The 72089-nt window shown below is 46.4% G+C and overlaps 1 protein-coding gene across 1 annotated transcript; it reads left to right on the top strand.

Moving 5' to 3' along the window:
• The first annotated feature begins 13055 nt into the window (after positions 1–13055).
• On the top strand, positions 13056–66748 carry LOC144496857 (uncharacterized). Its single transcript, XM_078217425.1, has 12 exons — positions 13056–13104; positions 14363–14445; positions 23190–23299; positions 30534–30857; positions 37350–37610; positions 42022–42138; positions 47251–47355; positions 51869–51988; positions 52080–52175; positions 58516–58614; positions 61206–61255; positions 64210–66748. The coding sequence occupies exons 3-12, from the start codon at positions 23242–23244 to the stop codon at positions 64306–64308; spliced, it is 1329 nt and encodes a 442-aa protein (XP_078073551.1). The 5' UTR covers positions 13056–13104; positions 14363–14445; positions 23190–23241; the 3' UTR covers positions 64309–66748.
• Positions 66749–72089: the final 5341 nt, after the last annotated feature.

The raw sequence follows: 72089 nt of genomic DNA, 5'->3' as shown, positions 1-72089 counted from the left end.
GAAGGTTAAGAGGTGACTTAATAGAGGCATACAAGATTATCAGAGGATTAGATAGTGTTGTCGGTAAATAATACCTCTAAGACTAGTCGTGAGTCAAAGTACAGTAGTTTATTTTCACAAGCTTGTGGGGGAAGTCCGATTCCTAACACGGTCTCCAGACTTCTCGCCGAATACAGGTTAAGATCAAATATTTATACATATATTTTCGCCCCTGGTCACGTCTGCATTTTCTCACGATTATTGCTGCCTCAGCGATTCCGTCCCTCGTGTAGTCCATGTAATCATGGCCACCTCAAGGCTGTCTGTTTTGTCGCCTCTATGTGGACACCCGCGGTTTGTTTAGATTATAAGTTGGCACAAACAAGTTAACTGAAATACAGGGGCCTATATAACAATTTATATCAGCAAGGATGAATAGTATATAATGAATATATATGAATCTATTATTATACGATCACGGAAGGCATGCATGTCAGCTCCACCATGTTAAACAGCAAAGTAGATAATATAAAAGAACACAAAATGGATTCTAGCTTAGCTTCTGCTAGCTGGGTTAGCCACATTCCTGAACACAATTAGCTGGGAAAATCATGAGCTTGTACACAGCAGCTGCTTCTCTTATCTGTTTGGATACACGAAAACAAGCTCTACAGACAGGAAAACAATGAGCTCTACAATGTTTCTCACAAATCTCTAAATATTACAAAGTCTGGGTTTCAATGCTTTGCACCAATCTTAAGTGTTACAAAGTTCATTAACCCATTCCCGTCTTCATTCCCCCCTTTTGGTCGGGCCAGGTCCAAACATGGCCTCATGACCAATTCAGCAAATGGGCCTAGCTCCTTTGTCAGGAGGTCTGCCCCCTCTGCCTGTACACTTGCGGCCGGCATAATCCGCGCTGTTACCGTTTTACAACAGGCCTTCAATAATGCCATACAAACACAGCAAGCAATTACAATTACAAGGATTACAATCAATCCACGCATCAGGTATGAACCCCACGACCCCAAACCATTGCCCCAGCCATCCCGGAGGGTTATAGTTATGATATTGGTTCCCCTCATCCTGTATTGTTGTCGCCACGTGTTTAATATGATCTGCCAAGTGAGTTCTATTCTCCGAAGCATCGGGAATATATGTACAGCATTCGGAGCCAACTACAGCACATGTTTCTCATGCACATGGGAGGCTGGCACTGCCAATCGGTTCTGTAATGCCACAGTCCGAATAGCTACGACCTCTGCTGATATTTCAGAGACGGCCGTGCTCACCTCCTCGAACCCATCTTTAGTCTCATTTGCAATTCTCTCCAGGGTCGAGGCTATCCGTATAAGTTCCTGTGCTGCTTTTGCCTTCCCATAAAGTGGGTAGGCTATCATGAAGAATCGTTCTGTCTCACGAATAGCTCGCTTAGCCCTAAGCAGGTGTATCTCAGAGTGGTCCCGTAAGTCAGTGTAATGGTGAATATAGGGCACCACATATGCCAAATAACACGATCCTGCCCAATTCCAGGGAAGCCACGGATAGGCATTGTTTCCACAGACAAAATAGGTCCCATTATATGCAGTCATCTCGCTTACATAAGCCGAGGAGAGGCTAACTGGGACAGTGGCTGTGGGGCACTGGATTGTGACCTGTTGTACCATGGCCCACGCATCATTAGTGCTACGGCCAACTGGTATGGTTCCATTTCTTGTCAGGCAGATAGATCCCCTTTGTTGAGGGTGGGGAATCTGATCTGTCAGAGCTGGATTGGTAATGTTTCTTAAAGGTGTTCCATTCTGATTTAAAATCCATTCTATTATTTCCAGAGCTGATAAAGGGATAGGGAATGAAGGATTTCCTCCCTTTCCTCCGTGCGTGGGAATGTGTGAACAGACCCAGCACTTGCTCAGATTCGATTGCGATGCATACAGATACGACATATACACAAAGGTGTTCATACAATAGACAGAGTCATTGTTCCAGAGATGTTCACTGTGCTTCATCCCTAAATCCTCATAATTCCATCTATACTCTCCCGCTATGGCTAACAGGGCCAGGGTTGTGAGAAGCATTTTATCACTTACTAATAATCCGCACGACCGTTATACAATGGTTCAAAGGCTATATCACCCGCGGGCAACCTCCCGCGAACCCGTTCAGCTTGCTTGGAGGTCAGTCGTTGTCTGGTTATATCTGCAATTGGAGTATATCACATATTTTTCCAATTAGTTCCAGCATATTCTTTCAACTGAGTCTAATGTTTCAATATACCTTTCCCTCTTATGTGAATACAGGCACAGGTATCTCCACTAATTTTAACTTCATATGGCCCATTCCATTTCGGTGCAAACCCCGGCTTGTCAGGTAGTGTTTTCACTCGGACGTCCCGCTGTTGGGACGTCAGGGAGCATTTCAAGCTCTCTCTCTGTGTCTCTTATTTCCTGATTGTCCTTTACCAATTTGCGCGTCCCTTTTAGTTGGGTGCTTAGTTCCAAAACATATCTCCTGATTTTATCTTTTAGTGGACCTACATCGGTCCCACCTGTGATGATGCTTTCTGGTAATTGCATCGCCCGTCCTGTCATTAGTTCATAAGGGGTTAATCTGGTTGTCCGGTTTGTGGTGGCCCTTAATCTCATTAGTGTAGTGGGCAATACCTCTGTCCACATTTTTCCCGATGTTTGTATGGCTTTAGCTAGTGCATTACACATTTAATTACATGTCCCCCTTCCATAGAAAGCTTAGTGTGAATCAAATAACACTTTACACTGGCTGCAGCTGGACATCCATTCATTTGTATATAATCCTATCAAAAGACATCGCTTTCCCCATTAAAATCACATGCCATACAGCTCCGATCTTTATATGATGTACTCTTACATGATATCTAATTTGATCATTTGTTTGCGTGCAAGCGCCGCATTACAGTACTTCACAAAATGCCACTACCCTACCTACAAAGAAGTGCATTCAAATGCACCAACATTTAGCTTGGAATACATAGCCTTTTCTCCTACAGAATTATGTTTTTATCAATACACAATATATATAATATAAATAATAGCAGTGCTTATACTGTATAATAATCGATCGGCAGTTGTATCATGCTACTTTACACAGGCGAGATCTAGCTGGCATAGGTTGGGGAAGGAAACTGCAGGGGATGGGCACAATTGTAATGTGGAACTTGTTCAAGGAACAGCTACTATGCGTCCTTGATAAATATGTACCTGTCAGGCAGGGAGGAAGCAGACGTGTGAGGGAACCGTGGTTTACTAAGGAGGTTGAATCTCTTGTGAAGAGGAAGAAGGAGACTTATGTTAAGATGAGACGTGAAGGCTCAGTTCGGGCGCTTGAGAGTTACAAGTTAGCCAGGAAGGACCTAAAGAAAGAGTTAAGAAGAGCCAGGAGGGGACATGAGAAGTCTTTGGTGGGTAGGATCAAGGAAAACCCTAAAGCTTTCTATAGGTATGTCAGGAGTAAAAGAATGACTAGGGTAAGATTAGGGCCAGTCAAGGACAGGAGTGGGAAGTTGTGCGTGGAGTCTGAAGAGATAGGAGAGGCACTAAATGAATATTTTTCGTTGGTATTCACACTGGAGAGGGACAGTGTTGTTGAGGGGAGTACTGACATGCAGGCTGTTGGACTGGATGGTATTGATGTTCATAAGGAGGAGGTGTTAGCAATTCTGGAAAGGGTAAAAATAGATAAGTCCCCTGGGCCGGATGGGATTTATCCTAGGATTCTCTGGGAGGCTAGAGAGGAGATTGCAGAGCCTTTGGCTTTGATCTTTGTGTCGTCATTGTCTACAGGAACAGTGCCAGAAGACTGGAGGATAGCAAATGTTGTCCCCTTGTTCAAGAAGGGGAGTAGGGACAACCCTGGTAATTATAGACCAGTGAGCCTTACTTCTGTTGTGGGCAAATTATTGGAAAGGATCATAAGAGATAGGATTTATAATCACCTAGAAAGGAATAATTTGATTAGGGATAGTCAGCACGGTTTTGTGAAGGGTAGGTCGTGCCTCACAAACCTTATTGAGTTCTTTGAGAAGGTGACCAAAGAGGTGGATGAGGGTAAAGTGGTTGATGTGGTGTATATGGATTTCAGCAAAGCGTTTGATGAGGTTCCCCATGGTAAGCTTTTGCAGAAAATACGGACACATGGGATTGAGGGTGATTTAGTGGTTTGTATCAGGAATTGGCTAGCTGTAAGAAAACAAAGGGTGGTGGTTGATGGGAAATATTCATCCTGGAGTTCAGTTACTCGTGGTGTACCGCAAGGATCTGTTTTGGGGCCACTGCTGTTTGTCATTTTTATAAATTACTTGGATGAGGGCGTGGAAGGATGGATTAGTAAATTTGCGGATGACACTAAAGTCGGTGGAGTTGTAGACAGTGCGGAGGGAAGTAGCAGGTTACAGAGGGACATAGATAAGCTGCAGAGCTGGGCTGAGAGGTGGCAAATGGAGTATAATGCGGAAAAGTGTGAGGTGATTCACTTTGGAAGGAGTAACAGGAATACAGAGTACTGGGCTAATGGCAAGATACTTGGTAGTGTGGATGAACAGAGGGATCTGGGTGTCCACGTGCATAGATCCCTGAAAGTTGGCCCCCAGGTTGATAGAGTTGTTAAGAAGGCGTACGTGTGTTAGCTTTTATTGGTAGAGGGATTGAGTTTCGGAGCCAGGAGGTCATGCTGCAACTGTACAAAACTCTGGTGCGGCCGCATTTGGAGTATTGCGTACTGTTCTGGTCACCGTATTATAGGAAAGATGTGGAAGTGTTGGAAAGGGTGCAGAGGAGATTTACCAGGATGTTGCCTGGTATGGTGGGAAAATCGTATGAGGAAAGGCTGAGGGGCTTGAGGTTGTTTTCGTTAGAGAGAAGAAGGTTAAGAGGTGACTTAATAGAGGCATACAAGATGATCAGAGGATTAGATAGGGTGGATAGTGAGAGCCTTTTTCCTCGGATGGTGTTGGCCAGCACGAGGGGACATAGCTTTAAATTGAGGGGTGAGAGATATAGGACAGATGTTAGAGGTAGGTTCTTTACTCAGAGAGTAGTAAGGGCGTGGAATGCCCTGCCTGCAGCAGTTGTGGACTCGTCAACGTTGAGAGCGTTCAAGTGGTTATTGGATAAACATATGGATGATATTGGAATAGTGTAGATTAGAGGGGCTTTAGATTGGTACCACTGGTCGGTGCAACATCGAGGGCCGAAGGGCCTGTACTGCGCTGTAATGTTCTATGTTCTATGTTCTATAACTGTGATATCCAAACCCTTTTAATTTAAGCCGTTTCCATTTTTAAACTGAGCTCCAGCTCAAAACCTCCGCACTCTAGGAAAACAACAGACGCCAAATCAAAATCAAAGTAGGTACAATACATACTAGTTAATTGATTAGAAACGTTTTGGTTTGATTCTTAACTGGCTGGGTTTTAAGCTTTGCAGTGTTTTTATATTTGGCAAACCTTGAACAATAGTTGGCACATGAAATTCCAACAGCAGTAATAATTTTAACCAGTTACAGAATACCAAACTATCAGACGTACATAAATCACTATATTCTGTGGACCTTAATACTGCATTCTAACTGGGCAATTTGTATTGGTGTTGGTCTCTAGAAATTAGTCAGGTTTTCCTTTGGATGGGCTGGTCAGAACGATCATCAATATTAGACGATATGTTGCATGTTAACAAAACAACATAATACAAGCCTTGAATTTCCAAATGTTATTTAGAACTAGTAAAAGGACTGATGGCCAGTTGATGGCAACACAAGTTCCAACAATTCATGATGTTACAAAGTTTCGCAATGTTTGGCAACAAATGCAGATTAAAAATACTTAACGACAACATCCTTATCTGCATTGACAACTGAGGTTTTAATTGACTAATCTCCTGCTGGAACTTGGGAGTAATCAGAACTATGATTCATTTCACTAACTTGCTTTACTTTGAACTGACTCATAGACAATATATTCAGTTCATTCTTCTGTTCCTGCTTTTCTACTTCTCTACAAAATTACTTATTTTCTTCTCCTAATTTCTCAACTAACTCTCTTATAATTTTGACTTCAAGACAAAGGAAAGAGCACATGGTCCTTCCAAGGTTTAGGGTTCCCCTCATTATTACATGCACTGATCCCTCTTCTACGTGCATTATTCCCCCTCTTAACTGTTTTGTTGTGGTAATTCTGCTCCAGTTAGTGGGAGCATTCCCTAATACCCTCTGAATCTCTGCTTTAAAATGGGTGAGGGGTTTATAATTTGCTTTTGGCTGCGCATCTGTTCCCCCCCCGGGTTACTGGCGCTAAGTTGTGTTCTAGCGCTTCCCACTCCTCTGGAGGAGTGATTGGTGCCTGTTGTGTGGACTCATACGGAAGTAGAGGGACAGTTTCCCCTCTCCATTGTTTTTCTTCTAACACATGGTTTTGTTTCTCCAGTTCCCTTACTCTGGATTCTAACCCTCTAATCTTTTCTTTATTTTCACTCCACCTTTTAGTAGAGGCGACTACTTGCTCAATTAGTCCAGCTAACTGATATATCAACAATACTCCTATCTTCTTTGTCTTGTTTCTCTTTAGTAGGCAGGGGTCTTCTGTCTGTTAATTCCTTTTACATCAATCATTTTATTCATTATGGGTAAGGGTAGGCCAATGATAGATATGGCCGTGTCCACCAGCATTTCACATTGTGCAGACACGTAGATTCTACCCTCCTTACCCAAACTCGCGGGGGCTGCCCCTCATTGCCCCTCTGTGTGGCCCCCCTTATTGCAAAGCTGGCAGGTAGGGGCCTTCCTTCTACCCCCCCTTCGGAGCTCTATAGTCCCTGACAAAGTGACCCAGTTTCTCACAATTGTAGCACGCACCCTTTGGTTTAGCTCCTCCACTGTTTGCACTAACATTTTCCTGTTTTATTTGTGGGTATGGTTTCTCATCTGGTCCGTCTCTAATTCCAGATGCCCATTCTACTAATTCATCATAGTTCTGGGTATCCCATTTTAAGGATTTTTTGGTGAGCTGGCGACCGCCCGTCTTTAAATGCTTGCAAAAAGGCTCTATCTGTTTGGGTAGCTTCGGGCATTGCCGAACATTCTTGGTATACTCTAAAGAGATTCGGAGGCTCCTTCACCCCTGTGTTCTTTAATATTGGTAATTCTGGACCAATTGGTTGGCGCGTTACCCGCTCCGTCACTCAGTCTCCACTTATCCTGTGGGCAAGCGGCCCGTACCAACTGGTGTATATCCTGCAAATGTAACTGGAGCCTTCCCAGGGATGCCAAAACTTGTTGTCTTTCTCCTGGGGTGAAGGGTCTATATCGGGCAGTGGGATTCTGTAATGTCCCGCTCCGAGTTATGGGAGCGAGATCATGGACCTCTTCCTCATCGGGGTCGAAGTCTCCCACTGACATCAGGCTCACCGGCCTGTAATTACCTGGATTATTCTTGCTACCCTTCTTAAACAATGGAACAGCATTGGCTATTCTCCAATCCTCTGGGACCTTCCCTGTAGCCAGTGAGGATACAAAGATTTCTCTCAAGGGCCCAGCAATTTCCTCCCTTGCCTCTCTCAGTATTCTGGGGTATATCCCATCAGGCCCTGGGACTTGTCTACCTTAATGTTTCTCAAGAACCCCAATACCTCCTCCTTTTTGATCTCAACATGATTCAAACTATCCACACACCCTTTCCCAGACTCATCATCCACCAAGTCCTTCTCTTTGGTGAATACTGACACAAAGTACTCATTTAATACCTCGCCCATTTCCTCTGGCTCCACACATAGATTCCCTCTATGGGAAGGCCGCCTTGGAGAACGCTTACCCGAAGATCAGAAACCGAATGCCAACGGGCATTTGACACACGACTTCACGAGACACGACAGCGCAGAGTCGCTGAGCAGAGACTGATAGCCAAGTTCCGCACACATGAGGACAGCCTAAACCGGGATCTTGGGTTCATGTCGCACTATCGGTAACCCCCACAGCTTGCCTCCTGGACTTGCAGAATCTCACTGGCTGTCCTGGCTGGAGACAATACACATTTCTTTATCCTGTCCCTAATGCCCCCTCCACTCACATTGTCTGTATCTTTAAGACTTGATCAGTTGTAAAGATTCGCATTCTAATCAATATTCTGTAACTTGATTTTGTGTCTCTGTGTGCCTTGCTTGTGAGCAGATATCTACTCCACCTGATGAAGGAGCAGGGCTCCGAAAACTAATGGCATTTGCTACCAAATAAACCTGTTGGACTTTAACCTGGTCTTGTTAAAACTCTTACTAGGGTGCATTGGCCATGCTAAATTCTCCCTCAGTGTACTTGAACTGGCACCAGAGTGTGGTGACTCATGGAACATATTACCACTGAGAATTTAATAGAGAACCGAATGTCAATTCATGGACTGGGTTTCAAATTATTTGACATGGGGGAGGATGAACGCAAAGTGAGTGGTTCACTCGCTCCTGCCATCTAAGATCAAAAATTCAAGCTTCGGATGGTTAATTAGAGAGGAGTGCATACCCATTTGGGTGTCTAGGCCGGGACAACATGTGAAATTGGGGCTATGCTGTGAGCAGAAAGTCGCTCACTACAAGCTTAAAGGCCTCCTGCTCATTGAACCTGTCTTTATTGAAGGATGTTTTAAAAAGGTGGTAAAACCATGCAGGCAGTGCACAGCAAACAGCAGAAACTGCTGCTACACACAGCTATGGGGCTGAATAATATGCTAGCATACTGAGGGCACGTTCCACAGCAGGGAGTTGGCAATGTCATGATTTCAGGACGTACCTGATAAGATGCAAATTGCTGCTTATTAATGGCAAGAGCAGATTAGATGTTTACATCCTACCCAACAAGTGCTGGAGTCCGGTCTCTGAGCTCTTAGACCGTGACCTACAGCAAGATCATGACCAGCACTTAAAGGGACAGGACAGTATCAGGAGACCCAGCAAATGAATAATCTTGTGAAATCAAGACTTGCACAAGTTCCAGTCTTGCAAGATAAAATCATTGAATTTTTAAGATTTCCTCTGCAAACTTTGCCTCTCTTCAAACAAAAAACAAGGAACCGTATAGCACAGGAACAGGCCCTTTGACCCATCAAACACAAAACACTTTCTGAATGAGAGGCCTTTTGCCTCTATGCCTATTTATATATCTATCAAGATGCCTCTTAAACATTGCTATTGTAGCTGCTTCTAACACTTCCTCTGGTAGTATGTTCCAGGCACTCACCGCGTTCTGTCTAAAAAACCTGCTTCTTCCATCTATAAATATTTTCCCCCTTTTATCTTAAACCTATGTCCCCGAGTAATTAACATTTCCACCCTGGGAAAAAGACTCTATCCATGCCTCTCATAATTTTGCAAACTTCTAACAGGTCGCCCCCCCCTCTGCCTCGGACGTTCAAGCCAAAACAAACCAAGTTGGTCCAATCTCTTTTCATAGCTAATACCCTACAAAATAGGCAATACCCAGATAAACTTTTTCTGTACCCTCTCCAAAGCTTCCACATCCTTCTGGTCGTGTGGCAACCAGAACTGTATGCAATATTCCAAATATGGCCTAACTAAAGTTCACAGAATCCCCACAGTGCAGAAGGAGGCTATTCGACCCATAGAGTATGCGCCGACCACAATTCCATCCAGATCCTATCTCCGTAACCCCACATATTTTCCCCTTTTAATCTCCCCACACTAAGGGGCAATTTAGCATGACCAATCCACTCAACCAGCACATCTTTGGACTGTGGGAGGAAACTGGAGCGCCCGGAGGAAACCCAAGCAAACACGGAGAATGTGCAAACTCCACACAGACAGTGACCTGAGGTCGGAATTGAACCCAGATTCCTGGCACTGTGAGACAGCAGTGCGAATCACTGTGCCACCGTGCTGCCCATACAGCTGCAACATGACTTACCAATTTTTATACTCTATTCCTCAACCAATGAAGGCAAGCATGCCATTTGCCTTCTTGCCCACCTTATCTACTGGTGTTGCCACTTTCAGGGAACTATAGACCTGTACGCCTAGATCCCTGTGTATGTTAATGCTTCTAAGAGTTCTGCCATTTACTGTATACTTCCCTGCTGCAGTAGACCTTCTAAAAGGAGGTGTTAAGGATATAGAGGAGTATACGGGATGTAGGAAGCAGCTTAAGAAGGAAATTAGGAGAGCAAGAAGGGGTCATGAGAAGGCCTTGGCGGGTAAGATTAAGGAGAATCCCAAGGCTTTCTACAAATATGTCAAGAGTAAAAGGATGAGATGTGAAGGCATAGGACCCTTAAAAGGTGAAGGGGGAAAAGTTTGTGCGGAACCGTTAGAAATGGCGGAGCTGCTTAATGAATACTTTACCTCGGTATTCACGGTGGAAAGGGATCTGGGTGGTTGTACTGCTGGTTTGCGGTGGACAGAAAGGATCGAGCATGTGGACATAAAGAAAGAGGATGTGTTGGAACTATTGAATGGCATCAAGGTTGGTAAGTCGCCGGGACCGGATGGGATGTACCCCAGGTTACTGTGGGAGGCGAGGGAGGAGATTGCGGAGCCTTTGGCGATGATCTTTGCATCATCGATGGAGACGGGAGAGGTTCCGGAGGATTGGAGGATTGCAGATGTGGTCCCTATATTCAAGAAAGGGAACAGGGACAGCCCAGGAAATTACCGACCGGTGAGTCTAACCTCAGTGGTTGGTAAGTTGATGGAGAGGATCCTGAGAGACAGGATTTATGATCATCTAGAGAAGTTTAGTATGATCAAAAGTAGTCAGCACGGCTTTGTCAAGGGCAGGTCGTGCCTTACGAGCCTGGTTGAGTTCTTTGAAAATGTGACCAAACACATTGACGAAGGAAGAGCGGTGGATGTGGTCTATATGGACTTCAGCAAGGCGTTCGATAAGGTCCCCCATGCAAGACTTCTTGAGAAAGTGAGAGGGTATGGGATCCAAGGGGCTGTTGCCTTGTGGATCCAGAACTGGCTTGCCTGCAGAAGGCAGAGAGTGGCTGTGGAGGGGTCTTTCTCTGCATGGAGGTCAGTGACCAGTGGAGTGCCCCAGGGATCTGTTCTGGGACCCTTGCTGTTTGTCATTTTCATAAATGACCTGGATGAGGAAGTGGAGGGATGGGTTGGTAAGTTTGCTGACGACACCAAGGTAGGTGGTGTTGTGGATAGTTTGGAGGGATGTCAGAAGTTGCAGCGAGACATAGATAGAATGCAAGACTGGGCGGAGAAGTGGCAGATGGACTTCAACCCGGATAAGTGTGTGGTGATCCATTTTGGCAGATCCAAAGGGATGAAGCAGCAGTATAATATGAAGGGTACCATTCTTAGCAGTGTAGAGGATCAGAAGGACCTTGGGGTCCGGGTCCATAGGACTCTTAAATCGGCCTCGCAGGTGGAGGATGCGGTCAAGAAGGCGTACGGCGTACTGGCCTTCATTAATCGAGGGATTGAGTTTAGGAGTCGGGAGATAATGCTGCAGCTTTATAGGACCCTGGTTAGACCCCACTTGGAGTACTGCGCGCAGTTCTGGTCACCTCATTACAGGAAAGATGTTGAAGCCATTGAAAGGGTGCAGAGGAGATTTATAAGGATGTTGCCTGGATTGGGGGGCATGCCTTATGAGGATAGGTTGAGGGAGCTTGGTCTCTTCTCCCTGGAGAGACGAAGGATGAGAGGTGACCTGATAGAGGTTTACAAGATGTTGAGAGGTCTGGATAGGGTAGACTCTCAGAGGCTATTTCCAAGGGCTGAAATGGTTGCTATGAGAGGACACAGGTTTAAGGTGCTGGGGGGTAGGTACAGAGGAGATGTCAGGGGTAAGTTTTTCACTCAGAGGGTGGTGGGTGAGTGGAATCGGCTGACGTCGGTGGTGGTGGAGGCAAACTCGTTGGGGTCTTTTAAGAGACTTCTGGATGAGTACATGGGATTTAATGGGATTGAGGGCTATAGATAGGCCTAGAGGTGGGGATGTGATCGGCGCAACTTGTGGGCCGAAGGGCCTGTTTGTGCTGTGGCTTTCTATGTTCTATGTTCTAAAAGGTCACATTTGTCCTGATTAAATTCTATTTGCCATTTCTCCGCCCATCTGCATCCTACTGTCTCATCTGGCAACCCCCCTCACTATCCGCAGCTCCTTCAATCTTTGGGTCGGTGGCATTCTTGTTAAACATCAGGTGTATCCCGCTTCCTGACATGGAGAAGTTGTTTATTCATAGAGTCATAGAGGTTTACAGCATGGAAACAGGCCCTTTGGCCCAACTTGTCCATGCTGCCCTTTGTTTTTAAACCCCTAAGCTAATCCCAATTGCCCGCATTTGGCCCATATCCCTCTATACCCATCGTACTCATGTAACTGTCTAAATGCTTTTAAAAGACACAGTTGTACTCGCCTCTACTACTACCTCTGGCAGCTTCTTCCAGACACTCACCACCCTCTGTGAAAAAATTGCCCCTCTGAACACTTTTGTATCTCTCCCTCTCACCTTAAACCTATGCCCTCTAGTTTTAGACTCCCCGGCCTTTGGGAAAATATATTGACTATCTAGCTGATCTGTGCCCCTCATTATTTTATAAACCTCTATAAGATCACCCCTCAGCCTCCTACGTTCCAGAGAAAAAAGTCCCAGTCTATCCAACCTTTCTTTATAACTCAATCCCTCAAGTCCTGGTAGCATCCTAGTAAATCTTTTCTGCACTCTTTCTAGTTTAATAATATCCTTTCTATAATAGGGTGACCAGAACTGTACACAGTATTCCAAGTGTGGTCTTACCAATGTCTTGTACAACTTCAACAAGACATTCCAACCCCTGTATTCAATGTTCTGACGGATGAATCCAAGCATGCCGAATGCCTTCTTCACCACTCTGTCCACCTGTGACTCCACTTTCAAGGAGCTATGAACCTGTCACATTAGAGTTAGATCCTTGATCAAAGGTTTGGAATGAGTATTTCTACAGCTGATGAGGGCGGAAGATAACTTTTATAAACCTTGCAGGGATTGGTTTAAGACAAACGGGTGAATCATCTAGCCTTTATATGTAGGATCGCAAACGGGAAGTGGCAGATCAGAGTTAGCTGGTGGGCGCTGCGTTGGTTTCAAGACACTTGGGGGTAAGTTTACTTTCAAACATTAAGGGCGTTGTCCAGGAATACTGGCCCATTCTGTGCCTCAGTGTAGCCGCTGCGAGCGTCAGTAACCTGCATCTCTTTGGGGTTTTGCATGTGCAAAACTGAATAGTTTCTGCAGTCAGGGGATAGTCCTGCCCACAGGATTCGCTTCACTTATTTTAAAATCTTTCAATGAATGTGTCACATCGCCGATTATTTTTTAAATATGTGAGTTAGAGAACATTTCTTAGACTGCAGGCTGTCGATTTATTAAAAAATTATAATATAGTAATTGGAGGATTTTTTTGACCCTATTTTAGTGCAAAAGACGGGGTGGGATCTGATTAACTTTGGGAGTTTGTAACTTCACATTGGGATAGGGACCTCCTCCACATTCAGCAGAGGGGTTGAATATCAAGTTGGTTCAAACAAGTGGCACAGTAGGTTAGCCCTGCTGCCTCACAGTGCCAGGAACCCGGCTTTGGGTCACTGTGCAGAATATGCACTTTCTGGGTGGGGGGATTGCCTCAGGCATCACGAGATTCCTGTTTAACATTTCATTGTTATTTCATTAACATTTCGGTTTCCTCCCACATTCAAAGATGTGCAAGTAGGTTGATTGGCCATAGTAAATTGTCCCTATATAAATAAGTGGGATTATGGGGATAGGGGAATGTGGTCTCTGCCAATTTGAAGGGCCAATTGTAATGATTCTCTGATATTGATTAAGAAACTCGTCTTGTCGCCTCGGTGACGCCCACAGGTGAGGTTTCCCTCGGCTAGGATTTTAGCAACGTATAGATATGGGTTTATGTGGTTTCCGGGCGAAATCTCCAGAGTTCATCCCTGTGACAGGGGAAGTCTGTCTTTCACAAGAGTCTATCCAGCCGTTAGAAAAAACCCAGCGCTGTGTATCAGTCTGAGCAAGCCGTCACTTCCGCAGAGATAAACCGCAAAGTACTGCGGATGCTGGAATCTGAAACAAGAACAGAAAAATGCTGGAAAATCTCAGCAGGTCTGACAGCATCTGTGGATCGAGTACTGTGGACAGAGACTCGAAAGGCTGGCTCTACTCTCTCTCCACAGATGGTGTCAGACCTGCTGAGATTTTCCAGCATTTTTTTGTTTTTGTTTGCCCTCATTTCTACATTTCAGTTTGTCTGTATAACGTGCAAGAAACGATGCTTTTCATTGTATACTAATATACCTGACAATAATATGGAAAATCATGTCTTACAAATTTGATTGTTTTTTTTTGAAGGGGTAACCAAGAAGGTTGATGAGGGCATGCAGTTGGTGTTGTTTACGTGGACTTTAGCAAGGCCTTTGACAAGGTACCGCATGGTAGGTGTTGCATAAGGTTAAATCTCTCAGGATCCAGGGTAAGGTAGCCAAATGGATACAAAATTGGCTGAATGATAGAAGACAGGGTGGTTGTAGAGAGTTGTTTTTCAAACTGGAGGCCTGAAACCAGCGGTGTGCCTCAGGGGTCAATGCTGGGTCTGCTGTTATTTGTCATTTATATTAATGATTTGGATGAGAATATAGGAGGCATGGTTTGTAAGTTTGCAGATGACACCAAGATGAGTGGCATAGTGGACGATGAGGGTTATTGAGGATTGCAGTGGGATCTTGATCAATTGGGCCAGCGGGCTGATGAATGGCAGATGGAGTTTAATTTAGATAAATGCGAGATGATGCATTTTAGTCAATCAAACCAGGACAGGATTTACTCAGTTAATGGTAGGGCATTGGGGAGAGTTATAGAACAAAGAGATCTAGGGGTACAGGTTCATAGCTCCTAGAAAGTGGAGTCACAGGTGGACAGAGTGGTGAAGAAGGCATTCATCATTCCTGGTTTCGTTGGTCAGAACATTGAATACAGGAGTTGGGATGTCTTGTTGCAGTTGAACAAGACATTAGCAAGGCCACACTTGGAATACTGTGTGCAATTCTGGTCACCCTATTATAGAAAGGATATTATTAAACTAGAAAAAGTGCAGAAAAGAAGCTACCAGGACTTGATAGTTTGAGTTATAAGGAGAGGCTGGATAGACTGGGACTTTTTCCTCTGGAGCGTAGGAGGCTTGGGGGTGATCTTATAGAGGTCTATAAAATAATGAGGGGCATAGATCGGCTAGATAGCCAATATCTTTTCCCAAAGGTAGGGGAGTCTAAAACTGGAGGGCATAGGTTTGAGGGGAGAGATACAAAAGTGTCCAGAGGGGCAATTTTTTTCAGAGGGTGGTGAGTGTGTGGAACAAGCTGCCAGAGGTAGTAGTAGAAATGGGTACAATTTTGTCTTTTAAAAAGCATTTAGACAGTTACATGGGTAGAGAGAGAGATGGGCCAAATGTGGGCAATTGGGACTAGCTTCATGGTTTTAAAAAAAAAGGGGGCAGCATGGACAAATTAGGCCGAAGGGCCTGCTTCCATGCTGTGAATCTCTATGACTCTAATCAATCAAATCAAATCAGTTTCAGACAGATCAGTATTCCACAAACCAGTCGATAGCAAAAACTTCTTGTTTAAACATTACCAGTGAAACTGCAGGCTGTGTTGTTAAGTGAGTGAAATTGCTACCGTCCTTGTGCACTTAGCGAGTTGTCCTCCTATCTGCTTCTTTCAGACACACTTCAGTGCCTGGTGACACCTTTTTGAGTTGAAGGAGCCCTGGCATTGGATAATCACTGGAAAGCGTGACGAGATCACAGGTCAGGGAGTGTCGGTGTTTCACTAATGATATGTGTTGATGCAGCGCGCCTTGGCAAAATGACCTTCTAATGGAGTGAAAGTATTTTTAGAACGCTTTGTCTAATGATGGCAAAGATTACAATCTGGAAGAATGTACTCACCGAGAAGGAACAAAAGCATTCTCAGGAGACTGCCTCTGTGCAGAAAGAGCATTAACATTTCAAATAAATGACGTTTTAGCAGCCTTATCTTTAATCTAAAGTGGAAAAGAAGCTTTAAAACAAACTGAAAACCACACGGGTCTGTGATAGGGCGAAGACGGGGGGTGATCAAATGGCAAGATTGGGTGGTCCAATCGGGCCACTTTACACCCCAGTTCCGTTTCACAAGAAGAGCATTTTCCGAGGGCATCTATGTCAGTTTCATTTATTTTACCAGTTACTCCTGCTATTTTACATTAGTCCTAATCATTTAAGAAATCCAACTAATTAAAGAAAAACTTATGGGATGTTACAACCGCATTTTAAAAAAAGGAGTGCACCAATTAATCATTTCCAGTTTAATTGCTTTATAGAAGCTTAGCTTCAATAGATAGCAAACAACAAAGGAAGGTACAGCACAGGAACAGGCCCTTCTGCCCTCCAAGCCTGTGCCAATCTTGATGCCGTAACTAAACTTAAAAAAAACCTGCCCTTACTCAGTCCGTACCCCTCAAGAATCCATAGAATCCTTACAGTGCAGAGGGAGTCCATTCGGCCCATCGAGTCTGCACCGACCACAATTCCACCCAGGCCCTACTCCCGCAAGTCCGCATATTTACCCTGCTAATCCCCCTGCCAGTAGGGTCAATTTAGCATGGCCACTCTGTCTAACCTGCACATATTTGGAGTGTGGGAGGAAACCCACGCAGACACAGGGAGAATGTGCAAGCTCCACATGGACAGTCACCCAAGGCTGGAATTGAACCCGCATCCCGGGCGCTGTGAGGCAGCGGTGCTTGCCGCTGTGCCCTCCCTATTCACGTACCCATCCAGATGCCTCTTAAATGTTGCTAATGTGTCTGCTTCCACCACCACCTCTGGCAGCGCATTCCAGGCATCCACTACTCTCTGCGTGAAAAACCTCCCTCTCACATCTCACTTAAACTTTCCCCTTCTCACCTTGAACCTGTGCCCCAAATGAGAAGTCATATTCAATGCAAACAATTTGCCAGGTATTCACGACATGTTTTTATATGTTGCTAAATAGATGAATGGGACACATCCATACCTTAAATTCGACAATAAATATTTAGGTGACTTTACAGGGAGTGTAAATTTCTGGGATGACGGGGTTGTCTTTCGAGAAAAGTTTTGATCGGCTGGGCCTGTACTCATTGGAGTTTAGGAAATGAGACAAAAACAGAAAATGCTGGAAAACCTCAGCAGGTCTGACAGCATCTGTGGGGAGAGAATAGAGCAAACGTTTCGAGTCGAGATGACCCTTTGTCAGAGCTGGAAAATGAGAAGATAAAAAATGCGAAGTGATCTGATAGAAATATGTTTAAGATCCTGAGGAGAAGTAACAGGGTGAGTGCATTTCCTCTTGTGGGAGGGACTAGAATTTGATTTGATTTATTATTGTCACATGTATTAACACAATGAAAAGTATTGTTTCTTGTGTGCTATACAGACAAAGCATACCGTTCATAAAGAAGGAAATGAGAGAGTGCAAAATGTAGTGTTACAGTCATAGCTAGGGTGTAGAGAAAGATCAACTTAATGCAAGGGAAGTCCATTCAAAAGTCTGACAGCAGCAGGGAAGAAGCTGCTCTTGAGTCGGTTGGTACGTGACCTCAGACTTTTGTATCTTTTTCCCAAAGGAAGAAGGTGGAAGAGAGAATGTCCGGGGTGCACGGGGTCCTTAATTTTGCTGGCTGCTTTGCCGAGGCAGCGGGAAATGTAGACAGAGTCAATGGATGGGAGGCTGGTTTGCGTGATGGATTGGGCTACACTCACGACCTTTTGTAGTTCCTTGTGATCTTGGGTAGAGCAGGAGTCTTACCAAGCTGTGATACAACCAGGAAGAATGCTTTCTATTCCCCGTGCTACCAACATTCCAGACCCGCCTTTACCATCCAGCACCCTCTGTCTGAAACCCCTTGAATTTTCCACTGGGGCATTTGTGCACCATGTCATGTTATTACGGCCTCAGCTCCTTCATCAACTCCTTTCCTGCATTCCTTCACTACCCACGCCCCTGCCCTTTTCTGTGACTGTGTATACTTGTGACTGTGCTTGTGTGTGTTGATGATTTTTTAAATATATTCATTTGTGGGACATGGGCGTCATTGGCTGGCCAGCATTTATTGCCCATCCCTAATTGCCCTTGAGAAGGTGGTGCTGAGCTGCCTTCTTGAATCACTGCAGTCAATGCTCTGTGGGTTGACCCACAATGCCGTTAGGGAGGGAATTCCAGGATTTTGACCCTGAGTCGCCACACTCCAGCACCTGTTCAGGTACGCTGAGGGAGAATTTAGCAAGGCCAATGTACCCTAACCAGCACGTCTTTCAGACTGGAAGGAAACTGGAGCACCCGGAGGAAAGCCACGCAGACACTGGAGAGAACGTGCAAACTCCACACAGACAGTCACTCGAGGCCGGAATTGAACCCGGGTCCCTGGCACTGTGAGGCAGCAGTGCTAACCACTGTGCCACCATGCCGTCCTATGGCACTAGGGGACACAGTTTTAAAAATAAGGGTTGTCTCGTTAAAGATGGGGAAGGGAGTTTTTTTTCTCCCAGAGGATTTGGAGTTTGTGAAAGTCTCCACCCATGAGATGGATGGAGGCAAGGTCATTAAATGTCTTTATGGTTGGATTAGATAGAGACTGAAATACACGGATTCTTGATTAACAAGGGAGTCACAGGTTATCGAGGGTTGATGTGAATGTGAACTGGGGGGCCACAATCATTTTAACCTTGATCTTGACCTTGATCAGTCCAAAGATGTGCAGGTTAGGTGGATTGGCCATGCTAGGGGAATTTCACAGTAACTTCATTGCAGTGTTAATGTAAGCCTTACTTGTGACTAATAAACAAACGTTAAAAAAACTTTAAATTGGCCCTTAGTATCAGGGCTAGGGTAGATGCATGGGGATAGGGCCTGGGTGGAATTGTGGTCGGTGCGGACTCAATGGACCAAATGGCCTCATTCTGCACAGTATGATTCTTCTTAGTTAGCAGGTTGAACAGCAGGTCTGTGACCAGTGGTGTTCCGCAGGGCTCTGTACTGGGACCTCTGCTATTTGTGATATATATAAATGATTTGGAAGAAGGTATAACTGGTGTAATCAGCAAGTTTGCGGATGACACGAAGATGGCTGGACTTGCGGATAGCGAAGAGCATTGTCGGGCAATACAGCAGGATATAGATAGGCTGGAAAATTGAGCAGAGAAGTGGCAGATGGAGTTTAATCCGGATAAATGCGAAGTGATGCATTTTGGAAGAAATAATGTAGGGAGGAGTTATACAATAAATGGCAGAGTCATCAGGAGTATAGAAACACAGAGGGACCTAGGTGTGCAAGTCCACAAATCCTTGAAGGTGGCAACACAGGTGGAGAAGGTGGTGAAGAAGGCATATGGTATGCTTGCCTTTATAGGACGGGGTATAGAGTATAAAAGCTGGAGTCTGATGATGCAGCTGTATAGAACGCTGGTTAGGCCACATTTGGAGTACTGCGTCCAGTTCTGGTCGCCGCACTACCAGAAGGACGTGGAGGCATTGGAGAGAGTGCAGAGAAGGTTTACCAGGATGTTGCCTGGTATGGAGGGTCTTAGCTATGGGGAGAGATTGGGTAAACTGGGGTTGTTCTCCTTGGAAAGACGGAGAATGAGGGGAGATCTAATAGAGGTGTACAAGATTATGAAGGGTATAGATAGGGTGAACAGTGGGAAGCTTTTTCCCAGGTCGGAGGTGATGATCACGAGAGGTCACGGGCTCAAGATGAGAGGGGCGAAGTATAACTCAGATATCAGAGGGACGTTTTTTACACAGAGGGTGGTGGGGGCCTGGAATGCGCTGCCAAGTAGGGTGGTGGAGGCAGGCACGCTGACATCGTTTAAGACTTACCTGGATAGTCACATGAGCAGCCTGGGAATGGAGGGATACAAACGATTGGTCTAGTTGGACCAAGGAGCGGCACAGGCTTGGAGGGCCGAAGGGCCTGTTTCCTGTGCTGCACTGTTCTTTGTTCTTTGTTCTTTGAATGACCTTCTCTTGCTCCTAATTTGTATCTTCATGTGAGTAGAGTTCGGTTAGCTCAGTCGGTAGAAATGTAGGTTTAGGGTGGCACGGTGGCAGTGGTTAGCACTGCTGCCTCACAGCGCCAGGGACCCGGGTTCGATGTCAGCCTCGGGTCACTGTCTGTGCGGAGTCTGCATGTTCTCCCTGTGTCTGCGTGGGTTTCTTCCGGGCGCTCCAGTTTCCTCCACACTCAGAAGATGTGCAGGTTAGGTGGATTGGCCATGCTAAATTGCCCCTTAGTGTCAGGGCGATTAGCAGGGTAAATACATGGGTTATGGGGATAGGGCCTGGGTGGGATTGTGGTTGGTGCAGGCTCGATGGGCCGAATGGCCTCCTTCTGCACTGTAAGGATTCTATGATTCTATAATGTAATACATTCGTAATAATCTTCACGTGTCGTAGAATCCCCCAGAAAGAGGCCATTCGGCCCATCCAGTCTGCACTAACAATAATCCCACCTAGGCCCTATCCCCACGCATTTACCCTGCTAATCCTGCTGACACTAAGGAGCAATTTAGCTTGGCCAATCAACCTAACCTGCACATCCTTGGAGTGTGGGGGGAAACCAGCGCAGACACGGGGAGAATGTGCAAACTATTTCTATTTAATTTCTATTTAAATGCAATTTCTATTTACAGTAAAAACTGAGTTAAGAAGCATGCCCCAAATAGATCCAAATATTTTTCAGTTTTAGATTAGTTTGTGACTTTATAAAGCATAAATAACAAAGTTTTAGAGACATGTTTAAAGCATTGGGAAATAACCAATTTGTGCCAATTAGCTGACTATTCCAGTAAAGCTATAAGTTTGTTGTTGATGAAGGAACAACACATTAATCCCTTTAAACTGAAAAAAGTAATATTCGCAAACTCCACACAGTTACCTGAGGCTGGAATTGAACCCGGGTCCCTGGCAGTATGAGGCAGCAGTGGTAACCACTTGAATGCTTGCGTGAACTTGATTTTGGTGTTTATTCTTTGAGTTCAAATAAGTACTTCAATATTTTTTTTTAAAAAAACCTCCCCTTTGCACTCAAATGGTTCTCACCATAAACCTGTTTCTCACCATTTCACCACTCTATCTCTTTCAGCCACAGGGCAGCACTGTGGCACAGTGGTTAGCACTGCTGCCTCACAGCGCCAGGGACCCGGGTTCGATTCCCGACTTGGGTCACTGTCTGTGTGGAGTTTGCACATTTTCCCTGTGTCTGTGAGGGTTTGCTCCGGGTGCTCTGGTTTGTTCCCACAGGCCAAAGGCGTGCTGGTTAGGTGCATTAGCCGTGCTCGGACAGTAGTGGGAACTTGTGTATGGAGTCAGTAGAGATAGGCGAGGTGATGAATGAATACTTTTCTTCAGTGTTCACCAAGGAGAGGGGCCATGTTTTTGAGGAAGAGAAGGTGTTACAGGCTAATAGGCTGGAGGAAATAGATGTTCGGAGGGAGGATGTACTGGCAGTTTTGAATAAACTGAAGGTTGATAATGGCGAATGTTGTTCCTCTGTTTAAGAAAGGGAATAGAAATGACCCTGGTAATTATAGACCGGTTAGTCTTACTTCGGTGGTTGGTAAATTGATGGAAAAGGTCCTTAGAGATGGGATTTATGACCATTTAGAAAGATGGGGATTAATCCGGGATAGTCAGCACGGATTCGTGAAGGGCAAGTCGTGCCACACAAATTTGATAGAATTTTTTGAGGAGGTAACTAAGTGTGTTGATGAAGGTAGGGCAGTTGATGTCATATACATGGATTTTAGTAAGGCGTTTGATAAGGTCCCCCATGGTCAGCTTATGATGAAACTGAGGAGGTGTGGGATAGAGGGAAAGTTGGCCGATTGGATAGGTAACTGGCTGTCTGATCGAAGACAGAGGGTGGTGGTGGATGGAAAATTTTCGGATTGGAGGCAGGTTGCTAGCGGAGTGCCGCAGGGATCAGTGCTTGGTCCTCTGCTCTTTGTGATTTTTATTAATGACTTAGAGGAGGGGGCTGAAGGGTGGATCAGTAAATTTGCTGATGACACCAAGATTGGTGGATGAGGTGGAGGGCTGTTGTAGGCTGCAAAGAGACATAGATAGGATGCAAAGCTGGGCTGAAAAATGGCAAATGGAGTTTAACCCTGATAAATGTGAGGTGATTCATTTTGGGACTAATTTAAATGTGGATTACAGGGTCAAAGGTAGGGTTCTGAAGACTGTGGAGGAACAGAGAGATCTTGGGGTTCATATCCACAGATCTCTAAAGGTTGCCACTCAAGTGGATAGAGCTGTGAAGAAGGCCTATAGTGTGTTAGCTTTTATTAACAGGGGGTTGGAGTTTAAGAGCCGTGGGGCTATGCTGCAACTGTACAGGACCTTGGTGAGACCACATTTAGAGTATTGTGTGCAGTTCTGGTCACCTCACTATAAGAAGGATGTGGAAGCGCTGGAAAGAGTGCAGAGGAGATTTACCAGGATGCTGCCTGGTTTGGAGGGTAGGTCTTATGAGGAAAGGTTGAGGGAGCTAGGGCTGTTCTCTCTGGAGCGGAGGAGGCTGAGGGGAGACTTAATAGAGGTTTATAAAATAATGAAGGGGATAGATAGAGTGAAGGTTCAAAGACTATTTCCTCGGGTGGATGGAGCTATTACAAGGGGGCATAACTATAGGGTTCGTGGTGGGAGATATAGGAAGGATATCAGAGGTAGGTTCTTTACGCAGAGAGTGGTTGGGGTGTGGAATGGACTGCCTGCAGTGATAGTGGAGTCAGACACTTTAGGAACATTTAAGCGGTTATTGGATAGGCACATGGAGCACACCAGGATGATAGGGAGTGGGATAGCTTGATCTTGGTTTCAGATAAAGCTCGGCACAACATCGTGGGCCGAAGGGCCTGTTCTGTGCTGTACTGTTCTATGTTCTAAATTCTCCCGCAGTGTACCTAAACAGGCGCCGGAGTGTGGCAACTGGGAGATTTTCACAGTAACGTCATGGCAGTGTGAATGTAAGCCTATTTGTGACTAATATGTGAACTTAATTTAGGATTACAGAGGGTAGATTCAGAAAGGATGTACCTGTTATTTTTAACAACTCTAAACTGTCTGTAAAATCCTCTAACTTCTAATTTTACAAATAGGAAACGGAATTGACCACTGGATGAGGATTATTACCCCTGAACTGACCGCAAAATGTGTGACTTATTTCGCCTATGGCTTGTACTCGGTTGTATCATGCAAGTTATCAAAGGTGGGTGTTGGAATAAGAGAAATATTTTTTGGTGGACAAGAATTACGTTATCACAATATTTGCACTGAGGTGATATTTAGAGAGACCCTGAATCTGAGTACAATTTAGGGTCTAATTCACTGGATCTGGGTGATGCTTTCAAGGCCAGTATTGATGGATCATTACTCACTGCCCTCGTGAAGGAGGTGGTGAGCTGCCTTATAACCCTGCAGTCCATGTGGTGCAGGTACACCCAGAGTGCTATTGGACAAAGTTCCAGGCCCACACACCTCGATCCCACCCACCTGATCCTTGTAACCCCTAATCCATCGAACCTACACATCTTTGGACTCTAAGGCTCAATTTAGCATGGCCAATCCACTTCACATGCACATCTTTGGAGTGCGGGAGGAAACAGGAGCACCCGGAGGAAACCCACGCCGACATGGGGAGAACGTGCAGACTCCGCACAGGCAGTGACCCAAGGTCAGAATCGAACCCGGCTCCCTGGCGCTGTGAGGCAGTAGTGCTAACCACTGTGCTACCGTGCTGCCACAAATGCAATGGGCTTGGTGGGGATTTGAACACATGCTGAGTCCACCACACTCCAAACCTGTGCCTTCTCGATTGCCACATTGTTTTTAACATTACTAACTCTCCCCTGGGAAATCTAATTGTATTCATTTTAGACTGAGTGGGATAGATATGTTTACATTTCTATTGGTGTTGTTTCTGGGTGAGATATGTGTATCGCTGTTTTGTACATCTCTGCCAGTACCTGTCACTGTCACTCATGGGCTAACACACCTTGAAACCAGATGAGAAAGTGAGCTCGCAAGCTGATCCTGGATACTTGCGATGGAGGAAATAATAGAGGTGAATCCCTCAGTGAGACCCGACCTGCTGTACCTCTGACACTGGCAATATAAATCTCCCTGTAAATTCTGAAGCAGAGGGCTCTGGGAACACAGAATCAGAGTGGCACTGTCAGCAACTATAGGGTTGTTGCTCTAAGATCTACAGAGCAAGCAGGGAGATTTGCTAGTGTTATTGGGGAGCGTTTAAACTAGATTTGCAGGGGGATAGGAACCAGAGTGCCAGAGCAGATAGTGGAGCAGGGGTAAAAAGACAGGTTAGTTCAAGCAAAATCACAAATGGAAGGGTTGAGTGTGGTGGAAATCTTTTGAGGTGTGTCTATTTCAATGCCAGGAGTATTGTGGGGAAGGCAGATGAGCTGAAGGCGTGGATAGACACATGGAAATATGACATTATAGCCATTAGTGAAACTTGGCTACAGGAGGGGCAGGACTGGCAGCTCAATGTTCCGGGGTTCCAATGTTTCAGGTGGGATAGAGGCAGAGGGATAAAAGGTGGGGGAGTGGCATTGTTAACATAGAACATAGAACATAGAAAGCCACAGCACAAACAGGCCCTTCGGCCCACAGGTTGCGCCGATCACATCCCCACCTCTAGGCCTATCTATAGCCCTCAATCCCATTAAATCCCATGTACTCATCCAGAAGTCTCTTAAAAGACCCCAACGAGTTTGCCTCCGCCACCACCGACGTCAGCCGATTCCACTCACCCACCACCCTCTGAGTGAAAAACTTACCCCTGACATCTCCTCTGTACCTACCCCCCAGCACCTTAAACCTGTGTCCTCTCGTAGCAACCATTTCAGCCCTTGGAAATAGCCTCTGAGAGTCTACCCTATCCAGACCTCTCAATATCTTGTAAACCTCTATCAGGTCACCTCTCATCCTTCGTCTCTCCAGGGAGAAGAGACCAAGCTCCCTCAACCTATCCTCATAAGGCATGCCCCCCAATCCAGGCAACATCCTTGTAAATCTCCTCTGCAGCCTTTCAATGGCTTCAACATCTTTCCTGTAATGAGGTGACCAGAACTGCGTGCAGTACTCCAAGTGGGGTCCTAACCAGGGTCCTATGTTGGTCAGGGAAAATGTTACAGCGGTACTCAGGCAGGATAGATTAGGGAACTTGTCCACAGAGGTCCTGGAGCTGAGAAACAGGAAAGGTATGACCACATTAATGACCCAATAGTCAGCGAGAATTGGAGGAGCAAATCAGCGGAGAGATAGCTGACAACTGCAAGAAACACAAAGTTGTGATAGTAGGGGATTTTAATTTTCCACATATAGATTGGGACTCGCATACTGTTAAAGGTTTAGACGGGGTAGAGTTTGTAAAATGTGTTCAGGAGAATTTTCTACATCAGTATATAGAGGTGCCAACTAGAGGATGCGATATTGGATCTCCTATTGGGAAATGAGTTAGGGCAGGTGATGGATGTGAGTGTGAGGGAACACTTTGGATCCAGTGATCATAATGCCATTAGTTTCAACCTGATCATGGATAAGGATAGATCTGGTCCTCGGGTTGAAGTTCTGAACTGGAAAAAGGCCAAATTTGATGAAATAAGAAGGGATCTGGGAAGTGTGGATTGGCACAGGCTATTCTCTGGTAAGGATGTAAATGGAAAGTGGGAGGCCTTCAAAGGAGAAATTTTGAGAGTGCAGAGTTTGTATGTTCCTGTCAGGATTAAAGGCAAAGTAAATAGCAATAAGGAACCTTGGTTCTCAAGGGAGATTGTAACATTGATTAAGAGGAAGAGAGTTGTATGAAATGTACAGGCAGCAAGGAACAGATCAGATGCTCGAGGAGTATAAAAAGTGCAAGAAGCTACTTAAGAGGGAAATCAGGAAGGCTAAAAGAAGACATGAGGTTGCTTTGGCAGACAGAGTGAGGGAAAATCCAAAGAGCTTCGATAGGTATGTTAGGAGCAAAAGGATAGTGAGGGATAAAATTGGTCCTCTTGAAGACCAGAGTGGTAGACTGTGTATGGAACCAAAAGAGATGGGGGAGATACTAAATGGTTTTTTTGCATCCGTATTTACTGAGGAAACGAGCATGGAGTCTACGGAAATAGGGCAATCAGGTAGGGAGGTCATGGGACCTTTACAGATTAAAGGGGAGGAGGTGCTCGCTGTCTTGAGGCAAATCAGAGTGGATAGATCCCCAGGACCAGACAGGGTATTCCCACAGACCTTGAGGGAAGCTAGTGTTGAACTTGCAGGGGCCCTGGCAGACATATATTTAAAATGTCAGTACTCACGGGGGAGGTGCCGGATGATTGGAGGGTGGCTCATGTTGTTCCGTTGTTTAAAAAAGGTTCCAAAAGAAATCCGGGAAATTATAGGCCAGTAAGTTTGATGTCAGTGGTGGGCAAGTTCTTGGAAGGTATGATAAGGAATAGGATCTACAAATATTTGGATAGACAGGGACTTACTAGGGAGAGTCAACATGGCTTTGTGCGTGGTAGGTCATGTTTGACCAATCTATTAGAGTTTTTCAAGGAGGTTACCAGGAAAGTGGATGAAGGGAAGGTGGTGGATGTTGTCTACCTGGATTTCAGCAAGGCCTTTGACAAGGTCCCTCATGGGAGGTTAGTTAGGAAGGTTCAGCCGCTAGGTATACATGGGGAGGTAGTAAATTGGATTAGACACTGGCTCAATGGAAGAACGTGTTGAGGGAAGAAGCCAGAGAGTGGTTGTGGAGGATTGCTTCTGAGTGGAGGCCTGTGACTAGTGGTGTGCCGCAGGGATCGGTGTTGGGTCCATTGTTGTTTGTCATCTATATCAATGATCTGGATGATACTGTGGTAAATTGGATCAGCAAGTTTGCTGATGATACAAAGATTGGAGGTGTAGTGGACAGTGAGGAAGGTTTTCAAAGCTTGCAGAGGGATTTGGACCAACAAGAAAAATGGGCAAAAAAATGGCAAATGGAATTTAACACAGACAAGTGTGAGATATTGCACATTGGAAGGACAAACCAAAGAAGAACGTACAGGGTAAATGGTAGGACTCTGAAGAGTGCAGTTGAACAGAGGGATCTGAGAATACAGGTACAGAATTCCCTAAAAGTGCTGTCACAGGTGGATAGGGTCGTAAAGAGTGCCTTTGGTACATTGGCCTTTATAAATCGGAGTATCGAGTATAAAAGTTGGAGTGTTATGGTAAGGTTATATAAGGCATTGGTGAGGCCGAATTTAGAGTATTGTGTACAGTTTTGGTCACCTAGTTACAGGAAGGATGTAAATAAGGTTGAAAGAGTGCAGAGAAGGTTCACAAGGATGTTGCCGGGACTTGAGAAGCTGAGTTACAGAGAGAGATTGAATAGGTTGGGGCTTTATTCCCTGGAGCATAGAAGATTGAGGGGAGATTTGATAGAGGTGTATAAGATTTTGATGGGTATAGATAGAGTGAATGCAAGCAGGCTTTTTCCGCTGAGGCTCGGGGAGAAAAAAAACCAGAGGGCATGGGTTAAGGGTGAAAGGAGAAAAGTTTAAAGGGAATATTAGTGGGGGCTTCTTCACGCAGAGAGTGGTGGGAGTGTGGAATGAGCTGCTGGATAAAGTGGGAAGCATACCCTTCCCATGGGAAGGAGAAGATACAGAATATAATACAGTTACAGAGAGGGTGAAGAGAAAGATCAGCTTAATATGTGATCGGACCATTCTAAGGTCTAATGAAGGGTCACTTTTAACATTTAAGAAAAACTTGGACGGGTTCATGAATGAGAGGGGTTTGGGGGGATATGGTCCAAGTGCAGGTCAGTGGGACTAGGCAAAAAATGGTTCGGCACAGACAAGAAGGGCCAAAAGGCCTGTTTCTGAGCTGTAATGTTCTATGGTTCTATGGTTCAAAGACTAATTTTGGGGAAAATTTGTTTTGCAATGTCAAAGTAACGTCACCATTTGTAACAATGCGACATTAAAGATATAGAGTAGAAAAGCAAGGATATTATGGCAACACTTCACAAATCCTTGGCCTGGCCTCTGCTGGAGTATTGTGTCCATCTCAGGGCAACATGCTTGAGGATGGATGTTTCGACCGAGGAGAGAGGGCGAGGCAGAGTGCAGAGGAGGTTTACAGAATGGGGCTAGCATTGAGGAACTTCAGGAACAGGAGGAACTGGCATTATTGTCCTGAATGCAGAGGAAGCTAAGGAGAGGTTTAATCAAGATGTTTGAAGGGTTATGAAAGAAAGAAGCTGTTTCCACTGGCAGGAGGATACCAGATTTAAGATAACTGGCAAAAAGAAGACAGCTGGGCATTGATGATATGTTTACTTATGCAACCTTATGGAATGCATTGCCTGAAGGAGTGGTGAGTAGGTGTGATAAGAAGTTAGATAAGTCCTCCAGATATCTAGAGAGCCATGAGGGAAGATCTGGAGAGTGGGAATAATTGCAAATTCTTTCAGACAATTGGCCAAATAGTTTCCACCAATGCTTTACAATTCCTGTGATGCATCACTGAGTCTTAATCCAAGCAAAGTCATGGGTTAAAATGTGTTGTTATTGTCACAATAGACACGAGTGCCAGACTACGAGGAAGTAAACTAACCAACTCTATACCTTTACGCGATGATTTGATTTATTGTTGTCACATGTATTGGGATACAATGAAAAGTATTGTTTCTTGTGCGCTATACAGACAAACCATACCCTTCCCATGGGAAGAAGGGAAGGAGAAGGTACAGAATATAATACAGTTACAGAGAGGGTGAAGAGAAAGATCAGCTTAATATGTGATGGGACCATTCTAAGGTCTGATGGCAGCAGGGAAGAAACTGTTCTTGAGTCGGTTAGTACATGACCTCAAAATTTTGTATCTTTTTCCCGATGGGAGAAGGTAGAAGAGAGAACGTCCAGGGTACGCGGGGTCCTTGGTTATGCTGGCTGCTTTTCCGAGGCAGCGGGAAGTGTAGACAGAGGACAGGAGAGAATGGGACAAGATGCCTTTTGCATTTCCAGCCTTCAGATGAGACATTAATTAATCCATTGCCAATCCTCTTAGGAAGTTGTTAAAGAACCCAAGACTAGTATTTTGGAGAGAAGCAAAGGAGCTTCCCCTAGTGCCCTGGCCAATAGTGAACTCCTGACCAACATCACTGAGAATGGCTGATCGTATCACATTGCTGTTTGTGGGATCCTGCTGTGCACCAATTGGCTACTGCATTTCCTACATAGCAACAACGACTACACTTCAAAAAGAGCTTCGCTGGTTGTTCAGGGCTTGAGATGCCTTGAGGAGGTGCAAGATGCTACATAAATTCAAGTCTTTTTGTCTCCTTCAAAGCTGACTTCGTGTGGCACCAGCATTTAACCTGCCACATGAATAAACTCTGACCAACAATGAAGCTTAAATATTAAGTTTATTTATTAGTGTCACAAGTAGGCTTACATTAACGCTGCAACAAAGTTATTGTGAAACCCCCCAGTCGCCACACTCCGGCGCCTGTTCGGGTACACTGAGGGAGAATTTAGCACGGCCAAAGCACTTAACCAGCACGTCTTTCGGACTGTGGGAGGAAACACGGAGAACGTGTAGACTCCGCACAGACAGTGACCCCAGCCAGGAATCGAACCTGGGTCCCTGGCACTGAGGCAGCAGTGCTAACCATTGTGCCACCATGATTGAATAAAACTTTTCAGGTTGATTATTCACAGGGTCAGGTCTGCTACTTGGCTGTTGCATTCTGCAGATAGCAGGAGATCACTGGTGACCTGCTTGTTTCCTTCCTGCACACTGATGGAAAATGGTTCCAGGGACTTTCCAGTCACTTCTCTGCTGCTTGCTTAAAGATTTAGTTTATTTATTAGTCACAAGTAGGCTTACAGTAACACTGCATTGAAGTCACTGTGAAAATCCCCTAGTCGCCACACTGCAGCGCCTGTTCGGGTACACAGAGAGAATTTAGCACGGCCCATGCACCCTAACCAGCACGTCTTTGGAGTGTGGGTGGAAACCGGAGCACCCGGGGGAAACCCATGCAGACACGGGGAGAATGTGCAAACTCCGCACAGACGGAAACCCAAGCCGGGAATCGAACCCAGGTCCCTAGTGCTGTGAGGCAGCAGTGCTAACCACTGTGCCACCGTAGTGCCCATTGTGTGGTCCCACCCAATGATTCAATAGCTGGCACAGTGCACCCTCGCCAACTTCATTTCACAATGCTTTTGCGAACTGGTGGACAGAACAAAAATGGAAACCCACGCAGACACGAGAAAAGTCTCCTGAGGCTGCGTTTCAGTACATTCACTAGCTGAATTATTGGCAGGAAGTGGTGGCGGTTCATATCAGCGATGACTGTACGGAGCAGCACTGAACACTCTCACTACACAGCAGGTCGAGGCAGGAATAATCATTGTCCCATTATTTTTTCATAGGCCAAGTGAAAATGAAGGCTTACCATGCTCCCGGGAGCTCCATATTATTCCCTGGAGTGCCTGAGGATCAGCAGGGCCTTGCAGAGTTTTTCCGGTGGGATGTGTCCAGTGGAAGTCCAGAGGATGGAACGACAATGGGAGTGTTGCAGTTTCATGCAGGGAATGCCGAACCTTCCTTAATGAACAAATACAAAGGTCGTCTTGACTTCTTCCCATCGAGTGGATCATTTGTTCTTCATAACTTAACTTCTTCAGACGAGGGCCTTTACACACTTTCCATCAATCTGCAAATCGCTGTTCAAACTGTCCAGCTAAGGATAATCGGTAAGTTTGTTTCATGGGTGTTTGCAGCAATGATTTCTGTCATGGCAAAACACACCAAACCCACCCCCCCATTCTGCTGGGTTATACAGGTTGAAAAACTTGGTGCAGTAGCTGTGGAGTTTTCCAAATACCTGTCCCAGTCTGTAGTTGGAAGAGTAAATTCATTCAAAATTGCAGATGGTGGAATTTCCTGGGTTTTGAAGTCCAAACTCAAATGGCTGTCGGGGAAACAAATGTCGAGAGAGAGAAAGAGACTTCTCCTTTTCCCCAGTGTTTGATTCTGGAATCTGATTGTATTTGGACAGGAATTTCAGTGCTTGTGGGAATCAAATCCGCTTCACCCTTGATGCTACATTGCATTGCAAATGTAGCTGAAAAACTTTCAATTTAACACTCAACGCATTTAAAAAGTACCTGGATCTCTGTCTGAAGTGCTGCAAGGCTACAGACCAAGTGCTGGAAAATAGGCCTAAAATGAGCGGCTAGTTTCTTTTTTCCTCTTTTTTTTCTGGCTGGTGCAGACACAATGGGCTGAATGGCCTCTTCCTGCACCGTAACCTTTCTATGGTTCGAATAGGTACTTCACCGTCAATGAGCGAACTGGCTGCCAATTTTGTTACACACACAATATTGTTTTCCTAAATGAGTCACTTTGAATATATGGCTGAAATCGTTCACTATCAGTGATTCAGGAACTAAAGTTGACAAGGCGAGAAGCCTTGGTGATTAAGAATGGAATCACTTCAATGATAAGTGGTGGAGATTTTCTGGGTAGAATTAAGATATCAAAGAGCATTGAAGATTGTATCAGGAGTTGAATCTTGCCTCCCTGGCTTCCTTGAAGTGATAGATAGTAAAAACATAGATTTTCTTTTTGATTTGATTTATTATCGTCACATGTATTAGTATACAGTGAAAAGTATTATTTCTTGCGTGCTATACAGACAAAGCACACCGTTCATAGAGAAGGAAAGGAGAGAGTGCAGAATGTAGTGTTACAGTCATAGCTAGGGTGTGGAGAAAGATCAACTTAATGCAAGGTAGGTCCATCCAAAAGTCTGATGGCAGCAGGGAAGAAGTTCTTGAGTCAGTTGGTATGTGACCTCGGACTTTTGTATCTTTTTAAAAAAGTTTACAAGGGAAGGTGATGGCCTAGTGGTATTATCGCTAAACTATTAGTCCAGAAACTCAGCTAATGTTCTGGGGACCCGGGTTCGAATCCCGCCACGGCAGTTGGTGGAATTTGAATTCAGTAAAAAAAAAAAAAAATCTGTAATTAAGAATCTACTGATGACTGTGAAACCATTGTCGGAAAAACCCATCTGGTTCACTTTAGGGAAGGAAATCTGTCGTCCTTACTCGGTCTGGCCTATGTGTGACTCCAGAGTCACAGCAATGCAATTGACTCTCAACTGCCCTCTGAACTGGCTTAGCAAGCCACTCGGTTCAAGGGCAAGAAGGGATGGGCAATAAATGCTGGCCAGCAGCACCCATGTCCCACAAATGAATAAAATTCAAATGTTTTAAATCTTTAAATCTTTGCTTTCTGCTTTTGCTTTTGAATAAACTGAGTGGATGGCTAAATGGTTATGAATGTGTCCGGCATGGTTTCCTTAAATAATGGTCAGAATTCTAAGACCCTCCGTGGGTGGGATATAATTGTAAGATGATAAGAAATAGGAAAAGGAGCAGGCTCTTCCTCTTAAATAGATCATGATTGATCTGACTGTGGTCCTTCTCCCTGTATCCATAACCCGTGACTCCCTTGCAAGTCAAAAACCGGTCTAACTCAGCCTTGAATGTATTCAAGGACTCAGCCTCCGCCACTCTCTGGGGAAGAGACCCTCAGACCCTCTGAGAGAAGAGATTCCTCCCCATCTCAAATAGGAGACACCTTATTGAAATTGCGTGGCCCCCTCCTAGATTCCTGCTAACTGTGTCAGGCCAACTGACTCATCGTTCCCTGTTTTCTCTCTCCTTTCTTTCGTGAACAACAGTTATGTTTCCTATCCACTAATCCAATGGGAATGTAATAGGTTCTAGGAAATTCTAGAAGATCAAAGCCATTGCACCCACTATCTCTGAAGCCATCGCTTTCAAAATCCTAGGATGTAGGCCATCAGATCCAAGGAATTTAAATTGGATAAATGCGAGGTGACGCATTTTGGTAGATCAAACTATGGCAGGGCTTATTCAGTTAATGGTAGGGCGTTGGTGAGAGTTATTGAACAAAGAGATCTAGCGGTACAGATTCATAGCTCTTTGAAAGTGGAGTCACAGGTGGACAGCATGGCGAAGATGTCAATTGACATGCTTGGATTCAAAACATTGAATACCGGACTTGGGACGTCTTGTTGAAGTTGTACAAGACTTTGGTAAGGCCACACTTGGAATACTGTGTGCAGTTCTGGTCACCCTATTATAGTAAGGATGTTATTAAACTAGAAAGAGTGCAGAAAAGATTTACTAGGATACTACCGGGGCTTGATAGTTTGAATTATAAGGAGAGGCTGGATAGACTGGACCCTTTTGCCCTGGAGCATAGGAGACTTGGGGGCGATCGTATAGAGGTCTATAAAAAAGTGAAGGGCATGGATAAAGTAGACAGTCAACATCTTTCCCCAAAAGTAGGGGAGTCTAAAGCTGGAGGCATAGGTTTCAGGTGAGAGGGGAGTGACACAAAAGGGTCAAGAGGGGCAATTTTTTCTCAGGGTGTGAGTGTCTGGAACAAGCTGCCAGATGTAGTAGTAGAGGCGGGTACAATATTGACTTTTAAAAAGCATTTAGACAGTTACATGGGTAAGGTGGATATAGAGGAATATGGGCCAAACGTGGACAATTGGGACTAGGTTAATGGTAAAAACTGGGTGGCATGGGCAAGTTGGGCCGAAGGGCCTATTTCCATGCTGTAAACTCTGACTGTAGTTTGTTGGATTCCTCCCTTTTGTTAATTTCCCCAATACTATTTCTTTAAGTTCCTGCTTCTACCCACTTGGTTCCCCACTATCTACAAATTGCTTTCTGTTTCTTCAGCAGTGGACAGACTTGAAGGTCCAGAAGGGTGTGGTAATGAGCATGTGCAGCATTTCCGATCTTGCCAGCTCTTTGTAGGTTCGGCATTCCAAATCTCCCTCCCCACAGGGAGGGGAGGATCAATAAGATCACCTCTCATTCTTCCAAATTCTAACCTGCCATCCTGAAACAAAGATCCCACCATTTGGGAAAGCTTTTCCCAAGTTGGATGTGGCGAACCTGGAGATTTCCTGACTATGCACACCAGCATCCCGGGATAAAAAGCCAAGCTTTTATAGCCTCCTCACAACTTGCTTTACCACCTATCTTCCTATCTTTGTGTCACCAGCACATTTGGACAATTCTTTAACCCAACTCATTAATACGGAATGCAAATAGTTGATTCCCGAGCATTGAACATTGCTGCATTTCGCGAATTGCAGTTTGGATGGCTGGATAAGAGGCCAAAAGGTTGGATGCCAGGGCAGTAGTACCATGCTTACCACCTGTTTACCCATCTGTCCCTACGGGTATTATCATAGAATCCCCACAGTGCAGAAGGAGGCCATTCGGCCAATCGAGTCACCGACCACAATTCCACCCAGGCCCGAGTCCCATAACCCCATGTATTTGCCCTGCGAATCCCCCTGACACTCGGGGCAATTTAGCATGGCCAATCAACCTAACTTGCACATCTTTGGACAGTGGGAGGAAACCGGAGCACCCGGAGGAAACCCACGCAGACACTGGGGAGAATGTACAGACTCCGCACAAATAGTGACCCGAGGCCAGAATGGAACACTGGTCCCTGGCGTTGTGAGGCAGCAGTGCTAACCGCTGTGTCACCGTGCCATCAAGGCATGGGAGGTATCAATTGAAACCCTTAAGTGGCCAGTTCATGACCATTTAAATGGCATTTCTCAACACCCATGGAATTTAATCTGGGGCTTGACAACGCTATCAAGGTCTTCAGGCCATTCAGCAAAGGTTGATGGGTTGATCGGGCTAATGCTTACTGCTGGTACACCCAGTGCCTATTGAAGGCCCTCCCCAAAATGGACAGTTCACCGTGCCAGCCTACCTCGCTTTGTCACTCTGTACCTCCCATCCTGCTTGCCAGAACCTGTCAGCCTGTTGCAGTCCCAGTACTGGCCACCGCTCCTGGTGGCGCTAAGGAGAGCTTCCAGCCATTTGTTTGTTTGTTTACTCTGAGGCAGGATTTCCTCTTGGAAGGAGGCAACATCCCAGCACCAGCCTTTTAAAGGGCCAATAGCTGTGGGTCATGTCGGACAGGCAGATGTGGGCTTGATCCGACTTTGGGATTTTAGGGCCTCATTTGAGCGAGACCGGGAATTCCCGCCCGTGGTCAACGGACATTTGGTTTGTCCGCCCCTCGCCCGCTCCTATTCCATAGCAGGCGAGGTGGTAGCATTCTGGCGGATATGTCTTCAGACCAACAGGGAACAGGCCATGGGCGCAATTCTGCTGAAAATTTCTAAGGCCGGGATTCTCCGATCTCATCCCCCTCCCCTCCGCTGTTACCAGCAAGAACAGAGAATTTGGCGCTCAGCCAAAACTCCATTCACTGCAGTGGGACTGGTGAATCCAAGTTGCGGATGAGTTTGGAGAATCCAGGCCTAGGTGTTGTCCCCAACAGGAACAAAGAACAATACAGCACAGGAACAGGCCCTTCGGCCCTCCAAGCCCGTGCCGCACCCTGGTCCAAACTAGACCATCGGAAAACCGATGAGATTTCTGTTTGGTGTGATCCAGTGCACAATTGACCCACACTATTTTTTTGGAGCCTGGGGTGATTTTCTAGAATTTATAGAATCTATCATAGAATATCTACAGTGCAGAAGGAGGCCATTCGGCCCATCGAGTCTGCATTGAGAACAATCCCACCCAGGCCCTATCCCCGTAATCCCCCCCCCCCCCCCCATAGTCGATTTTGTGATGAGTACTGCAGTTTGTAACCTAACATGCATGAACATTAGCTACAAGAGCAGGTCAGAGACTCGGAATACTGCAGCGAGTAACTCACCTCCTGACTCCCCAGAGCCTGTCCACCACCTACAAGGCACAACTCAGGAGTGTGATGGAATATTCCCCACTTGCCTGGATTGGTGCAGCTCCAACAACACTCAAGAAGCTCGACACTATCCTGGACAAAGCAGCCCGCTTGATTGGCACCACATCCACAAACATTCAATCCCTCCACCACCGACGCTCAGTAGCAGCAGTGTGTACTATCTACAAGATGCACTGCAGGAATTCACCAAAGATCCTTAGACGGCACCTTCCAAACCCATAACCACTTCCAACTAGAAGGACAAGGGCAGCAGATGCATGGGAACACCACCACCTGCAAGTTCCCCCCCAAGCCACTCACCGTCCTGACTTGGAAATACATCCTTCACAGTCACTGGGTCAAAATCCTGGAATTCCCTCCCTGACGGCATTGTGGGTGAACCCACAGCACAGGGACTGCAGTGATTCAAGATGGCAGCTCACCACCACCTTCTCAAAGGTAACTAGGGATGGGCAATAAATGCTGGCCAGCCGGCGACGCCCATGTCCCACGAATGAATAAAACAAAATTATGTAAAGCAATCACTGCAACGTTTTGTAGTTCCTTGCGGACTTCATCTTAAAATGAAGTCTTTGCATTGATGAAGCGAACCATACACAGGATCCACAATAAGCCCCTACTTCAGAAGTTTAGGTGGAGACTGCAGATCCCATTATACATTTCAGTGACAAGTAGGAAGTTCTGTTGCTCTGATCGCCCAACCCTTTTAAAACCACATTGACTGATCATTCATTTTATTCCTATTTGTGTCAAAACTGTGGACAGATTCACTACCAGGGCAGCATAGTGGCACAGTGGTTAGTGGTGCTGCCTCCCAGCACCAGGAATCTGCGTTCAATTCTGGCCTCAGGTGATGGTGTGGAGTTTGCACGTTCTCCCCCTGTCTGCATGGGTTCCCTCTGGGTGCTCCCGCTTCCTCCCAGAGTCCAAAGAGGTGCAGGTTAGGTGGATTGGCCATGCTATATTGCCCCTTAGTGCCCAAAGATGTGTAGGTTAGATGGATTGGCCATTGTAAATGTGTGGGGTTACGGGGATAGGTCAGGGGAGGGGCCTGAGTAAGATGCTCTGTCAGAGAGTCGGTGCAGACTCGATGGGCCGATTGGCCTCCTGCACCACCCAGGCCCTATCCCCGTAACCCCAAATATTTACCCTGCTAATCCCCCTGACACTAGGGTCAATTTAGCATGGCCAATCAACCTAACCCGCACATCTTTGGACTGTGGGAGGAAACCCACGCAGACACGTGGACGAATGTGCAAACTCCACACAAACAGTCACCAAAAGCTGGAATTAAACCCGGTATTGCCTGGTATTGTGAGGCAGCAGTGCTAACCACTGTGTGCTGCCCCAAATCACAATTCTTTAATGAGCAACTTTTTCCCCGTCAGATGAGCTGTCAAAAGCTTCGATACTGAGGAACTCCAGCTCCCTGGATTCCAAAATCGTGCTGACCTGTGATGTTTCTGGAAAGCCTCACGCGTATCAGTGGCAGAAAGACGGAGGGGAAATCTCTCAGCATCACCAGCTCATAACCGAGAACAGAAGCCTCATCATCCCGAACGCTCGGAAAGATGACTGCGGGACCTATACCTGCATCGCACGCAATCCCGTCAGCTCCATCCAGACACGTTACACATTAACAATTCCTGGTAAGCTGGATTTACAGATGGCAATGTAAAGGTGATGCCTGAGACATCTTTATAGTATTGCTGGATTGTCTAACTTATTATTTACTTCATGTCACAAGTAGGCTTATATTAACACTTCAATGAAGTTACTGTGAAAATCCCCTAGTCGCCACACTCCGACGCCTGTTCGGGTACACGGAGGGAGAATTTAGCACGGCCAATGCATCTAACCAGCACGTCCTTTAGACTGTGGGAGGAAACCGGAGCGTCCGGAGGAAACCCACTCAGCCACAAGGAGAAGGTGCAGACTCCGCGCAGACAGCGACCCAAGCCGGGAATCGAACCCAGGCGCTGTGAGGCAGCAGTGCTAACCGCTGTGCCACCGTGTCGCCTCATTTAGAATTTAGCACGGCCAATGCACCTAACCTTTCCGAGTCTTTCAGATGTGCTTCTTAAGCAGACTCTGCAAATCGGCACCACAGCAGAGAAAGTTAAGATCAAAATAAATATCAACATTAGAATAGACGATAAAACATAAGAGTGAAAAGGTAAAATATTTAAAAAGATGAAGCTGATGGAGATTTGCAACCTTGGTGCATCCAAGGAGCACAAATCAGTTTGAAACTAATGGTGAAATTGCTCTCGGAGAAACATCATGAATCAAGCAATAGCCAATTGGCTGTTCACAGGCCTGAAGTTCCTTTCCATCCATTTCAATAGAGGAATTTGAGCTGTAGAATAAATGGGTCACAGATTAACCATGATGCTATAGTTAAGAAAGACCACCTCTACTTTCTCAAGATGCTAAGGAAATTCGGCATGTCCACAGTTTACAGTTACACCATAGAAAGCATCCTTTTCAGATGTATCACAGCTTGGTGTGGCTCCTGCTCTGTCCAAGACCGCAATAAACTACAAAGGGTCATGAACGAAGCCCAGTCCATCACTCAAACCAGCCTCCCATCCATTGACACAATCTACACTTCCCGCTGCCTCGGAAAAGCAACCAGCATAATTAAGTACCCCATGCACCCCACATATACTCTCTCCCACCTCCTTCCGGTGGAAAAAAGATATAAAAGCCTGAGGTTATGTGCCAACCGACTCAAGAACAGCTTCTTTCCTGCTGCCATCAGACTTTTGAATGGACCTACCTTATATTAAGTTATGATGTGGAGATGGCGGCGCTGGGCTGGGGTAAACACAGTAAGAAGTCTCACAACACCAGGTTCAAGTCCAACAGGTTTATTTAGAATCACGAGCTTTGAGTCACCTGAGGAAGGAGTTCCAAAAGCTCGTGATTCCAAATAAACTTGTCGGACTTCAACCTGGTGTTGTGAGACTTCTTCTTGTATTAAGTTGGCCTTTCTCTACACCCTAGCTATGACTGTAACACTACCTTCTGCACCCTCTCCTCGGGTTTAAATCTGGCCTCTGGTCACTGCCTGTGTGGAGTCTGCACGTTCTCCCCGTGTCTGCGTGGGTTTCCTCCGGGTGCTCCGGTTTCCTCCCACACTCCAAAGATATGTGAGTTTGGTGGATTGGCCGTGCTAAATTGTCCCTTAGTGTTAGGGGGATTAGCAGGGTAAATACGTGGGATTATAGCGATAGGGTGGGATTGTTGGCAGTGCAGACTTGATGGGCCCAATAGCCTCTTTCTGCACTGTGGGACTCTATGGTTCTATGTATGTTCCAGTAATGTTTGATAACTGGAATTCTCCAAGCATTCATGTCGGTGGGATTTTCTTGTCCTGCTGACAGCGCACCCCTCCCGCAGGTTTCCCAGTGGTGTGTGATGGCTTTAGAATCATAGAATCCCTACAGTGCGGAGGAAGGCCATTCAGCCCATCGAATTTGCACCGAATCTTCAACAGATCATCTTACCCAGGCCCACTCTCCCCCACTATCCCCGTAACACCACGCATTTACCCCACTAATCCCCCTAACCTACGTACCTTTGGACACCATGGGACAACTTAGCATGGTCAATCCACCTAACCTGCACATCTTTGGACTCTGGGAAGAAACTGGAGCACCCGGAGGAAACCCACACAGACACGGGGAGAACGTGCAGACTCCAGACAGATGGCCACCCAAGGCCGGAATTGAACCCGGGTCACTGGTGTTGTGAGGCAGCAGTGCTAACCACTGTGCCACCCTTAATGGGAATTCCCATTGGCAGCCATGGGAACAGAAAATCCCGCCACCAGTGAATGGTGTGCCGTCTTCCCCCCCCATGAGAAACATGTGGCTGGCAGGCCGGAGAATCCTGCTTGTCATCTTTAAAAGCACAAGAGGGAGATTTTATTACTCTGGACAAGTTTTCAACTTTTCCATCCCACTTATACAATATCACTCCTGTGTAACTAGACCCTATAGAGGGCTTACTTTAATTGGGATGTAATCCAGTTTCCCCTGTCCTTTTGAAGACCCAGGCTGGAAATCAAAGCATCCATTCTGCAATTTTATCCATATATGACTAGCCCTCTGTATCCTGAGACAGGTTCTCTGTGGTGGTGGAGTCCTCATTCCGTAACACATTTTAATGCGTATTTTGATTGTATCCAAAAAAAATCACGAGACTGCCAGCAACAAAAATGGCTTTATGTTGCTGTTGACTTTAACCCTGTCTTTAAAGGCCTTAGGTAGGCACGGTGGTACAATGGTCAGCACTGCTACTTCACAGTGCCAGAGACATGGGTTCGATTCCCAGCTTGGGTCACTGTCTGCGAGGAGTCTGTATGTTTTCCCTGTGTCTGCGTGGGTTTCCTCCAGGTGGTCTGGTTTCCCCTCACAATCCAAAAGACGTGCTGGTTAGATGCATTGGCCATGCTAAATGCTCCCTCCGTGTACCCGAACAGGCGCCAGACTGTGGCAACTAGGGGATTTTCACAGTAACTTCATTGCAGTGTTAATGTAAGCCTACTTGTGACACTAATAAATCAACTTAAATGTCAATTATGCCCCAATGTGTTCGTGCTTTATAAGTCAGAAATGTTTAAGAGGGACCTGAGCGTATTATCCGTACAGATGCTCTTGTGTAGAGGATGTGCTGCACTGTTGGGGGTGTCAACATTCGATGAGGCATTATCTGCCCTTGCAGGTGGATGTAAAAGTTTCCACAATCTGAGTTCTTCCTTTTGTCTTTGCTTCTATTTATCACTTTATCAGCTTCACAAAAAACAAATGATCTGTTGATTGTCACATTGCTGTTTGCGGGAGTTTGCTTTGTGAAAACTGGCTTCAATGTTTCCTAGGAGCATATGAATTAGGAACAGGAGTAGGCCATTCTGACCATCGAACCTGCTTCCCCCATTCAATAAGATCACGGCTGATTTGGTTGTAACCTCAACTCCACGTTCCTGCCTAACGCTAATAACCTTTCACCCCCTTGTTAATCAATAAACTACCAACTCTGCCTTAAAATTATTCAAAGACTCTGTTTCCACCACCTTTTGAGGAAGAGAGTTGCAAACATCGATCGCCCTTTGAGAGAAAAACAATCTCCTGATCCCTGTCCTAAATCATAGAATCCCTACAGTGCAGAAGGAGGCCATTCAGCCCATCGAGTCTACACCGACTACAATCCCACCCAGGCCCTATCCTTATAACCCCATGCATTTACCCTAGCTAGTCCCCCCGACACTAAGTGGCAATTTAGCATGTCCAATCCACCTAACCCACACATTTTTTGGAGCGTGGGAGGAAACCGGAGCACCCGGAGGAAACCCACGCAGACATGGGGAGAATGTGCAAACTCCACGCAGAGAGTGACCCAAGCCGGGAATCGAACCCAGGTCTCCGGCGCTGTGAGGCAGCAGTGCTAACCACTGTGCCACCGTGCTGCCCCGATGAATTCACTGTCATCATTAGAATGTCTGCCATGATGGGATTTGAACCCAGGTCCCCAGATCTTGCACTGAGTCTCTGGATTACTAATCTAGTGTCAATACCTCTACACCACTGCCTCCCCTGTATTTTTAAATAATAACCGCCTCGTTCTCAATTCTCCCACAAGAGGAAACATCCTCTCCACATTCACCCTGCCAAGACCCCTTAGAATGTCATATATGTTTCAATCAAGTCGCCTCTTACTTTTCTAAACTCCAACAACCATAAGACCAAACGAAATAGGAATAGGAGTAGGCCGTTCATTTGGGGCATCTTAAGATTCTTTCTTCTGTCACTCTAACTTCACCGAGGTGTGAATTGACTTTTTCATTTGTGCAAGCGATGTTGTAAAAAAATCCATCACCATGGCAACTCAGCGGCCCCCTCGGGCAACTTCAGGAAGCATGATGGTTGGACTGGAAGCCACATGTAGATCAAGTCTGGGCAAGAGACGGCAGATCGTCTTTGGGATCTTGTGACTATCGACAGCTTCACAGCTCTTTTCTCTTTTAATTCTGTTAATTGTGTTTCTTTTCTACAGGCGTTCCACGAGCGCAGTTTGTAATCGTCACTGCATCGGTGGCAGGCCTGATCCTTTCTTCAGTATCTTTTATTGGATTAATCCTTATCTGTTGGTTGAAGACAAGACCTGAGATAGGTATCTGTCAATAAATATGGCATGCACTTAACTACTAATTCATAGACCCTCCCCCATATGCATCACTGTGGCAACTCTGGCCCCATCGGGCAACTTCAGGGAGCATGATGGCAATATGTGGTTGGACTTGAAGCCACGTGTAGATCAGGTCTGGGCAGGAGGCGGCAGTTTAAGTTAGTTTGGACGAATTTGAACTTTTAACATTAGCAAGTGCTTTATGTAAAGTGATGGGGGGAAAAAAAAACACTAACTGAATTCATTTTTCTTTATATTCGTCCATGGGATGTGAGTGTCACTGGCTGGGCCAGCATTTATTGTCCATTCCTGAGGGCATTTAAGAGTCAACCACATTGCTGTGGGTCTGGAGTCACATGTAGGCCAGACCAGGTAAGGACGGCAGATTTCCTTCCCTCAAAGACGTTAACGAACCAGATGGGTTTTTATGACAATTGACAATGGTTTCCTGGTCATCACTAGATTCTTAATTTCAGATTTGTATTGGATTTAAGTTCCACCCTCTGCCGTGGTGGGATTTGAACCCAGAACCCCAGAGCAGTACCCTGGGTCTCTGGAGTACTCGTCCAGTGACAATACCACTACACCACTGCCTCCCCTATGTGCACTCCATCCATTTGTCCTGTAGTGTGTGACTAAATTGCATTTTTGTATTGTTGTGAGGTGGTAAAGAGCTGGTTTAATCCTGGAGTCTCTCCTGACCTGACTGGTGCACGGTGGCACAGTGGTTAGCACTACTACGTTGCAGCTCCAGAGACCGGAGTTCAATTCCGGCCTTGGGTGACCATTTGCACATTCTCACCATGTCTGCATGGGTTTCCTCCATAGAATCATAGAATCCTACAATGCAGAAGGAGGCTATTGAGCCTGCACCGACAACAATCCAACCCAGGCCCCAATCCCGTAACCCCGCATATTAACCCTGCTCATCCCCCTGGCACTAAGGGACAATTTTTCAGGGCCAATCAACCTAACCCACATGTTTGGAGTGTGGGAGGAAACTGAAGCACTGTCCAAAGGTGTGCAGGTTAAGTTTAAGTTTATTTATTATGTCACAAGTAGGCTTACATTAACACTGCAATGAAGTTACTGTAAAAATCCCCTAGTCGCCACACCCCGCTGCGTGTTCGAGTACACTGCGGGAGTATTTAGCATGGTCAATGCCCCTAGCCAGCACGTTTTTCGGACTGAGAGAGGAAACCGGAACAGCCGAGGAAACTCACGCAGACACGAGGAGAATGTGCAAACTCCATACAGACAATGACCCAAGCCGGGAATCAAACCCAGGTCCCTGGCGATGTGAGGCAGCAGTGCTAACCACTGTATTGTGAAGTGGTTTTTACTTTGTCTTGACAATAAAGAACTGATTTAACCCTGGAGTTTCTCATGACCTGATTGGTGGCACAGTGGATAGCACTCCTGCCTCACGGCTCCAGAGACCTGGGTTCAATTCCGGCCTTGGGTCACTGTCATAAGAACATAATAACTAGGAGCAGGAGTAGGCATCTGATCCCCCGAGCCTGCTCCACCATTCAATAAGATCATGGCTGATCTTTTTGTAGACTCAGCTCCACTTACCCGCCCATTCACCATAACCCTTAATTCCTTTACTGTTCAAAAATTTATCTATCCTTGCCTTAAAAGCATTCAATGAGGTGGCCTCAACTGCTTCACTGGGTAGGGATTCCACAGATTCACACCCCTTTGTGTGAAGAAGTTCCTCCTCAACTCAGTCCTAATAAGTTCCCCTTACTTTGAGGCCATGCCTCCGAGTTCTAGTTTCACCTGCCAGTGGAAACAACTCCCTTGCTTCTATCTTATCTATTCCCTTCATAATCTTACATGTTTCTATAAGATCTCCCCTCATTCTTCTGAATTCCAATGAGTATAGCCCCAGTCTACTCGGTCTCTCCTCATAAGCCAACCCTCTCAACTCCGGAATCAACCGAGTGAATCTCCTCTGCACCCCCTCCAGTTCCAGTATATCCTTTCTCAAGTAATGAGATCAAAACTGTACACCGTACTCCAGGTGTGGCCTCACCAGCACCTTATACAGCTGCAACATAATCTCGCTGTTTTTAAACTCCATCCTTCTAGCGATGAAGGACAAAATTCCATTTGCCGCCTTAATTACCTGCTGCGCCTGTCTGTGTGGAGTTTGCATGTTCTCCCCGTGTCTGCGTGGGTTTCCTTCGGGTGCTCCGGTTTCCTCCCACAGTCCAAAGATGTGCTGGTTAGATGGATTAATCATGCTAAATTGCCCCAAGATTTGTAGGTTAGATGGATTTGTCATGGAAAGTTTGTGGGGTTGCAGGGATAGCATGGGGTAGAGGGGCTGGGTACAATGCTCTGTCAGAGAGTCGGTGCAGACTCGATGGGCTAAATGACCTCCTGCACTGTAGGGTTTCTATGATTCTGTGAAGGAAGTGGGAAAAACCTTTTGAAGGGAGAGGGGAGGTTTTAATTTACTTGGGTTTGGCACTGTGAATATGTCAAAGCCACACAGTACAGGCAAGTGAGTTTACAAAGAAGTCAGGATGGAAATGTTATAGCTAGGGAGGGCCCTCTTGACCCTGGTGGCAGTCCTCCCTCTTGACCCTGGCGGCAGGGGCTTCTCATGGTGCTGATGGCAGGATTTCACTTTGACCCAGGTGGCAAGGGCCCTCCCTGACCCTAGTGTAAAAGCAGGACTCCCCTAACCCTGGTAGAAAGCAAGATGCCCATGGAACCCGTATGTTGATTAACCTTGAACCTAGTGAGGCAGGTTACATTTGGACCTGATGGGGAAAGGCTTTTCCTGGGATCTAAAGGTACAAATTTGCCCTGGATCCAGCGGTAAGGCAGCATTTCCTGATATGGAGAGTCTGTGGACAAGTGGTCCTGTGGTAGTGCTCAATAAAACCAGCTGTGGTATTGCTACCAGAAATTTCAACACACTGACACTTGGTAGAATTTACTGTCTCTTCCTTGGAGCAAGTTAGGGTTTGAGGGTATCTTACTCAAAGATATGGGCGGCACGGTAGCACAGTGGTTAGCACTGCTGTCTCACAGCGCCAGGGACCCAGGTTCAATGCCAGCCTCGGATCACTGTCTGTGTGGAGTCTGCATATTCTCCCCGTGTCTGCGTGGGTTTCCTCCGGGTGCTCCAGTTTCCTCCCACAGTCCAAAGATGTGCGGGTTAGGTGGATTGACCGTGCTAAATTTACCTTTGTGTCAAGGGGATTAGCAGAGTAAATATGTGGGGTTACGGGAATGGGGAATGGGTGGGATTGTGGTCTGTGCAGACTCGATGGGCCGAATGGCCTACTTCTGTGCCGTAGGGATTCTATGAAAGGAAACCTGTCACCGTCCCAACTCCCATCAGTTAAGTGTGGGAATGGGAATGTTGCCCTTAGATCCGTTATCTTCATTTAAGGGCATCAACCTGCTGCCATTGGTGTTTAACTGATGGTGACACTTGGGCAGAAATGTCCTGACAGCCTGCCTTGGGCTCGGCGGGGCTGCTGAAACCTGTTCCCTACCTTTAGCCCCTAACCTTGCCTTCCCCCTCCACCTTCAGCACACACCCTTCCTCACTGGGCCCTGCCTGACTTATCTTGCCTCACCTTCGGGGCCTCGATCGCTGTCCGTCATCCCAACCCTTCCTGGGAGTTCCAGCAGTGGCCACTGCTCCCTGTGCTGATGCGAGGAGTGAAGAGCTGCCGGTCTCTGGACGGCTTCCAGGTCCCTAGAGGCAGGATCCTTTTTCTGAAGACACTGGGAACCCTGATGTACATGCCTGACTGGGATTCAATCCCAAAGAAGCTGCCGGAAATTCCTCGCTGTGATAAGGACGCTCTCTGACTGGTGGTCGAGCCCAGCGTGGATGTTAAGTGCAGCAATTTCTGGGGTTTCCAGAGAGCTCAATAGCTCCTTCACTCCACGTGCGTTAATGTTCGATCTATTGATGAGTTTGCCCCATGACTGTGACACCAGTCAGGCCTGCAGCCTGTCCAACCCAGAGAGCATCTCTGCTACCAGTTACACTCTGTCCGTTAATCCAGAAATTCAGCTAACATTCTGGGGACCTGGGTTCGAATCCCGCCATGGCTGATAGTGGAATTTGAATTCAATAAAATATATCTAGAATTAAGAATCTACTGATGACCATGAAACCATGGCCAATTGTTGGAAAACCCATCTGGTTCACTAATGTCCTTTAGGGAAGGAAATCTGCCGTCCTCTCCTGGTCTGGCCTACATGTGACTCCAGAGCCACAGCAATGTGGTTGACTCTCCACTGCCTTCCAAGGGCGACTAGAGATGGGCAATAAATGCTGGCCAGCCAGTGACGCCCATGTCCCACGAATGAATTAAGAGAAAGATAATGTACGTGTAATTCATTGTCTTATCCTTTGTAAAGTATGTTACAATGGATGTCAAACAGCATTAAGTTTTTATTGGGGAAGCTTTTCATCAGGAGGGTGGTGGCTGCCTCCAAGGCGCTGCCAGAGGAGGTGGTGGAAGCAGGCGCATTTAAGAGGCATCTGGATGGGTACGTGAATAAGGACTAGAGGGATACGGACCGAGTAAGTGTAGGTTTTTTTTAAGTTTAGCTAGGGCATCATGATCGGCACGGGCTTTGAGGGCAGATGGGCCTGTTCCTGTGCTGTATTTTTCTTTGTAGAGAGAGAATAGAACCAAAGTTTCGTGTCTGGATCACCCTTAGTCTTTGCCCTCAGCTCTGACGATCAGAAAATATTTACAGTATGAGTGTGGTTGGGGGGGGCGGGGGGGGGAGTGGGGGGAGCTGTAGAAGGTCAAAGGGAATGTAAATGAGGATAAAGTCGGCTGCGAGAGGTGCTAAAAGTGCCCATTAAGAGATCAGAATGTGTGAATTCACACCTCATCCCACCCTCGCAGTATAAATCTTTTCTGATTTCCTTTGCTCTGATGAAGGGTCATCCAGACTCGAAACGTTGGCTCTATTCTCTCCCCACAGATGCTGTCAGACCTGCCGAGATTTTCCAGCATTTTCTGATTTTGTTTCAGATTCCAGCATCTGCAGTATTTTGCTTTTATCTGTTCTTTGTGTAAATTATTGCTCCGTTCCCTGTAGCGCGTAAGAAGTATGACAAACCTTTCTTCTGGATCCTCTTGAATAGTAACATTCTGTCTCTTGCTGCCACCATCATTTCCCTCGCTTCCTGGATTGTGATTAAAGGTATGTGTACATCAAATATTCTTTATTTATGTGAAAGTAACCAGGGAAGGCGAGGCGAGCCAGTATTCTGTAGCATAATTGGAAGTGAATCAGTAGCCTTGTCAATATGTAGTAAGCTGCTTTATACCACACGGACCATGTGGTCCTGGGCCACACACAACTGTCAGTTGTAGTAAACCTGCTGGATTTTCTTGGGTCTAATGGCAAGGAAGATCTTGGTCTTCATATCAGTCACCGATCTAGAATCCACGGTGGCACAACGGGTCAGCACTGTTGCCTCACCGCGCCAGGGACCCGTGTTCAGTTCCCAGCTTGGGTCACTGTCTGTGCAGAGTCTGCACATTCTCCCAGTGTCTGCATGGGTTTCCTCCGGGTGCTCCGGTTTCCTCCCACAGTCCGAAAGACATGCTGGTTAGGTACATTGTCCTTGATTTGATTTGATTTATTATTGTCACATGTATTAGTATAGAGTGAAAAGTATTGTTTCTTGTGAGTGAGACAGACAAACCATACCGTTCATAGAGAAGGAAACAAGAGAGTGAATAATGTAGCATTACAGTCATAGCTAAGGTGTAGAGAAAGATCAACTTGATGCAATTCAAATGTCTGATGGCAGCAGGGAAGGAGCTTTCCTTGAGTCGAATCAAATCAAAAATCAAATGCTAAATTTTCCCTCAGTGCATCTGAACAGGTACCGGAGGACAGCAGATTTCCTTCCCTCAAAGACATCAGTGAACCAGATGAGTTTGACACTGGTTTCATGGTCATCAGTAGACTTTTAGCCCCAGATATTTAATTGAATTCAAATTTCACCATCTGTTGTAGTGGGATTCGAACCCCAGTCCCAGAGTATTACCCTGGGTTTCTGGATTGCTAGTCCAGCGACAATACCACTATGAAGATGATTGATGAGGGTAGGGCAGTGGATGCTGTCTACATGGACTTCAGTAAGGCCTTTGACAAGGTCCCTCATGGCAGACTGGTGCAGAAGGTGAAGTCGCATGGGATCAGAGGTGAGCTAGCAAGGTGGATACAAAACTGGCTCGGTCAAAGAAGACAGAGGGTAGCAGTGGAAGGGTGTGTTTCTGAATGGAGGGCTGTGACAAGTGGTGTTCCTCAGGGATCAGTGATGGGACCTTTGCTGTTTGTAATATATATAAATGATTTGGAGGAAAATGTAACTGGATTGATTAGTAAGTTTGCGGATGACACAAAGGTTGGTGGATTTGCGGATAGCAATGAGGACCATCAGAGGATACAGCAGGATATGGATCAGTTGGAGACTTGGGTGGAGAGATGGCAGATGGAGTTTAATCCAGACAAATGAGGTAATGCATTTTGGAAGGTCAAATACCGATCAGAAATATACAGTAAATGGCAGAACCCTTCGGAGTATTGATAGGCAAAGGGATCTGTGTGTGCATGTACACAGGTCACTGAAAATGGCAATGCAGGTGGAGAAGGTAGTCAAGAAGGCATATGGCATGCTTGCCTTCATCGGCCGGGGTATTGAGTTTAAAAATTGGCAAGTCATGTTGCAGCTTTATAGAACCTTAGTTAGGCCGCACTTGGAATATAGTGTTCAGTTCTGGTAGCCACACTACCAGGAGGATGTGGAGGCTTTGGAGAGGGTACAGAAAAGATTTACCAGGATGTTGCCTGGTATGGAGGGCATTAGCTATGAGGAGAGGTTGGAGAAACTTGGTTTGTTCTCACTTGAGCGACAAAGGTTGAGGGGAGACCTGATAGAAGTCTACAAGATTGAGAGGCATGGACAGAGTGGATAGTCAGAAGCTTTTTCCCAGGGTGGAAGAGTCAATTACTAGGGGGCACAGTTTAAGGTGTGAGGGGCAAGGTTTAAAGGAGACGTACGAGGCAGATTTTTTACAGAGTAGTGGGTGCCTGGAACCCGTTGCCGGGGGAGGTAGTGGAAGTGGATATGGTAGTGACTTTTAAGGGGCGTCTTGAAAAGTACATGAATAGAGGGATATATTCCCCGGAAGGTAGGGGGTTTTAGTTAAGTCGGGCAGCATGGTTAGTGCAGGCTTGGAGGGCCGAAGGGCCTGTTCCTGTGCTGTAATTTTCTTTGTTCTTTGTATGCCACCACAAAACTCAAACTGAGAATTGGTGAGCAAGTTATTGCTGACAGGTGCTGCTTGATAGCACTGCCAGTGACACCTTCCATCACTTTGCTGAACATTGACAGTTGACCGATGGGCGGTACGGTGACAGTTTTTAGCACTGCTGCCTCGCAGCACCAGGGAACCGGGTTCGATTCTAGCCTTAGGTGACTGTCTGTGCAGAGTCTGCCAGTTCTCTCGGTGTCTGCATGGGTTTCCTCCGGTTTCCTCTCGCAGTCTAAAGATGCGCAGGTTAGGTGGATTGCCTATGCTAAATTGCCCCTTAGTGTCCCAAGATGAGGGGATTAGCTATAGTAAATGTGTGACGTTGCAGGGATATGGCAGGGGAGAGGGCCTGGTTAAGATACTCTTGTCAGAGTTGGCACAGACGCGATGGGCCGAATGGCCTCTACTGCACTGCAGAGCTTCTATGATTCTCTGATAGAGCAGTGATGGCTGGATTATGTTTGTCCTGTTTTCTATGGTCTGGACATTCAAGTGTAAAAGCCAGTGTGGTAGCTGTACTGGAACTTATTGACTTGGGGCATGGTTAGTTCTGGTGCGCATGTTTTCAGTACCACTGCAGAAATGTCTTCAGGACCGAAAGACTTTGCCCTGTCAGCATCTTCACCCATTTTGGAGTGCATTAAATTGACTGAAGATTGATGTGTGTGACAATGGGGAACTCAGGAGGAGGTTGGGATGGATCATCCACTCCACATTGGCTGAAGAGGGATTGTGAATGCTTTCAGTTTCATCTATTACCCGGATGTGCCGGGCTCCATCATTGCTGAGTGTCCGGATGTCCGTGGAGCCTCCTCCTCCCACCATTTGATTGTTCATTCATGTCTGGATGCGGCAGAACTGCAGAGCTTTGATCTGATGCGTTGGTTTTGGGATCGCTTTGCTCTGTCGTCTGCATGCTGGTTCCTGCATTGTAACTTCTCAGAAGACGAAGGAAATTTGGCATGTCAGCTACGACTCTCTCCAACTCTTACAGATGTACCATAGAAAGCATTCTTTCCGGCTGTATCACAGCTTGGTATGGGCTCCTGCTCTGCCCAAGACTGCAAGAAGCTACAAAAGGTCGTGAATGTAGCCCAATCCATCACACAAACCAGCCTCCCATCCATTGACTCTGTCTACACTTCCCGCTGCCTCGGCAAAGCAGCCAGCATAATTAAGGACCCCGGACATTCTCTTCTTCAGTCTTCTTCCGTCGAGAAAAAGATACAAAAGTCTGAGGTCACGTACCAATGAACTCAAGAACAGCTTCTTCCTTGCTACTGTCAGACTTTTGAATGGATCTACCTCGAATGAAGTTGATCTTTCTCGACACCCTAACTGTGACTTTAACATTACATTCTGCAGCCTCTCGTGTCCTTCTCTAAGGGGTATGCTTTGTCCGTATAGCGCACAAGAGACAATACTTTTCACTCTATACTAATACATGTGACAATAATAAATCAAATCAAAAGCTTCAAGGCCCCTCCCAGAAACTCCAAGGTGTTTTATGAAGTTGGCCTTACAGTTTTACATTTGTTTTGGCATTGCTGAGCAGAAGGTATTTCACTCAAGGTATGATTCAAGTGACCCACTTGGAAGCTTTTATCAAACAAAGTTTATTTAAAAACACAGTTAGAATATAACAAAAAGAATTAGCCTAACTTTTCCAAATTACAAGACTTAAACATGACAGTGTATTTCTTAACAGCTAGTTATCTCTGTTGTTCCAATTTAAAGTGATACTCCATAGACACACAGCCTTCTTCAGAATTAGCACATAACAAGTACGCTCACGTGATGCTGGATTTTCAGCTTTTATCGCTTCTAGACCCAAGTCCAAGCAGTAATTTTCAGAAGGATACATCCTTAAAACAGCAAAATCACAGAGGTAAACTTAATCTCTGGAAGCTGCCAGTCTCCAACTTCAGAGAGGGGTTAAAGAGACACTTCTCTCAAAAGCAGCATCTCAGCTTGAATATTCTGTGGAAAAAGCCCAGCTTCCCTGACACATGGTCATACCCGCCTATCTTCCCAATGAAGCCCCACTCTGCAAACTCCCAGAGGGAAACAGCAGAACAGCATTAGTTCAGATTAAAACCAACAGTCTAGCCATTAGAAACGATGAGGCTGCTGCAACAACAATACAACAATTTGGTAGACAGGCTTCGAGTGCATAAAACTGCTACAACAGATATTGCACAAGAAAATAGCTCAAACGTTTTTCTTAAAGGGATAGCGTCGTCATACCAGGTTGGCATCTCAGTTTTGCACATGTCTGGAGCGGCTCCTGGCACACTCTTAGCTGCACTCATTAATACATACTGTTAGTTTAATCTTCCCATATGAATGTGTAGGTTAATAATCACTCCATTGAATCATTGCTACAGGTGCTTCCTCCATCTCTGTGGTTGCTTTATGCTTTGTATTCATCCTGTTCGCTTTTGTTCTCTTTGCGACCATCGCCCAATGGAACTTGGGTTGTATTAAAAAATTCCGAGGAAGCAAAGGTAAGGAACAGTTCCTTTTTATTATCTAAAATTTCCAATCCTAGAAATGAAACTACATAATCTAAATCCTCACGTTGTCTGCGTTTGACAGGTTTTCGAGCTTCTCTTGATGTCAGTTGCATCATGAGTTCCTTCATTGTGATTGCGGTCTCAATCGTTATCCTAGTGGAGGAAATTCTACAAATTGGTGAGTTTACCTTCATTACCCTTCATAGCACTTCAACCAACTGAAATCACTTCTTAGCAGAATGTTCCCAGTCCGTTCCTACCATGAGAGGCTGAACCATATAGAATCTTAGAATCCCTACAGTGCAGAAAGAAGCCATTCGGCCCATCGAGCCTGCACCAACAGCAATCCCACCCAGGCCCAATTCCCATAACCCACGTATTCACCCCACTGACACTAACGGGCAATTTAGCACGGCCAATCATCCTAGCCTGCACATCTTTGCACTGTGGGAAGAAACCGGAGCACCCGGAGGAAACCCACGCAGACACTGGGAGAATGTGCAAACTCCGCACAGACAGTGACCCGAGGCTGGAATTGAACCCTGGTCCCTGGCGTTGAGGTAACAGTGCTAACCACTGTGCCACCCTTCTATGTAAAATAGAAATGCCCCAGCTTTGAGTTGAATGAATTGGTGCAGTTATGGATAGTGAAGAGGATTGTCAGAGGATACAGCAAGATATAGACCGGTTGGAGACTTGGGCAGAGAAATGGCAGATGGAGTTTAATCCAGACAATGTGTGAGATAATGCATTTTGGAAGGTGCAATGCATGTAGGAATTATACAGTAAATGGTAGAACCCTTAGGAGTATTGATGGAGAGATCTGGGCGTACATGTCCACCGAATTGGCAACGCAGGTGGGTAAGGCAGTCAAGAAGGCATACGGCATGCTTGCCTTCATTGGTCCGGACATTGAATATAAAAATTCACAGGTCATGCTGCAGCTGTACAGAACCTTAGTTAGGCCTCATTTGGAATATTGTATACAATTCTGGTTGCCACACTACCAGAAGGATGTGGATGCTTTGTAGAGGGTAGAGAAGAGGTTTACCAGGATGTTGCCTGGTCTGGAGGGTATTAGCTATGAGGAGAGCTTGGATAAACTCGGTTTGTTCTCACTGGAATGATAGAAGTTGAGGGGCGACCTGATAGAGGTTTACAAGAATATGCGTGGCATGGACAGAATGGATAGTCAGGTGCTCTTTCCTAGGGTAGAAAAGTCAAGTACTAGAGGACATGGGTTTAAGGTGTGTGGGGAAAAGTTTAGAGGAGATGTGCGAGGCAGGTTTTTTTACACAGAGGGTGGTGAATGTTTGGAGCGCGCTGCCCAGGGTGGTGATGGGAGCAGGTTTCGATAGTGGACTTTAAGGGGCAACTAGACGAATATATGAATAGGATGGGAATGGAAGGATATGGACTCTAAATGCATACGGTTTTAGTTTAGGCAGACATGATGATCGACGCAGGCTTGGAGGGCCGAAGGATCTGTTCTTGTGCTGTACTGTTCTTTGTTCTTTGAGTAAATCTCAGAGGTCAGTAGCCAGGAACCTCTAATTGACTTCAATCTCATCCCTACCCCTCACCCACACATCATCAGAACTGACAAAAAGTCATCCCGAGCTGAAACAGTAAACATAGAAACATCGAAACTAGAAGCAGGAGTAGGCCATTTGAACATAGAACATAGAAAGCCACAGCACAAACAGGCCCTTCGGCCCACAAGTTGCGCTGATCATATCCCTACCTCTAGGCCTATCTATAGCCCTCAATCCCATGTACTCATCCAGAAGTCTCTTAAAAGACCCCAACGAGTTTGCCTCCACCACCACCGACGTCAGCCGATTCCACTCACCCACCACCCTCTGAGTGAAAAACTTACCCCTGACATCTCCTCTGTACCTACCCCCCCAGCACCTTAAACCTGTGTCCTCTCGTAGCAACCATTTCAGCCCTTGGAAATAGCCTCTGAGAGTCTACCCTATCCAGACCTCTCAACATCTTGTAAACCTCTATCAGGTCACCTCTCATCCTTCGTCTCTCCAGGGAGAAGAGACCAAGCTCCCTCAACCTATCCTCATAAGGCATGCCCCCCAATCCAGGCAACATCCTTGTAAATCTCCTCTGCACCCTTTCAATGGCTTCAACATCTTTCCTGTAATGAGGTGACCAGAACTGCGCGCAGTACTCCAAGTGGGGTCTAACCAGGGTCCTATAAAGCTGCAGCATTATCTCCCGACTCCTAAACTCAATCCCTCGATTAATGAAGGCTAGTACGCCGTACGCCTTCTTGACCGCATCCTCCACCTGCGAGGCCGATTTAAGAGTCCTATGGACCCGGACCCCAAGGTCCTTCTGATCCTCTACACTGCTAAGAATGGTACCCTTCATATTATACTGCTGCTTCATCCCATTGGATCTGCCAAAATGGATCACCACACACTTATCCGGGTTGAAGTCCATCTGCCACTTCTCCGCCCAGTCTTGCATTCTATCTATGTCTCGCTGCAACTTCTGACATCCCTCCAAACTATCCACAACACCACCTACCTTGGTGTCGTCAGCAAACTTACCAACCCATCCCTCCACTTCCTCATCCAGGTCATTTATGAAAATGACAAACAGCAAGGGTCCCAGAACAGATCCCTGGGGCACTCCACTGGTCACTGACCTCCATGCAGAGAAAGACCCCTCCACAGCCACTCTCTGCCTTCTGCAGGCAAGCCAGTTCTGGATCCACAAGGCAACAGCCCCTCGGATCCCATGCCCTCTCTCTTTCTCAAGAAGTCTTGCATGGGGGACCTTATCGAACGCCTTGCTGAAGTCCATATAGACCACATCCACCGCTCTTCCTTCGTCAATGTGTTTGGTCACATTTTCAAAGAACTCAACCAGGCTCGTAAGGCACGACCTGCCCTTGACAAAGCCGTGCTGACTACTTTTGATCATACTAAACTTCTCTAGATGTTCATAAATCCTGTCTCTCAGGATCCTCTCCATCAACTTACCAACCACTGAGGTTAGACTCACCGGTCGGTAATTTCCCGGGCTGTCCCTGTTCCCTTTCTTGAATATAGGGACCACATCTGCAATCCTCCAATCCTCCGGAACCTCTCCCGTCTCCATCGACGATGCAAAGATCATCGCCAAAGGCTCCGCAATCTCCTCCCTCGCCTCCCACAGTAACCTGGGGTACATCCCATCCGGTCCCGGCGACTTACCAACCTTGATGCCATTCAATAGTTCCAACACATCCTCTTTCTTTCTGTCCACCGCAAACCAGCAGTACAACCACCCAGATCCCTTTCCACCGTGAATACCGAGGTAAAGTATTCATTAAGCAGCTCCGCCATTTCTAACGGTTCCGCACAAACTTTTCCCCCTTCACCTTTTAAGGGTCCTATGCCTTCACATCTCATCCTTTTACTCTTGACATATTTGTAGAAAGCCTTGGGATTCTCCTTAATCTTACCCGCCAAGGTCTTCTCATGACCCCTTCTCGCTCTCCTAATTTCCTTCTTAAGCTCCTTCCTACATCCCGTATACTCCTCTAAATCCTTAACACCTCCTAGCTCTCTGAACCTTCTGTACGCCTCTCTTTTCTTATTCACCAGGTTCATCACAACCTTCGTGCACCACGGTTCCCGTACCCTACCAACACCCCCCTGTCTCATCGGAACGTTGTCATGCAGAGCTCCAGACAAACATTCCTTGAAAATCCTCCACTTTCCTTCGGTACTTTTCCCCAAGAATGCCTCCTTCCAATTTACCCGTCTAATTTCCTCCCTGATGACACTGTATTTCCCTTTACTCCAGAGAAACACGTTGCTAGCCTGCCTGATCCTATCTCTTTCCAATGCTATCGTGAAGGAGATAGAATTATGATCGCTATCCCCAAGATGCTCACCCACCGAGAGATCCTCCACCTGTCCAGGTTCATTAGCCAGCACCAGATCAAGTACAGCCTCTCCTCTAGTAGGCTTATCCACATACTGTGTCAGGAAACTCTCCTGGACACACCTAACAAACTCCTCTCCATCCAAACCCCTAGCCCTAGGGATATTCCAATCTATGTTTGGGAAATTAAAATCTCCCATCACGACAACTCTGTTATTCCTACATCTCTCCAGGATCGGTTTCCCCATCTGCTCCTCAACATCTCTGTTACTATTGGGCGGCCTATAGAAAACACCCAGCAAAGTTACCGACCCCTTCCTGTTCCTAACCTCCACCCACAGAGACTCCGTAGTCAATCCCTCCACGGCGTCCACCTTCTCTACAGCCGTGACACTATCCCTGATCAACAGTGCCACTCCCCCCCCCCCCCCCCCCCCTCTCTTGCCTCCCTCCCTGTCCTTCCTGAAACATCTAAAACCCGGCACCTGAAGCACCCAGTCCTGTCCCTGAGACATCCAAGTCTCCGTAATGGCCACCACATCACAATTTGAAGCAGCAATCCACGCTCTAAGCTCATCCACTTTATTCACTACACTCCTGGCATTAAAATAGACACATCTCAGACCTTCAGCCTGAGCACTTCCCTTCTCCATCACTCGTCTAAACTCCCTCTTACCCTGTCTACATTCCTTATCTATTTGCGAGCTAACCTCCTCGCTCTCAGTCCCCTCATTTCGATTCCCTCCCCCCAACCTTTCTAGTTTAAAGTCTCTCCAGTAGCCTTAGCCAACCTTCCCGCCAGGATATTGGTCCCCCTGGGATTCAAGTGCCACCCGTCTTTTTTAAACAGGTCACACCTGCCCCTAAAGAGGTCCCAATGATCCAAGTACCCAAATCCTTGTCCCTTGCTCCAGTCCCTCAGCCACGCATTCATTCTCCACCGATTCCTGTTCTCACTCTCCCGCGGCACAGGCAGCAATCCCGAGATTACTACTTTTGCATTCCTCTTTCTCAGCTGTCTACCTAACTCCCTATATTCTCTTTTCATGACCCCTTCCCTCTTCCTACCTATGTCAGCAGTACCTATATGCATCACGAACTTCGGCTCCTCTCCCTCCCCCTTCAGGATTTCTGGGACTCGACCAGAGACATCCCGGACCCCTGCACCAGGGAGGCAAACCACCATCCGAGAGTCCCGTCTGTGTCTGCAAAAATGCCTATCTGACCCCCTCACCGTAGAGTCCCCAATTAGCACTACCCTCCTTTCCTTACCCTTTTGCACTACTGGGTCAGGCTCAGCTCCAGAGACACTGCCACCGCTGCTTCCCCCAGGTGGGCTGTCCTCCCCAGTAGTACTCAGACAGGAGTACTTATTATTAAGGGGCACATCCACCGGGGTGCTCACCATCAACCGAGCTTTCTCCTTCCTCACTGTTACCCAGTTACCCTCCTCCCGTGGTCCCGGTGTGACCACCTGCCGATAGCTCCTGTCAATGACCTCCTCACTATCCCTAACCCGGCGAAGGTCCTCGAGCTGCAATTCCAGTTCCCTCACATGGTCCCTTAGGAACCGCAGCTCAACACACCCAGCACAGATATGGTCGTCCGGGAGGCTAGGAGCCTCCAGGACCTCCCACATCCTACATTGGGAACAACATGCTGGCCTCACACTCATAATTGCCCTTTTAAACACACGGGGAAAAAAAAGTGAATGAAAATTTTAAACTTACCTTTCCTCCTCCTGTTTTCTCCAAAGCCCTGCTCTCACTGGGTCTTTTTTTTAGGTTAGAGGAGGAGGGAGGGTGGGATACTCTACAAGTGTAGAGTATCGGGATTCCTCTCTGTTCCAATTTATTGGGGAAAAAAAAATCTCTCTCTCCCAGACCTCCCTGCGCAACCACTTCCGGGTTTAGATATTTTTAAAAAAAAACCAGCGAAAAAGTAAGTTAAAAAATAAAAGCGCTTACCCGCAGCACTCCTCTCGCGAATCTCTCCCTCTCTGCTGTACTTCCAAGAAGCAATTTGGCCCTTCGAGCCTGCTCCGCCATTCATTCTGATCATGGCTGATCATCAAATTCAATATCCTGATTCCGCCTTCCTCCCATATCCCTTGATTCCTTTATCCCCAAGAGCTATATCTAATTTCTTCTTGAAATCACACTGTTTTGGCCTCAACTACTTCCTGTGGTAGCGAATTCCACACATTCACCACCCTCTGGGTGAAGAAATTTCTCCTCACCTCTTATCTTTAAACAATGACCCCGAGTTCTGAACTCCCCCACCAATGAGAACATTCTTTCTGAATCTACCCTGTCAGAATTTTATAAGCTTCTATGAGATCCTTTCTCTCTCTTCTAAACTCCAGTGAATGTAATTCTGAGCTGCTTCTCTCTGCAGATGCTGCCTGACCAGCTGAGTATTTCCAGCGTTCTTTTGTATCTATTTAACAATTTCCTTCTGCAGCTCAGTGTCAAATTATTTTTAACGTCCTGGTTTTGCACCTTGCAGTATTTTGTTCTGTGAAAAGTGCCTGTATAAATTCAATCGATCGTTGTTGCTGTGTTCTGGATGGGGAGATACTCAGCGTGAATTAGCTCAATGTATTCACTGTTGTATATTTTCAGATCGAGGTTGCCAAGTTGTCATTATGACCTGGAGTATACTGGCCCCACTCATGCTGCTCTTTGTGATAATCTTCTCAGTCTTCTTTGCAATATGGTGCTGTAAGTATCAAATCATAGAATCTCGACAGTGCAGAAGGAGACCATTCGGCCCATTGAGTCTGCACCGACCACAATCCCACCCAGGCCCTATCACCATAACCCCATGATTTAGCTTATCTAGTCCTACTGACAATAAGGGGCAATTTAGCATGGCCAAGCTACCTAACCCGCACATTCCTTTATAAGGAATTGAGTTATAATTTTTCACCAGCGATTCTCACCATCACTTTAATTGGAGAGGGGATGGCCTAGTCGTTCGACTATTCATCCAGAAACTCGGCTCAAATGTTCTGGGGACCCGCGTTCGAAACCCGCCATGGCAGGTGCTGGAATTTAAAAATTCAACAGAATAAATCTGGAATTAAGAATCTACTGATGACCATAAAACCATTGTCGATTGTCGGAAAAAGCCAACTGGCTCACTAATGTCCTTTAGGGAATGAAATCTGCCATCTTTACCCGGTCTGTGACTCCAGATCCACAGCAGTGTGGTTGACTCTCGACTGCTCTCGGGCAACTTGGGATGGGCAATAAATGTTGGCCCAGCCAGCGACGGCCATGTCCCACAAACGAATAGGAAAAAAAATTGTTTTGGAATGGAACAGTTACAAAGAAATCTCATGAGTATAGAAGCATAGAAACTAGAAGCAGGAGGAGGCCATTCAGCCCTTGGAGCCTGCCCCGCCATTCATTATGATCAAGGCTGATCATCAAATTCAATATTCTGATCCCACCTTCCCCCTATATACCTTGATACCTTTAGCCTCAAGAGTTATATCTAATTTCTTCTTGAAATCACACGTTTTGGCCTCAGCAACTTTCTGTGGTAAAGAAACAAAGTGATGCATTCTGTTCCTTCACAGTATGAACACGCATGAGGTTCTGAAAGCAGATTTCAGAGTTTTGCAAGGAAATTATAAAGCAGGATTAAAAGCAATAATCTCAGGATTATTGCCCTTGCCACGTGCTAGTGAACATAGAATGCATAGAATCCTTACAGTGCAGAAGGAAGCCATTCGGCCCATCAAGTCTGCACCTACCCTCCGAAAAAGCACACTAATCAGGCCCACTCTCCCTCCCCGGATCCCCATGCATTGATCATGGCCAATCCACCTAAACTACGCATCTTTTGTCACTAGAAGGCAATTTAGCATGGCACATCTCTGGATACTTGGGATGGCACGGTGGCACAGTGGTGAGTGCTGCTGCCTCATAGCGCCAGGAACCTGGTTTCATTTCCGGCCTTGGGTGACTGTGTGGAGTTTGCGCGTTCTCCCCATGTCTACGTGGGTTTCCTTTGGGTGCTCCAGGTTCCTCCCGCAGTCCAAAGATGTGCAGATTGGGTGGGTTAGCCATGCTAAGTTGCCCCTTGGTGTTCAAAGATGTGCAGGTTAGGTGGATTGGCCATGCTAAATTGCCCTGTGGTGGCCCAAGATGTTCAGGTTAGGTGGGTTGGCCATGCCAAATTGCCCCTTAATGTCCAGAGATGTGAAGGTTACGAGTGTTAGCCATGCTAAATGTGTGGGGTTATGGGGATAGGATGGAGGGATGGACCTGGGTAAGATGTTCTTTTGGAGAGTCAGTGTAAACTTGATGGGCTGAATGGCCTTATTCTGCACTGTGGAGATCCCGTGGTTAAAAATAACAACAATGGCAATCATTATCAGGGCGGGGTGGATGGGCCAGACTTGGGACACTGGGATCTGGAGGAATGCTGGGGAAGTAGGAAGATTCTGGGAGAATGCGATCAAATGAACTGAAGGACATTTACTATTTGTAGCCTCTTGCGTGCTAATCTAGACGCACAAAATGGAATATTTAGCTGTCTCTCTATAGCGGGATGGTAACCAGTAACTGGGGTTAGCCTCATGGACTGGGAACAGTTAGAAATTAGGAAACGTGCCTGTGGTGAACCATCATTGGTTACCACTGGGGGTTGTTCTTATGTTACTGTTGGGTTAGGGTGTTGTCACTGTGGGGGTTGTATAATGTTGTTGGGTTAGGGTGTTTACCTGTTGTAAATGTTATTATGGCACATCCCGGTGGGGCCCCGCCTCCGGAGGAGAGGTATAAGACCCTCTGCTCCGGCAGGACCCCTCCAGTCTGAACTGGTGTACTCGTGTTAGTTAGTTCCATTGTTTGCTAATAAAAGCCTTCAATAGCTGAAGCCTTGTTCCATGTGCTTGATTGTCGCGCATCAGTGCCCTTGCGTGTTCTAAATGTTTGGAAAAGTGTGGACAGTGTGTGTGTGAAATGTGGGATATGAGGTTGCACTAGCACAAATTCCTGGGCTTGGTAAACCAATGTGTACTGGAGCCAGAACAGCAGAACTACTCGCCTATCACATCGCTGGTCACAGAGGCTGTCCTGGAGAAAGTCTACCCTCACACTGCGATTCACAGGGACTCAATTCTGAATCAGGGCTCCCCAAGTGAAATAGCATGTGCACAATATCCTAGCACACTGAAATGGAACAAAATACTCAGGCAAAGAAAGATTTTGTAACTTTGAAAGGCAGTGAAGAGACGTCATCTGACAAGATTCTGTTTCAAGTTACTGGACTTTATAAAACATCATTTTATTCACTATAGATGTGAAAGAAGATAAAAACGATGGTACCAGAGGTCAGGACGAACAGCAGGTATTTCAGTATTAATATCAATGTTAATTCCCTTTCATTAAAATCTGAATTTGGCTGGTTTAAAAAGGGTTAATAAATAGCATTGAAACAGACAGAGAAAGACCAGAGGGAATCTTCCCGCTGTGTTTACAATGTCACTGACACACACAGACACACACAGACCAGAGGGAATCTTCCCGCTCTGTTTATAATGTCACTGACACTCTCACTCTCTCACTCTCTTTCACCCTCACTCCCACACACTCACACCAGAGGGAATCTGGTGATTATATTGTGACTCATTCTCTGGACCAGGAGTAATTTTGGACTCTAATTTTCAAGGGTGTATGACCTTATTTGAGGATATCATTCAGTGGATGATATCTGTTATTGTTCCGGAGTGTGTGTGTGTGTGCGCCACACGTGTGTGCCTGTTAGCCATTTAATTTATGCACATTTCCTGAGGTTTTCTGAGGTGATTCTGAGGTTTCCTCACAATTTGCATCTGATCTGGCAGATTGTTTTCATTTTGCAAATCTCCGTTTCCACCATTTGTTTTATTCTCTCTGTCTCTATCTCTCTCTCTCTCTCACTGTCTCTCTTTCTTTCTGTCTGTGTGTCTCTCTCTTTCTTTCTGTCTGTGTGTCTCTCTCTTTCTTTCTGTCTGTGTGTCTCTCTCTTTCTTTCTGTCTGTGTGTCTCTCTCTTTCTTTCTGTCTGTGTGTCTCTCTCTTTCTTTCTGTCTGTGTGTCTCTCTCTTTCTTTCTGTCTGTGTGTCTCTCTCTTTCTTTCTGTCTGTGTGTCTCTCTCTTTCTTTCTGTCTGTGTGTCTCTCTCTTTCTTTCTGTCTGTGTGTCTCTCTCTTTCTTTCTGTCTGTGTGTCTCTCTCTTTCTTTCTGTCTGTGTGTCTCTCTCTTTCTTTCTGTCTGTGTGTCTCTCTCTTTCTTTCTGTCTGTGTGTCTCTCTCTTTCTTTCTGTCTGTGTGTCTCTCTCTTTCTTTCTGTCTGTGTGTCTCTCTCTTTCTTTCTGTCTGTGTGTCTCTCTCTTTCTTTCTGTCTGTGTGTCTCTCTCTTTCTTTCTGTCTGTGTGTCTCTCTCTTTCTTTCTGTCTGTGTGTCTCTCTCTTTCTTTCTGTCTGTGTGTCTCTCTCTTTCTTTCTGTCTGTGTGTCTCTCTCTTTCTTTCTGTCTGTGTGTCTCTCTCTTTCTTTCTGTCTGTGTGTCTCTCTCTTTCTTTCTGTCTGTGTGTCTCTCTCTTTCTTTCTGTCTGTGTGTCTCTCTCTTTCTTTCTGTCTGTGTGTCTCTCTCTTTCTTTCTGTCTGTGTGTCTCTCTCTTTCTTTCTGTCTGTGTGTCTCTCTCTTTCTTTCTGTCTGTGTGTCTCTCTCTTTCTTTCTGTCTGTGTGTCTCTCTCTTTCTTTCTGTCTGTGTGTCTCTCTCTTTCTTTCTGTCTGTGTGTCTCTCTCTTTCTTTCTGTCTGTGTGTCTCTCTCTTTCTTTCTGTCTGTGTGTCTCTCTCTTTCTTTCTGTCTGTGTGTCTGTCTGTAATTACAGGCCGGTGAGCCTTACATGAATGGTAGGGAAATTATTGGAGAGGATTCTTCGAGACAGGATTTATTCCCACTTGGAAATAAGTGGACGTATTAGCGAGGGGCAACATGGTTTTGTGAAAGGGAGGTCGTGTCTCATGAACTTGATCGAGTTTTTCGAGGAAGTGACGAAGATGATTGATGAGGGTAGGGCAGTGGATGTTGTCTACATGACTTCAGTAAGGTCTTTGACAAGGTCCCTCATGGCAGACTGGTGCAGAAGGTGAAGTCGCATGGGATCAGAGGTGAGCTGGCAAGGTGGATACAAAACTGCTTGGTCAAAGAAGACAGAGGGTAGCAGTGGAAGGGTGCGTTTCTGAATGGAGGGCTGTGACAAGTGGTGTTCCTCGGGATCAGTGCTGGGACCTTTGCTGTTTGTAATATATATAAATGATTTGGAGGAAAACGTAACTGGATTGATTAGTAAATTTGCGGACGTCACAAAGGTTGGTGGATTTGCGAATAGTGATGAGGACCATCAGAGGATACAGCAGGATATAGATCAGTTGGAGACTTGAGCGGAGAGATGGCAGATGGAGTTTAATCCGGACAAATGTGAGGTAATGCATTTTGGACAGTCCAATACAGATAGAAAATATACAGTAAATGGCAGAACCTTCAAGAGTATTGATAGGCAAAGGGATCTGGGTGTACAGGTACACAGGTCACTGAAAGTGGCAATGCAGGCGGAGAAGGTAGTCAAGAAGGCATACGGCATGTTTGCCTTCATCGGCCGGGGTATTGAGTTTAAAAATTGGCAAGTCATGTTGCAGCTTTATAGAGCCTTAGTTAGGCCGCACTTGGAATATAGTGTTCAATTCTGGTCGCTACACTACCAGAAGGATGTGGCGGCTATGGAGAGGTACAGGATGTTGCCTGGTATGGAGGGCATTAGCTATGAGGAGAGGTTGGAGAAACTTGGTTTGTTCTCACTGGAGCGACGGAGATTGAGGGGAGACCTGATAGAAGTCTACAAGATTATGAGGGGCATGGACAGAGTGGATAGTCAGAAGCTTTTTCCCAGGGTGGAAGAGTCAATTACTAGGGGGCATAGTTTTAAGGTGCGAGGGGCAAGGTTTAAAGGAGATGTACGAGGCAGAAAGTGGTGGGTGCCTGGAACTCGTTGCCGGGGGAGGTAATGGAAGCGGATACGGTAGTGACTTTTAAGGGGCATCTTGACAAGTACATGAATAGGATGGGAATAGAGGGATATGGTCCCCGGAAGGGTAGGGGGTTTTAGTTTAGTCGGCAGTATGGTCGGTGCAGGCTTGGAGGGCCGAAGGGCCTGTTCCTGTGCTGTAATTTTCTTTGTTCTATCTCCATGTTCGTGTATCTCTCCAGTATTTGTGAATATTTGATCATTGTAATTAACAAATACACTTCTTTCATTTTAGGACGACGCAGAAAATCAACATCTGAATGGTACCAATCTCAACCGAGATGTGAAGCAAAATGATTCCAGCTCTCTTCCAATGGACACCACGTCAGTCTGACTTGTCCCTGCCAATGAAAAGCTTTGCCTCTGAACAGTGTAAACTGGAACTGTCTTCACTGGATCTCAGATACTGGCTGACTGGATTGTTTAAAATACTTCATTTCTTCTGCCTTTCTGATTGATTGTATCAGACTTCAGAAAGCACTGTTTACTACAAAGATTGACAACACAAGCCTCTGGCACAAGGAACAGCCACGTCAGTCTGCGAACTTCTTGGCGTGAAGTGGATCGAGCGTCATCCCCTGTGGCTGGATTTTGCTGAGATGGGCAAATGAATGGAGTGAGTTGTCTGCTGACTTTCCATTGCTCATTGACATGTCATGTGATGAGTTTGTGTCAGTGGGATCTCCAAACGAGACACCACCCTCGACCTGACATGGGGCAACTGGGAAAACAGAGCAAGCAATTGGGTGCCTCCGTAACCAGCAATTGGGTGTCTCTGTAAACTGTTGCAAGTTGCTGATTAGGGTAATGGGACACTTGGGATCTTGAGGAATGATTTGGCCAACACTCCATGTCCCTGATCAATCAGATTGTACGGAATGAATAAATGAGTGGAGTGATGGATTTTGCGCTCAGCCAAAAGTCCATTCGCCGCAGTGGGACTGGGGAATCCCAGTCGCGGGCGAGGTGGGAGAATTCTGACCAGGGTGAGTTAGAATGAACTGAGGGACACTAAAAATCAAAATTAACTTTGGTATGTTAAAAGAAAAAAAAGGAAGGAAAGATTTGATTAAGAGACCCAAGGAGAGACAATAACAAGATCACAAGTATTAATTTTGAGATGGTTGACAGCAACTTACTGTCTCCGAGTGAGACGTCACACTTTCACTTATTCCTTTTCCGAGTTGTACCTGATGAGGGCCAATGCTGGAATATAAATCTCCTCGATGAAAGGTACTTCTATTATTAAGTAGCAACTCTAACTTTCTGTTGTGAGTTTAGTAGGTGATTAACACGCAAAATACAGCAATTTCTTGAAATGGATCCTGAGAAAAAGGCAAAATACTGCGGATGCTGGAATCTGAAACACCAACAGAAAAACTCAGCAGGTCTGACAGCATCTGTGCAGAGAGAATAGGGCCAACGTTTCGAGTCTGGATGACCCTTGGCCCAGCTATGACGAAGAGTCATCCAGACTTGAAATGATGGGGTGGCACGGTGTTAGCTCTGCTATTTCACAGCGTCAGGGACCCGGGTTCCATTCCGACCTCAGGTCCCTGTCTGTGTGGAGTTTGCACGTTCTCCCCGTGTCTGTTTCCTCCGGGTGCTCTGATTTCTTCCCAGTCTAAACATGTGCGGGTGAGGTTGATTGGCCATGCTAAATTGACTCGAGTATCAGGGGGGATTAGCAGGGTAAATATGAGGGGTTACGGGAATAGGGCGTGGGTGCAATTGTGGTCGTGGCCAAATGGCCTCCTCTGCACTATAGGGATTCTATGAATCTATGAAATGTTGGCTCTATTCTGTCTCTATGCTGTCAGACCTGCTGAGTTTTTCCAGCGTTTTCTGTTTTTACGTATGTTGGGGGAAGTATCCTGTTTTGTTTCCAGTTTGAGATTGTGAAAGTGAGGAAGTTTCCTGGCCTCCATTCGCATGTTATGTTATATTTGGTTTTGGGTGCGAGCATTATCCACTAATGCATTCACAGAACTAAACGTCAGCTTGTCTTTGTTGGTGCTGTTAAGCATTTTATTTCAAGATTTTTCTGTAAGTGTGTGTATGTTGTGAATGTGCTAATTGTTTACACTTTGTTTATGTCTATTTTATTTATACGCAAGAGCATGATCTTGGAGAAATTTGGGTCACGGGGCAAATAAAATTCCGGCCAATGTTTCAAAGTAGCAAAACATTTTGGAACTGTGAATGTGTCTTTTGAATGTGTTCAAAAATGTGAATGTGTTCCATTTGAAAAGAGAAATGGAATATCCTGCGTTTATAATGTTCCCAATCTCCAGACATCCCAAAGCACTTTGTAAATAGACCATATAAATAGGAACATTAGGCCATTCGACCCCTTGAGCCTACTCTGCCATTCAACAGGAAGGGATCATTAGTCCCAGTATGCTTGTTCTTTTTCCACTGATCCATGGATCAAACTCAGCATTGGCACAGTAGTTAGCACTGCTGTCTCATAGCGTCAGGGACCCAGATTCGATTCCCGACTTGGGTCACTGTGGTGAACCATTGTTTGTTCCCACCAGGTAGTGCTGAGCCATGGTCTGGCCAGTACTATGAGTCTGTAGATATGTTACTGTTGGGGTTAGGGTTGGGCTGTTCTACCTGTTAATATAGTCCTATGGTACACCCCCGTTGGCACCGCCTCCTGGGAGAGGTATAAAGGTCACTGCTCTGCCTGGTGACCCTTTAGTCTGGGATCGTATACTGTATATAGTAGCTCTGTTATTGTTGGCAATAAAAGCCTTTATTTCCCGAGTACATCCTGCCTCCCGTGTGATTTATTGCGCATCAATTTTATTGCCAATAAGTAAATTCTTTTTTTTTGGAAAAAAAACGACAAAAGAAAACATGGAGCAAATGCTTAAACCCGAACGGCTTACGTTGGACCCACGTGCGGTGGGAGCATCGAACACTTTCGACCACTGGTTGAAGTGTTTCCAAGATTACCTCGACGCCTCCACAGCGGTCACCGACTATGCCGACAGACTCCGGGTCCTCCACGCGAGGGTAAGCGACGCTGTATACCTAGCGATCCGTGGGGCCACCGACTACAAAGGGGCCCTCGAGCTTCTCAAGAAGCGATACAGCAAATCGCCGAATGAGGTCCATGCTCGACACCTTCTAGCCACTCGACGGTGGCAGCCCGGCGAAACGACGGAACAGTACGCGTGCGAGCTTCAGCAGCTAGCCAGAGCCTGCAACTGCAAGTCAGTGTCGGCAGACCAGTACATGAGCGACCTAGTTCGAGATGCGTTCGTGGTGGGAATCGGCTCGTCGTACATCCGCCTTCGGCTGTTGGAGCAAGGTAACCTCGATCTCACTAAAACCATAGAGTTAGCTGACGCTCTAGAAACGGCCTCCAAAAGTTTGGAGATGTACCCCGACGACCACGTGGAGACAGTGTGGCAGGGGCAGTTGCAGACTCCACTTTATTCAGCGGGACCGAAAAACTGCGCGATTGCGTTCCCAGCCTCGGACCTGACGACGGCAGCAGCTCCAGGTGGCCCGCGGTGTTACTTCTGTGGGGGGGTGAAACACCCTCGGCAGCGATGTCCAGCTAAAGCGGTGTTGTGCTCCGCCTGCGGCAAGAAGGGGCGTCATTCAAAAGTATGCCGGTCCAAACCTCCATCCAAAAACAGCAGTGCGGCGTGTGACTCCCCGGAGCCGGCCTCCTTGTCTTCTGCGTCTTCAAGGTCTTCGACCACGTGCGATTCCAGGACGTCGCCATTCCGAACGACGGAGTCGCAAGACACGTGCGACCTGCAGGAGCCGCAGGTTTTGGCGCCATCGTCCACGTGCGACCTATGGGGGCAGCCATTGTGGTCGGCACCGTCCGCGAATGACCAGCAGGGGTCGTCATCAACCATCTCAGCTGCCTGCAGTTGCACCCACGAACCAACGGTGGCGTCGATCATCCTGGACCAGGCCAAGCCTCACAGACTTGACAAGTCCATGATGGACATACAGGTAAACAGACGCCTGATTTATTGTTTGTTTGACAGCGGGAGCACGGAGAGCTTCATTCACCCGGACACCGTGAAGCTGTGTGGTCTCCAGATTCGGACTGTCAAGCAGACAATTTCGATGGTGTCAAGGTCCCGGTCTGTCACCGTGCTAGGGAGCTGCGTGGTCAATCTGACGGTGCAGGGCACGGTTTACGAGAACTTCAGGCTCCTTGTGTTACCGCACCTCATACTATACACAGTGGGTTCCCAATTACGTGGACAAAGCCCGTCCGCTCATCAAGTCTACCTCTTTTCCCCTAGCAACAGAGGCTCGCTTAGCCTTTGCAAGAATAAAAGCCGACATCGCGAAAGCCACGATGCACGCTATCGATGAGTCCATCCCCTTCCAGGTGGAGAGTGATGCATCTGATTTCGCCCTGGCCGCCACACTTAACCAGGCGGTCAGGCCCGTCGCCTTTTTCTCTCGCACCCTCCAAGGCCCTGAAATTCAACATTCGGCGGTGGAAAAGGAGGCCCAGGCCATTGTGGAGGCCGTTCGGCATTGGCGCCATTACTTGGCGGGAAAATGGTTCACTCTACTCACGGACCAGCGGTCCGTGGCGTTCATGTTCAACAACACGTTACGGGGTAAGATCAAGAATGATAAAATCTTGAGGTGGAGAATCGAACTCTCCACCTACAATTATGATATCATGTACCGTCCAGGGAAGCTCAACGAACCCTCGGATGCCCTGTCACGTGGAACATGCGCTAGTATGCCGGAGAATCGATTGCAGGCTCTCCACAATGACCTCTGCCATCCGGGGGTCACTCGGCTCTTCCACTTCATAAAGGCCCGGAATCTACCCTACTCGGTGGAGGATGTCAGGTCCATAACCAGAAGCTGCCGGGTATGCGCGGAATGCAAACCGCACTTCTACCGACCTGACAGGGCACACCTCGTTAAGGCCGCTCGTCCTTTCGAAAGACTGAGTGTGGACTTTAAGGGCCCCCTTCCCTCGACAGATCGGAACGTGTACTTCCTCAATGTGGTTGATGAGTACTCACGATTCCCTTTTGTCATTCCCTGTTCTGATATGACCGCTGCCACGGTTATCAAGGCATTTCGTGATCTTTTCACCCTGTTCGGGTACCCCTGTTATATCCACAGCGATGGGGGCTCGTCATTCATGAGCGATGACTTGAGGCAATACCTGCTCTCATATGGGATTGCCTCTAGTAGAACCACGAGCTACAACCCAAGGGGTAACGGACAGGTCGAACGAGAGAATGCTACAGTCTGGAAGGCTGTCTTACTGGCGTTGAGGTCTAAAGGTCTTCCAGTCTCCCGTTGGCAAGAGGTACTCCCTGATGCGCTCCACTCCATACGCTCACTCCTGTGTACGGCAACCAACGCTACTCCTCATGAGAGAATGTTTTCATTCCCTAGGAAGTCTTCCTCTGGGACCTCATTACCGTCTTGGTTGACGTACTCAGGACCTGTCCTCCTGCGGCGGCATGTTAGGACCCGCAAGTCCGACCCTTTGGTTGAACAGGTCCATATCCTCCACGCCAACCCTCAGTATGCCTACGTGGCATATCCTGACGGGCGAGAGGACACGGTCTCGATTCGAGATCTGGCATCAGCAGGGGGCTTGGAAACCCCTGTCGCTCCCACACCTTCTGTTAGGGACCCCCCAACCATTATTTCCCCTCCTGACACGGCGCGGGCAGTATCGGGACCACCACTTAACCCTCTTACTCCCGTGTACAGCTTGCCTGAGTCCAGGAGATTGTCGCCACTTCAAGGCGTGCCCGAGTTCAACGGATTGTCACCACCTCGTGGTCTACCGGCCCGTGAGGCACTGGAGGAGTCGCTGGACATCGCCTTGGAGAGAACGCCACCGCGATTGCCTGAACCGGTGTCATCGCCGGTGTTGAGGAGGTCACCGCGACGGTGCGGTCCCCCAGACCGTTTGAACTTATAGACAGATGAACAATTGTTCTGTGTTTTGTACCCCGCCGGCCTTTGTTTTCAAAGGAGGGGTGAATGTGGTGAACCATTGTTGGTTCCCACCAGGTAGTGCTGAGCCATGGTCTGGCCAGTACTGAGTCTGTAGATATGTTACTGTTGGGGTTAGGGTTGGGCTGTTCTACCTGTTAATATAGTCCTATGGTACACCCCCGTTGGCTCCGCCTCCTGGAAGAGGTATAAAGGTCATTGCTCTGCCTGGTGACCCTTTCGTCTGGGATCGTATACTGTATATGGTAGCTCTGTTATTGTTGGCAATAAAAGCCTTTATTTCCTGAGTACATCCTGCCTCTCGTGTGTTATGTCGCGCATCAGTCACTGTCTGTGCGGAGTCTGCGCATGTCTGTGTGGGTTTCCTCCGGATGCTCCGGTTTCCTCCCACAGTCTGAAAGACGTGCTGGTTAGGTGGTTTGGCCATGCTAAATTGTCCCTTGATGTGCAGGATAGCTGGATTTAGCCATGCTAAATTGCCCCCTAGTGTCCAATTATGTGCAGGGTAGGTGGATTTAGCCATGGTAAATTCTCCCTCAGTGTACCCGACCAAGCTGATCCGGCATTCCTCAGGTCCATTTTCGGTGAATGTACGCCAACTTGTCTTCTTCAAACCGTGCAGGATGTCAATGACCCAGAGCGAGAAGGCTAGCAGTCTCAAGAGGAAGTCTGTTCCTCGATTCAACCCCGCCCCCACACCACCTTCCATTTTCACTCCCTCCACCGCTGACGCACAGTGACAGCAGCAATGTGTACCACATACGCAACGCACCATAGAACTTTGCCAAGTCTCCTTCGACAGCACTTTTCAGACCTACGACCTCTGCTACCCTAGAAGGAGAGCAGGTGCAAGGAAACACTACCATCAGCGAGTTCCCCTCCAAGCCACACACCACCCTGGCTTGGAACCATATCATTGTGCTTCACTGTAACTGTCCTGTGACTCCCTTCCGAACAGCACTTCTCGTGTACCTACACCACGTGGAATGCTGTTGTTCAAGGTAAGGAGGGGGGTGGTAGCAGTTGTTAAAGCAGGAGAAGCGATGGCCTCATGGTATTATCGCTTGACTATTAATCCAGAAACTCAGCTGGTATTATGGTGCCCCAGGTTCGAATCCCGCCACGGCAGATGGTGGAATTTGAATTCAATATAACATATCTGGAATTAAGAGTCTACTGATGACCATTGTCAATTGTCGGAAAAACCCATCTGGTTCCCTTTAGGGAAGGAAATCTGCCATCTTTACCTGGTCTGGCCTACATGTGACTCCAGAGCCACAGCAATGTGGTTGACTCTCAACTGCCCTTGGGCAACTAGGGATGAGCATTAAATGAAGGCCAGCCAGCAACGCTCATGTCCCACAAATAAATAAAATGTGGCTCACTACATTCTTAAGGGTATGTACGGATGAGAAACAATACTGGACAAAGTGACTCGCATCTCAATAAAGAAATTTTAAAAAAGCAACTGTAGCTGCCCCAGTTGTTGCTGGTGTTAATGTATCCTCTACTCCTGTTTCTCTTTAGTGATCAATGTAATGGCTGCATAGGCTAATCTCCAGTCTGCAGTGAAGACTAAGAACAGTTCACAACTTGTGGGAAGCTGTGCCCTTTGTGCCTGTTACATTTATCTCAGCAGGGTGCTCTGAGTTTATAGTTTGACTGACAATTTAAAGAGGCTCTTAAAGGATTAGGTGTGATTTCTAAAAATAAGTTTATTTATTTTTATATGAAGTTAACCACATGAGATTTGAAAGCTTTGAATGGGTTCTATGAATGAGAGGTTTTTTTTAAATATCAAGTGTGTATGAGTGAGAACTGTGTTAGATCATTAGAAGTTGATTCTTTTCATATTCACATAGCTCCTTATATAATACCATGGTGGATACTGGATGAGAGGCTATGGAGGTGACCAGTGAGTATGAGGCACAAAATGTATTCATGAAAGATATCAGCACAAGTTAGGCACAAATAATGCAATAAAATAACTTACCAATGTATATCTAAACCGGGGAAAATAAGTCCAATCGACAAAGGTGCCTTCAATAGAACCAGTTTAAATTGTTCAGAGAAAATGCTGAATCAGAAGAAGCTGTTTGGGGGAGAGTTTCGTAAAACAGACTGACTAAT

This window comes from Mustelus asterias, chromosome 8 (genome assembly GCF_964213995.1).
Source record: "Mustelus asterias chromosome 8, sMusAst1.hap1.1, whole genome shotgun sequence".
Taxonomy (NCBI): Eukaryota; Metazoa; Chordata; class Chondrichthyes; order Carcharhiniformes; family Triakidae; genus Mustelus; species Mustelus asterias.
The sequence above is the reverse complement of the archived record's forward strand: the minus strand, read 5'-3'. Positions and strand labels throughout refer to the sequence as shown.

Coding starts and splice junctions, on each gene's coding strand:
- LOC144496857 (XM_078217425.1), top strand. CDS start 23,242: ATGTGTGACTTATTTCGCCTATGGCTTGTACTCGGTTGTATCATGCAA. Junction 47,356..51,868: donor TTCCTGGATTGTGATTAAAG/GTATGTGTACAT, acceptor TCATTGCTACAG/GTGCTTCCTCCATCTCTGTG. Junction 61,256..64,209: donor GAGGTCAGGACGAACAGCAG/GTATTTCAGTAT, acceptor CTTTCATTTTAG/GACGACGCAGAAAATCAACA.